Source organism: Ranitomeya variabilis, chromosome 1, assembly GCF_051348905.1.
Source record: "Ranitomeya variabilis isolate aRanVar5 chromosome 1, aRanVar5.hap1, whole genome shotgun sequence".
NCBI classification, from domain to species: Eukaryota; Metazoa; Chordata; class Amphibia; order Anura; family Dendrobatidae; genus Ranitomeya; species Ranitomeya variabilis.
This window is the reverse complement of record NC_135232.1, coordinates 520,046,141-520,118,229: the sequence shown is the minus strand read 5'-3', so window position 1 is coordinate 520,118,229 and position 72,089 is coordinate 520,046,141.

Sequence of the window (72,089 nt, the reverse complement as noted above, 5' to 3'; positions counted from 1 at the left end):
AGGTACACCAGTAGGGATCTTCGAGACAGGTTTCTGCAGGGAGAACAGTTCTTTAGATACTGACTTGCTAATCAAACATACACATTATATGTACGATATTTATTGGTTATGTGGGGATGGTAAGCTCCGTCCTAGGTTGCCTAATGCCTGGATAGGTCAATGCACCCTTGTTAAACTAGCCATGCAGTTCAAGATTTTACCTTGTCTGGAGGCATAACTTTCATTTCTTCAGAATCGAAACTAAAGGAATGTGAAGAAAAGGAGGATCCACCAGAAGGTGTCAGAACAAATCAGAAAGACTGGATGCTAGCTTAAACCCCGCCTAATGCACGCCTTCCCCTAACACTCAATATAGTATTGTGTATTTTAGAATAAAGCCAGTTGGTGTGACCGCTGCAGACATGTGTGGATGCACGGGGCATTAACTAAGTTTGAACCAGCTACCTGTCTGATTTATTCTTATCCGGTACCAGATGCCCTGCACACATATTAATTTGGAATGACTGGTGAAGGGAGGATTAATTGTCGTATTACGACCCCGACAATTCTATTACAATAAAACCTGCTGACAAAGGGGGCGCTACAGTTGTCATGGGTCGGTCCCATTACCGGGATGAGATACTCAGACAGCTCTCGGATACCAGTACCTATAGGGCCATACCTAGGGACCCAACTGCAGCAATCACCACGAAAATTAAGGACCTCATTGAAATATACCTGGAAAACGGAACCATCGATCGTAAGACAGCTACATTCCTACAGAATCCTCACCCCATCATCCCCATTTTTTATGTCCTCCCCAAGATTCACAAATCCCTCCATAACCCCCCTGGCAGACCAATCGTGGCCTCCACGGATTCGGTCCTCTCACCACTGTCGATATTTCTTGAAAAAATTCTGACACCTTTAACCAAAAACACCAGGTCCTTTATACTAGACACAAGCCAATTCCTTGAAAAAATCAAACAGATCCATCAGGTACCACCCCATAGTCTTCTCGTAACTATGGACGTCAACAGCTTATACACTTCCATAACCCACGAGAAGGGCATACGTGCCACCAGAGAGCTCCTTGAACAAACAGATATGTGTCATAATGCCATATCCTTCTGTCTCGATCTTTTGAGTACAGTCCTATTCGAAAATTACTTTCTTTACGAGGACACATACTACGTCCAAGCGTGCGGGACCGCAATGGGCTCGAATGTGGCACCGGCTTACGCCAATGCATACATGAATCATTTCGAGGTACATCATGTTTATAACAATGAGTTTTTTTCCCAACATGTCCTAAATTACTGTAGGTACATAGATGATATCTTCCTAGTCTGGACAGGGTCATCTGGTACCCTAAATTCATTTTTTTCCACCCTTAATTCAACTTTTCAAGAGCTTAAATTTACCATCCACACCCATGAGACGCAAATAGCTTTTCTGGATACCCTTGTGTTGAAAGATGCCAACGGATTCCTCAAAACGGATCTGTATACAAAACCCACTGACTGCAACAGTTTGCTACTCTATTCAAGCTGCCATCCAACCACCACTAAAAATAGCCTACCCCGGTCTCAATTTAAAAGAGTTTCCCGCATAGTCATGGACCCTGAAGTACGACAAATCAGACTTACATCCATGGCTGAGAAGTTCAGCAACAGGAATTATCCCTTACCCTTCTGGCACAGGAGCTCAGTAGGTCCTCCGATCCACCGACAAGTCCTACACCACGCCAACCCCAGGAGAGGATACCGTTCTTACACACCCATCATCCGTTCATGACCAAGGTATATTCCGTCATTAAGAAACACTGGCCCCTCCTGGGTAGAACCCATCCGGAAATCCCGTCGTTCAGGGTGCCTGCGCTCATGAGCACGAGGAGACCCCCCAACATCCGTGATCAATTGGTCAGGGCCGACATGGGTAGCACACTTCGAGTACCAACCCAACAGTTCTTAAGCTCACGCCGCAATGGGACCTTCCCTTGCTTGAACTGTGCCGCCTGTTCGAACGTGATTAAATCCGACAATGTGACCCACCCTAGGACTGGGAAATCTTACCCTATCCGCGGATTCTACACGTGCGATTCGAATTTCGTAGTTTACATCATTAAGTGCCCTTGCGGCCTGCTCTACATGGGAGAGACCACGCAGCACATACGGGATAGGATCGCAAGCCATAAGTCCACCATCAGGTGTAATAAAGTCTGGCTCCCCCTTCCTGATCATTTTACGAAGGCGAGACACACAGTGGCCCAACTTAAATTCCAGGTCTTGGAGCGGGTACCTCGCCCCAGACGGGGAGGTAATCACATTAAACTATTGAGGTCCAGGGAAACATATTGGATATACACACTTGATACTCTCGCACCAAGGGGCCTCAATAGAGAAATTGACTGGCTGCTTTAAACATCATTGTAGCCTACTAACACTTTCCTCTTCCCTTACAGATCCGTTGAATATCTGGGTGAGTGTCTCCAGTTGTATGATGATACCTTTGCCCAAATTTGCTCTCTAAAAAATATACATGACTTCCAGCCTGTCTCCGTAGTAGTGTATAACTATGGGACGTTCCCCTCCATAACACCATATGTACCTTTGCCCATATCTGCCCCTTATTATTTTTTATATATATATACATATATATATATATATATATTTACCATTTTTCTACAGCCAGTCTTCACATTAGTGTATTAATTTGGGGCATTTCCCCTCTATAATACCACAAGTACCTTTGTCCATATCTGCGCCTTATTATATTATACACATTGTTAGGTGTATATATATATTCTATTTTCACACCTAGTGCATTACTCTGGGGTTCCACCCTTAACACCGCGCACATACCCATTTAGGCCACCACTACCAACATCCATACATCAGTTTATTAGGCCATACATTATTCCTCTTATATACCGCAGCAATTGCGCACTACCCGCACGGGCGCTACATCTTTATCCAGCCGCTGACATCTTGCCAGCGACTAGGTTCCCTGGCAACCAGGCACGCATAGGATCGCCGGCAGCGCATGCGCAGTAACACTCCTGAGCCACCCGCGTCACTTCCGGTACCGCAGGTCCTACTTCCGGTCCGCGCATTTAAGGCACTACAACGCCGGCCACGCTACATACCGGCAGCAGGGCGCGGGAGCGCCGCTTATCTACCTTGATTATAAGGTATTTACTCCTCCACCACCTCTCCTCATGTATTCTGCCATCGCCATTCCAGCGCATTTATGGCCGTATATGTTACATACTTCTTACCTCCCCATGTCTTACTTCCCTGCAGACCCCACAAAAGGGCAGCCTCAGCGTGATCTCACGCATTACCACCTGGCACTTAAGGTACACTACACCTGATACAACTCCACCAGCTACACTTTATTTTCTATGTACCTTCTGTATCTTACGTATTTCTACCATCCTATCTACAGTGTTAAACTCCATCTCCTAGGACTATTATCCTCTCCTCTGTGCACATATAAGGTAAATTGTTTGTATTATATTATATATGCCAAGTGCAATGTCGTGGGGTCTGGCTTACCAAGCCTTAGTCCACCCCTGTTATCATGCTTGTATATATTTTCTTTTTACTGATATACGTGGTGTTACATGTAACAAGCATATTATGTTGCGACGCAGTTACTATTTTTTACCCGTTCCTTTGTTTTCTCCATCCAGGTTGGGAACTTTATTTGTATCTCCACCCTATCCTTTTACTTTGAATATTGTTTATTGTATATTTACGTATTTTTGTTTTTTGTTTTTCCATAGCGATTATATGATTAAGGCTCTGGATGAGCCGAAACGTCATAATAATTACCTCTGGTCGCTTTTCATGTCACATAGTCAATTTTGTCAATAAATTCTTCACCATTTTGCAATATCTATACAGAGTGTGCGGTGTACTATCTTCTCTATTTACGTGGGGCTATCACGGCCCACTACACCAGCACCTCGCTCCCATATTATCCTGAGTGCATGCCAATTTTCTTTACTTAATGAGCAAATAGTGGTCAGAAGCGGAACGACCTGGTCTGAACAGCGTCCGACATGACAGTTAACACAAGTGGAATTACATACTTAACAAAAAAAAGTGTGAAATAACTGAAATTATCTCTTATATTCTAGGCTCTTCAAAGTAGCCTCCTTTTGCTTTGATGATTGCTTTGCACACTCTTGGCGTTCTCTTGATGAGCTTCAAGAGGTAGTCACCGGAAATGATTTTCACTTCACAGGTGTGCCCTGTCAGGTTTAATAAGTGGGATTTCTTGCCTTATAAATGTGGTTGGGACCCTCATTTGGGTTGAGCAGAAGTCTGGTGAATACACAGCTGATAGTCCTACTGAATAGACTGTTAGAATTTGTATTATGGCAAGAAAAAAGCAGCTAAGTAAAGAAAAACGAGTGGCCATCAATACTTTAAGAAATGAAGGTCATTCAGTCCGAAAAATTTAGAAAACTTTGAAAGTGTCCCCAAGTGCAGTTGCAAAAACCATCAAGCGCTACAAAGAAACTGGCTCACATAAGGACCGCCCCAGGATAGGAAGACCAAGAATCATCTCTGCTTCTGAGGATAATTTTATCCGAGTCAATAGCTTCAGAAATTGCAGGTTAACAGCAGCTCAGATTAGAGACCAGGTCAATGCCACACAGTTGTAGCAGAGTTCTAGCAGCACACACATCTCTACAACAACTGTTAAGAGGAGACTTTGTGATGCAGGCCTTCATGGTAAAATAGCTGCTAGGAAACCACTGCTAAGGACAGGCAACAAGCAGAAGAGACTTGTTTGGGCTAAAGAACACAAGGAATGGACATTAGACCAGTGGAAATATGTGCTTTTGGTCAAATTTGAGATCTTTGGTTCCAACCACTGTGTCTTTGTGCCATGCAGAAAAAGTGAACGGATGGACTCTACATGCCTTGTTCCCACCGTGAAGCATCGAGGAGGAGGTGTGATGGTGTGGGGGTGCTTTGCTGGCGACACTATTGGGGATTTATTCAAAATTGAAGGCATACTGAACCAGCATGGCTACCACAGCATCCTGCAGCGCCATGCTATTCCATCCGGTTTGCATTTAGTTGGACCATCATTTATTTTTCAAAAGGACAATGACCCCAAACACACCTCCAGGCTGTGTAAGGGCTATTTGACCAAGAAGGAGAGTGATGGGGTGCTACGCCAGATAATCTGGCCTGCACAGTGACCAGACCTGAACCCAATCGAGATGGTTTGGGGTGGGCTGGACCGCAGAGTGAAGGCAAAAGGGCCAACAAGTGCTAAGCATCTCTGGAAACTCCTTCAAGATTGTTGGAAGACCATTTCTGGTGACTACCTCTTGAAGCTCATCAAGAAATGCCAAGAGTGTGCAAAGCAGTCATCAAAGCAGGGGCGGATTATAAGAGGGTCAATCTGGGCGGTAGCCCAGGGCCCAGTGGTGTGGGGGGGCCCTGGGCTACCGCACAGATTGCCCGCCGGCCGCCGCCATCAGGGCATTACTGCATGTGCCCCTGTCAGACTGGCGTATCATTTATGGGCCCGGACCCGGTGCGCAGAGAGAGGGGGCCCGCATCGGGCCCCGTCTCATCTGCTCACCGGGCCCCTACCGGCGCTGCGGCGGTCTCCTATTGACGTGCGGGCATACGCCCGCATGTCAATAGTTAACAACAGCCGCCAGCCAATTGGAGGCTGGCAGCTGAAGTCGGCCGCAGGTGCAGCGCACATCTCGCTGGCATCTGACGTCATTGTCAGTCGTCGGCGAGTCCACGCTGCTGGAGGGAGCTCGCCGCCTGGAGCGCTGGTCAGGTGAGGAGTAATATGCTGGAGACACTTGGGGGCAATGCTGGTGGAGGACACACTGGGGCAGGTGATTGCTGGACATACTGGGGGCAATGCTGGAGACACTGGGGGCAATGCTGGAGACACTGGGGCAGATTGCTGGACACACTGGGGGCAATGCTGGAGACACTGGGGGCAATGCTGGAGGACACACTGGGTCAGATGATTGCTGGAGACACTGGGGGCAATGCTGGACACACTGGGGGAAATCCCGGAGGACATACTGGGGCAGATGATTGCTGGAGACACTGGGGGCAATGCTGGAGACAGTGGGGCAGATTGCTGGACACACTGGGACATATGATTGCTGGAGACACTGGGGCAAGGCTGGAGACACTGGGGCAGATTGCTGGACACACTAGGGGCAATGCTGGAGGACACACTGGGGCAGATGATTGCTGGACACTGGGGCAATGCTGGATACACTGGGGCAATGCTGGAGACACTGGGGCAGATTTCTGGACACACTGGGGATAATATGCTGGACACACTGGGGGTAATATGCTGGACACACTGGGGCAGATTGCTGGACACACTGGGGCAATATGCTGGACATACTGGGGCAGATTGTTGAACACACTGACTGGGGGCAATGCTGGACATAGGGGCTAATTAAGGGATATTATTACTGCAGTGATGTATTTATTTTATTTTTTGAGTATACTGTTTTAAATGGGGGGCAGTCCTGTTACTGTGCAGAGTGACACTATGTCGCCTTTTTTTCTTCATGTGGTGTAATGTAGAAATTGGGAAAAATTAAGTAATGTGTTCTGCAAGCGGAGCTCGAGATAACTGTGTTATTTCCTGCAGAAACGAGTCCTGGCTGGAAGAAATGATGGTGGTCTGTGCTGGATGAAAGATGAAGGACTTCACCTAGAGACGTCACTGGTGAGTCAGTGTTACCTATATACACTGACACTATACACTGTATACTATATACAGAGGTCCTGTGTACAATGTTGTAGTGCCCCCACTGCCGCAGGGCCGAGGGGTACCCGGTACCGGGCCTCTGAGTCTCTGCTCTGGGGTTGTCACGGTGGCTAGACCCGGTCCGTGACCCTGCTGAGGGGCGTACAGTAATAGATGTGGATAGTGGTGGTGGTGCTGTGCAGTAAATAATGAGGACACCAGGTTGCAGTCTCTTTACCTCTTTACTGAAGATCTCTGAGTCCTCAATCCGGAATACGGTTAACCAGGCTGCGCAAGTCCGGCCGGTCCAATGGCACCTCCAGAGTTCTCTTTGCAGGTGGAAATCTGTGCCTTCCTGCTAGCGCTATGTGTTGTGGTCCTTCCCTGCTGTGCTTACGGAAAGTCCCCACAACTGTTGTGTCTGTTTATTAAGTTCCCTCACAACTCGATTAGATGATGTTCTGCTAATCTTCCGTCCCTCCCTGATGTTACGGTTAGGACGGCACCCGTATGACGGGTAGGCTCGGAGCTCTTCCGGGACCCTAGAGTCGCCCCTCTCCACAAGTTGCCCCCTATGTCTTCGTAGGTGATTTAGGTGAGACAGCCCTCCTATGACTGACTGTCCTGCCGTTGGTTTGAAGTATTGCTTGAAGCTAGATGTATGAATACTTCCTCGGCGTTTCAGCCGCCGGTTGTGCGCCTCAGTAAAATGTTGCCTCGGTCTCACAGTACGACTCCTACTGGTATTCTCCTTGTTGCTTTGATCTCGTTTCTCACTCAGCACAATCTATCTCGCTTCTAATCCTTCCTTGGGCACTGCCGCTATGCTGAGCAGGCACAGTCCCGTGACGTTCTCTCAAGTTGCCAGGCCTCTGTCAGGATCCCACCCCCGACAGGGGCCCTACCGAATCTTCCCCCACAACACCCTCTGCCACAAGGTGTTGCCTGGTTCCAACCCAGTCAGCTTTCTCTCTAACTTCCTGCCTGACCCCCAGTTTTACCAGTATGTGAGGAGTGGCCTAATGAATAGAACCCTTAGCTCCCCCTGGAGGCCCGGCTGTGAAATGTATTGGTGTCTGTGATACCTGGTCAGGTGAACTCCTTCAGTGCCATCAGACGTACCATAGCTCCCCTTAGTGGCGGAGCCACAGTACTGCAACGACCAGGACTCTGGGGTGCTGCAATGTCACCAGTGATCACTGTATTACCTATACATTATATACAGAGCTCCTGTGTATAATACCACCAGTGATCTCTGTATTACCTCTACACAGACACTGCATACTAAGTACAGATATCCTGTGAATACTGGCGCTTATGGTGATAGTATTGTGTTGTTTTTTTTATTACTGATCAGTATTGTAGTATTCATTCACTATGTGGTGGTAATATGTGGTCTGGAAATGGTGTTGCGGTATTTGTCCCTTGTATGTGCTATTTGGTCACCAAGTGGTGGTAATATGTGGTCTTGACATGCTGCGGTGGTATTTGTTCCTTATATGTGATATTATTCGATCACTGTGGTTGTAATTTGTGGTCTGGTCATGGTGCGGTGGTATTTGTTCCTTGTATGTGATATTGGTCATTTTAAAAATTGAAAAATAAATCCAAATATACGTAAATTGTATTGGATATTTTAACAAATATTTAATAGGTTACAGTAGAGTATTGCCCAGCCATTTTTCTGGAATAATCTGGTTCAGGTATCACATGACCCCCGTCACATGACCCCCGTCACATGACCCCCGTCACATGACCGGGGGGGCCCACAGTGTCTGAACAGCCCGGGGCCCTGTCTACCCTTAGGCCATGTGCACACGTTCAGGATTTTTAGCGTTTTTTTCGCGTTTTTTCGCTATAAAAACGTGATAAAAACGCGAAAAAAACGCTAACCTATGCCTCCTATTATTTACAAGGTATTCCGCATTTTTTGTGCAAATGTTGCGATTTTTTCCGCGAAAAAATCGCATAGCGGAAAAAAAAACAACATGTTCATTAAAAATGCGGAATTGCAGGGATTCCGCACACCTACGGGGCCATTGATCTGCTTACTTCCCGCACGGGGCTGTGCACACCATGCGGGAAGTAAGCAGATTATGTGCGGTTGGTACCCAGGGTGGAGGAGAGGAGACTCTCCTCCACGCACTGGGCACCATATAATTGGTAAAAAAAAAAGAAATAAAATAAAAAATAGGCCTATACTCACCCTCGATGTCCCGCGCAGTGTTCCCGCCTCCACTGCACGCTGCCGTTCGGTTCCTGTAGCTGATGTGCGGCGAAGGACCTCGCCGATGACGTCACTGTCCTGTGATTGGTCGTGAGCGGTCATGTGACCGCTCACGTGACCGTGACGTCACGGAAGGTCCTGCGCGCACACACCAGCTATAGGAAGACGAACGGATGCCGCTGATGAGATGTCTGGGTGAGTATAAGCATTTTTTTATTTTTTTTATTATTTTTAAACATTCTATCTTTTACTATAGATGCTGCATAAGCTGCATCTATAGTAAAAAGTTGGTCACACTTGTCAAACAGTATGTTTGACAAGTGTGACCAACTTGTCAGTCAGTTTTCCAAGCGATGCTACAGATCGCTTGGAAAACTTTAGCATTCTGCAAGCTAATTACGCTTGCAGAATGCTAAAAAAACGCGAAAAAAAACGGAAAAAAAACGCAAAAAAAAAAATGCGGATTTCTTGCAGAAAATTTCCGGTTTTCTTCAGGAAATTTCTGCAAGAAATCCTGAACGTGTGCACATACCCTAAATCCACCCCTGCATCAAAGCAAAAGGTGGCTTTGAAGAACCTAGAATATAAGACATATTTTCAGTTGTTTCACACTTTTTTGTTAAGTTTATAATTCCACATGTGTTAATTAATTCATAGTTTTGATGCCTTTAGTGTGAATGTACAATTTTCATAGTCATGAAAATACAGAAAAATCTTTAAATGAGAAGGTGTGTCCAAACTTCTGGTCTGTACTATATACATATATATATATATATATATATATATATATATATATATATATATATATATATATATTTATATATATATATATATATATATACTGTATATATATATATATATATATATATATATATACAGTATATATGCTGTATATATAAATATATACTGTATATGTGTGTCACTGACATCTATATGTCTGCATATTCTATGAGTATATATCTATTCTATCTATTTTATTCTAAATAGTGATGATGAGCGAGCACTAAAATGCTCGGGTGCTTGTTGCTCGGGTCGAGCAGATTGGTATACTCGGGTACTCGGCCAGAACAACGAGCCCAATGTAAGTCTATGGGAGACCCGAATATTTTTACCGCAATCCCCCCGTAGGTCCTTTTAAGGTCTAAAAACATCTGAAAATCATGGAAACACTGCTCAAATGACACAGGAACATCATGGGGATCGCCACTGGAAGCATTACTGACTCCTAGTTCACAGCTTTAAACAATTTTTTCCGAGATTCATGCCATTTTTCCTGGTGCCGCAAAAACGCTAAAACGAAACCGAAAGGATTTAGCTGGGAAATATGTCAAGGTACATCCTTTGCAGGTTAATGACTTGCCTGTAAGGCCAAATAATTAACCCAAGACCGAAAATTTCCTCTACCACTTGGGCTTAGTTCAGACGCAGCGTTTTTGAAGAATTTTTCAACTTTAACATTGCTTTCAACCACTACAAATGCATTCACTGGGAAATGTAAATGTTTCATTTAACAACCCTAGCTGGCCATGTGGTGTGTGACACACGAGCAGACCCATCTTGCTTTATTTATGAAGGAGGGACTCTTAAAGTCACAGAGCCTATTTTTACTGGTGCATCAGGCGGCATTGATCTTCTTAAAGGGCCATTACTAAACAGTGGGTCTCCTAAACTGTTGTAGCCTATGCCATGAGGGAATGGACTGCAAAGAATTACGACGCACCACAATACCCCTTTCATAAGATGTACAGGAGGGCCTCCTGAAAAAATGTTGCATTGAATGCAAAGCCTGCCCTGCTACCAATTCATATGCACACCAATAAGCCTTTGAACCCACATACTGGATGAACCCATGCAAATCCACTTCACAGTATTCATTTTTATGCATTTCGTACACCCGTATTCCTTTGTTTTACACATTAGCAGGAAGGCCAGCCCTGCTACTTAGTCAGTCATATGCACCCCATTACGCCTTGGAATCCACATACTGGATGGGCCCAGGAAAATCCACTTCACAATATGCATTTTATATCCCCGTACTCCTTTGTTTTATACATTGGCAGCAAGGCCATCCCTGTTGCATAGTCAGTCATATGCACCCCATTATGCCTTGGAACCCACTTACTGGATGAGCCCATGAAAATCCACTTCACAATATGCATTTTGTACTCCCGTACTCCTTTGTTTTACTCATTGGCAGGAAGGCCAGCCCTGCTGCATAGTCAGTCATATGCACCCCATTACGCCTTTGAACCTACATACTGGATGGGCCCAGGAAAATCCACTTCACAATATGCATTTTATACTCCCGTACTCCTTTGCTTTATACATTGGCAGCAAGGCCAGCCCTGCTGCATAGTCATATGCAACCCATTTGCCTTGTAACCCACATACTGGATGGGCCCATGAAAATCCACATGTATTTTTTAATAGTATGATGGTTCCCTCTTTGCAGAATTATTTACAGGAGAATTTGGCATTTTTATTTGCCATGTTTTTAACACTAAGGTTCAGATACGGCTTTAACTAAGGCTGATACTTGCTATACAATGCAATTTTATTGCAAACTACAAAATTCAAGGAATAGTATGATTGAATAGTGTGAGCGCGAACACTTTTGTATATGTTAACATGCAAAGGTTAATAAGTACGTATAAGGATTAAATACATATAGTGATTACGTATATATAAATATTAACTACATACAGTATACTTACATAATTCACAAGAGGCTTTTAAACATCATCCGTCTGGAATATCAGAGAAGCAACACCAAGACAGATAACCCCTGGGAAATTACCTACACTGTGTGGGCATCCCCAATTATGCAGGTATGAGCACACTGTACATGTACAGGTACCTCAGTTTTGGCTGTACAGTTAGGTCCATATATATTTGGACAGAGACAACATTTTTCTAGTTTTGGTTATAGACAATACCACAATGAATTTTAAACAAAACAATTCAGATGCAGTTGAAGTTCAGACTTTCAGCTTTCATTTGAGGGTATCCACATTAAAATCGGATGAAGGGTTTAAGAGTTTCAGCTCCTTAACATGTACCACCCTGTTTTTAAAAGGACCAAAAGTAATTGGACAGATTCAATAATTTTAAATAAAATGTTCATTTTTAGTACTTGGTTGAAAACCCTTGGCTGGCATGGACATCACCAGACGCTGTGTTTCCTCCTTTTTGATGCTCTGTCAGGCCTTCACTGCGGTGGTTTTCAGTTGCTGTTTGTTTGTGGGCCTTTCTGTCTGAAGTTTAGTCTTTAACAAGTGAAATGCATGCTCAATTTGGTTGAGATCAGGTGACCGACTTGGCCATTCAAGAATATTCCACTTCTTTGATTTAATTAACTCCTGGGTTGCTTTGGCTTCATGTTTTGGGTCATTGTCTATCTGTAGGATGAAACGATGACCAATCAGTTTGGCTGCATTTGGCTGGATCTGAGCACACAGTGTGGCTCTGAATACCTCAGAATTCATTCGGCTGCTTCTGTCCTGTGTCACATCATCAATAAACACTAGTGACCCAGTGCCACTGGCAGCCATGCATGCCCAAGCCATCACACTGCCTCCGCCGTGTTTTACAGATGATGTGGTATGCTTTGGATCATGAGCTGTACCACGCCTTCGCCATACATTTCTCTTTCCATCATTCTGGTAGAGGTTGATCATGGTTTCATCTGTCCAAAGAATGTTCTTCCAGAACTGTGCTGGCTTTTTTAGATGTTTTATAGCAAAGTCCAGTCTAGCCTTTTTATTCTTGATTCTTATGGGTGGCTTGCACCGTGCAGTGAACCCTCTGTATTTACTTTCATGCAGTCTTCTCTTTATGGTAGATTTGGATATTGATGCGCCTACCTCCTGGAGAGTGTTGTTCACTTGGTTGGCTGTTGTGAAGGGGTTTCTCTTCACCATGGAGATTATTCTTCTATCCTCCACCACTGTTGTCTTCCGTGGACGCCCAGGTCTTTTTGCATTGATGAGTTCACCAGTGCTTTCTTTCTTTCTCAGGATGTACCAAACTGTAGATTTTGCCACTCCTAATATTGTAGCAATTTCTCGGCTTGTTTTTTTCTGTTTTCGCAGCTTAAGGATGGCTTGTTTCACTTGCATGGAGAGCTCCTTTGACCGCATGTTTACTTCACAGCAAAACCTTCCAAATGCAAGCACCACATCTCAAATCAACTCCAGGCCTTTTATCTGCTTAATTGAGAATGACATAACGAAGGGATTGCTCACACCTGTTCATGAAATAGCCTTGGAGTCAATTGTCCAATTACTTTTGGTCCCTTTAAAAACAGGGTCGCACATGTTAAGGAGCTGAAACTCCTAAACCCTTCATCCAATTTTATTGTGGATACCCTCAAATGAAAGCTGAAAGTCTGAACTTCAACTGCATCTGAATTGTTTTGTTTAAAATTCATTGTGGTAATGTCTATAACCAAAATTAGAAAAATGTTGTCTCTGTCCAAATATATATGGACCTAACTGTATATGCTGTATATCAGTTGAGTAATAGACAGGAAAAAAAGTAGGAAACTGGCCTACAATGCCCAAACTTGGAGCACTCAGATATGAGGCCTGTCACGGAAATATCACACTGCCAAATATGTGGCCTGTATTTCTAGTTTAATGCAAAATATTGCCATATATCAGTTGAGTAACAGACAGGAAAAAAAGTGGAAAACCGGCCTACAATGCCCAAATTTGGAGCACGCAGATATATGAGGCCTGTCACGGAAATACCACACTGCCAAATATGTGGCATGTTTTTTAAAATGCAAAATAGTGCTGTATATAATTAGGGCTCATACTCATTTGCGACATAAATGGACGAGTGCAATCCGATAAAAAATCGGATTGCACTCGGCCAATGTTATTCAATATAGGTGACATCTCATTTGCAATTTTTTTCTCAGCCGAAATTGGACTGTGAAAAAAATCGCAGCATGCTGCGATTTGCTGCGAGTCTCAGATGAGACTCGCCATAGCAAGTCAATGGGTGCGAGAAATATGCACGGAATCCTGACCATCCGTATTCCCTCCATTTTTTACAGATACCTTACCATTCTGTGGCATAGAACACTGTAAATGGTCCTGTAAATGATTGTATAAAAATAGTTGCAGAGAAAAAAAAATGCATTGCATATGGATATCATATGGATGTAAAATGGATGGTGCAATTAAAAATCGCATTGAACTCGCATTACAATCGTATGACAATCGCATAGTTTGCATCCAATTTTTTCAGACCAGATTACGGACCTTTTTTTTTCTCGCAAATGGGTATGAGCCCTTAGAGTATCAGACAGGAAAAAAGTGGGAAACTGGGCTACAATGCCCAAACTTGAAGCACGCAGATATATGAGGCCTGTCTCGGAAATACCACACTGCCAAATATGTGGCCTGTTTTTTAAAAAAATGCAAAATAGTGCTGTATATAATTAGAGTAACAGACAGCCAAAACAGTGGCAAAATGGCCTCGAATGCCCAAACTAGGAGCACGCAGATATATGAGGCCTGTCACCGAAATACCAAACTGCCAAATGTGTGGCCTTTTTTTTGTAAAATGCAAAATAGTGCTGTATATAAGTAGAGTAACAGACAGCAAAACAGTGGCAAAATGGCCTAAAATGCCCAAACTTGGAACACGCAGATATATGAGACCTTTTTTGTTGAATTTAAAACACACCAAAAAAAAAACAGTGGCACAAGGCTAGCACACACAACTATGCTACGTATACCTGATAAACTATGATTTTTAAACAGGCCTCAGTCTGACAGAACAGACTGTATAATTTATTTGCGGGGTGACCTTTTGGGAAAAAAAAAAAATGAAACTAGGTATATAGTAAAGAAGCTGCAGCAGCAGCAGCAGACAGTTATGGAGCTTTTGGAGGGATGCAGTGGGATCAATATACGCACATTCAGTGCCTGAAGGCCTTGCACTTATGTGGATATGCTGTGCCCTGCCTACCTAGCGCTGCAATATCGGGACCCACGGTTTTTCAGAAGTTGTGGATTTAACAGTTGCAGACCTACACTATCTATAAAAACCACTATTCTGACCGTATCTCAGCAGCAGCTTCTCCCTACTCTCCCTGAATCCGGAGCTGAATGCGGCGAGCAGGGCAGTGCCAGGTCTCTTATAGTCGGGATAATGCCGTGTGGCCAAGCCAATCACTGCACAATCACAACAAAGATGGCTGCGGCGTTTCATGGCCCTGCACTGTGATTGGGTCTCTAAAGTTCACCAAAAATGCTGGGTGGAGACACCAGTTACTGCTGAATAATCCTGGAAATGCTCGGTGCTCGGCGAGTACGCCAAGTACACTGATACTCGGGCGAGTAACGAGTAGTGGCGAGCACGTTTGCTCATCAATAATTCTAACCTGTCAGTGTGATTTTACTATATGCGGCACGTGAATTGCCAGCTTTTCCAAGGACACTGGTGCATAAAAGTCTGACAGCACTCGCATGGTCCAAGTGCTGTGTGATTTTTTTTGCGCACTCATAGGCTTGCATTGGCGAGTCTCGGTGACTATCGCAGCAAGCTGAATACGCACGCTGAATACGCCCAAGAAAATAATCGGTGATGTGAACTACCCCATTGATTAACACTGGTCTGAATGCTATGCAGTGTTTTCTTGCATAGCACTCATCCTTATTCTATGGTATTGTGATGCATGCCTTAATCCTATCATCCGACACCTACTGCCACTAATAACAGTGATAGCAGGAACTGTGGATGGGAGTATTCCTCAGTTGCTGCCTGCGCTATAAATAAATAAAAAAATGGTGTGGGTTCTCCTGTATTTTTGATAACCAGCCAGGCAAAACTCACAGCGGGGGGCTGCAACCCTGTAGCAGTGGAAAGTGGGGTTCATATTTGTTAAATTGATGTCACCTTTGTATTGTCAGGTGACATCAAGCCCACGGCTTAGTAATGGAGAGGAATCTAACAGTCACCTATCCATTACTAATCCTATAGTTGTATTGTAAATAAAGACACAGCAAGTATAAAGTTGTTTATTAGAAATAAGACGAAACAAAGTTTTCCATTTCATTTAAAAATAACAAACGCAGTTATACTCACAAACAAACAAATAATTCCTCCTGCAATAAAACTAAAATAAAAAACAACAATATCCCCCGCCTGTCGGTTGTCCTGTCCCACGCCGTAATCCATGTCTGGGGGATTAATAGTTTTCAACCTGGATGGTGCCAAGATATGACCATCCAGGCTGAGAACCACTGGTGACTGAACTGCTGCAAGCAGTATTCCTCAGTTGCTGCCTGCGCTATAAATAAATAAAAAAATGGTGTGGGTTCTCCTGTATTTTTGGCAAAACCAGCCAGGCAAAACTCACAGCGGGGGGCTGCAACCCTCAGCTGTCAGCTTAAGCAAGGTTGGTTATCAAGAATAGTGTGGTCCCCATGCAGTATTTTTTTAATTATTTAAATAAATAATTAAAAAAAACAAAATTTTTTACAACTAGTCTTGCCAAAGCTGACAGCTGGGGTCTCATATTCTTAGGCTGGTAAGGGGCCATGGATATTGACTCCCCAGTATTGTTGAGCATTCTGATACTGCAAGTATCGGGTATCGGCCGATACTTGTGGTATCGGAATTCCGATACCGAGATCCGATAATTTTGTGGTATCGGGAATCGGAATCGGAAGTTCCCAGTGTATGGTTCCCAGGGTCTGAAGGAGAGGAAACTCTCCTTCAGGCCCTGGGATCCATATCCATGTAAAAAATAAAGAATTAAAATAAAAAATAGGGATAGACTCACCCTCTGACGCGCCCTGGTAGGTAGTAACCGGCAGCCTGCTTTGCTTAAAATGAGCGCGTTCAGCACCTTCCATGACGTCACGGCTTCTGATTGGTCGCGTGCCGCTCATGTGACCACCATGCGACCAATCACAAGCCGTGACGTCATTCTCAGGTCCTAAATTCCTAATTCTAGGAATTTAGGACCTGAGAATGACGTCACGGCTTGTGATTGGTCACGTGGCGGTCACATGAGCGGCACGCGACCAATCAGAAGCCGTGATGTCATGGAAGGCCTCCGGAGAGGTGAGTATATCAATATTTTTTATTTTAATTCTTTATTTTACACATTAATATGGATCCCAGGCCCTGAAGGAGAGTTTCCTCTCCTTCAGACCCTGGGAACCATCAGGATACCTTCCGATACTTGGTGTCCCATTGACTTGTATTGGTATCGGGTATCGGTATCGGCGATATCCGATACTTTTCGGGTATTGGCCGATACTATCCGATACCGATACTTTCAAGTATCGGACGGTATCGCTCAACACTACTCCCCAGCCTAAAAATAGCAGCCCTCAGCTGCCCAGAAAAGGCACAAATATTAGATGCTCCAATTCTGGCGGTTTCCCAGGCTTTTCACACTTGCCCTGTAGCAGTGGAAAGTGGGGTTCATATTTGTTAAATTGATGTCACCTTTGTATTGTCAGGTGACATCAAGCCCACGGCTTAGTAATGGAGAGGAATCTAACAGTCACCTATCCATTACTAATCCTATAGTTGTATTGTAAATAAAGACACAGCAAGTATAAAGTTGTTTATTAGAAATAAGACGAAACAAAGTTTTCCATTTCATTTAAAAATAACAAACGCAGTTATACTCACCTAACAAATAATTCCTCCTGCAATAAAACTAAAATAAAAAACAACAACAATATCCCCCGCCTGTCGGTTGTCCTGTCCCACGCCGTAATCCATGTCTGGGGGATTAATAGTTTTCAACCTGGATGGTGCCAAGATATGACCATCCAGGCTGAGAACCACTGGTGACTGAACTGCTGCAAGCGCAGCTTCAGTGACCGTTGATGTCATTGTGGTTAGATATGGAGCACCCCCCAGGGCCGTTGGGTACTCAGTACCGGGTCCTGCGGTTCACAGGGGGAAGTCACGGTGGCTGACCCGGTCCGTGGCCCGTGGGACGTCAGAGTTAAAGGGAAAGGTCTTTCAGGGGAATGTTCGTGACTAGGGTTGAGCGACTTTCATTTTTTTAAGGTCGAGTCGGGTTTTGTGAAACCCGACTTTGTCCAGAGTCGAGTCGAGTGCAGTCGGCCGACTATCGCTAAAAGTCGGGGATCGACCGAAACACGAAACCCAAGTCAATGGGGAACCATAGTCGGCAGTGAGTGGAGGCCAGGAAAACACCTACAGTGCCCATTTTAATGCCAAAAACATCCATTCTTGTTTCTGAAGCTTGTCAATCTAAATTAACTTTATAATAATAGTTGGGCATAGGAAATTGGGGGTCATTTGGCAAAAGTTCTGGGGGGTAGGGCTGGTTCAAGGCTTTAGTGGGCCCAGGAAATGTGGACTACGTCACGGCAGTGGAGCAGGGAGAGGTAAGTATTTCAACGTTGCAAGTGCTGTGATCCTGAGCAAGCAGGGGGGGCCCACTTGTTCGCATTGGCCCTGGCACAGGGCCCCTCAAAGTACAGCGGTGTGTTTGCACGGCGGGGACGCCTCCCACCAGCAGCGACACTTTTGCGTACTCTGAGGAGCCCTGTGCCAGTGACGTCGCCAACGAGTATGCCCCCCCCCACCTGATGAAGGAACCTGCACTTTCATCTGCACCTTCCTCTTTGTCCCTGTGTAAGGTGGTATAACATGCGGTAAGGGGGACCTTACTTCCAGCAGGGTCAGATTCTGGCTGTGTAGAGTGCAAGGGGAATGTAGTGTTCTGGGTCAATGTACCAGCAGACTCATCTAGCAGTGGCTGGGCAATGGGCAGGATGAGGAGGAAACAGATATAGGGCCAAAGAATAAAGTAGGCTAAATGCAGTTCAAAATTGGTAACAGGACTAAACAGGCGGCACTGCTTTGTTCAGTGGAGTAGCAAACCCAAGAGCAGCAGACACTGTTTTAAGGGCCCAACCACACTAGTAGGCCAAATGCAGTTTAATATCTGATACTATAGGCCGAAAGCCAGAAGGTAGAAGCTCAGCTGTATTCAGTTGAGGGCAACACCAGGGAGGGGCAGACACCGTTAGTAGGCCCTAACCACCAATTTTTAAAAACACAGCACTTAATGAGAGCCAGAAGGTTGAAGCACAGCTGTATTCAGTTGAGGACAAACACCAGGCAGGGGCAGACACCGTTAGTAGGCCCTAAACACCACTTTTTTATTTAAAAACAGTACTTAATGAGAGCCAGAAGGTTGAAGCTCAGCTGTATTCAGTTGAGGACAAACACCAGGCAGGGGCAGACACCGTTAGTAGGCCGTAACCAAAGTTGAAGGCCAAATGCAGTTTAATTTCTGATACTATAGGCCGAAAGCCAGAAGGTAGAAGCTCAGCTGTAATCAGTTGAGGACAAACACCAGGCAGGGGCAGACACCGTTAGTAGGCCCTAAACACCATTTTTTTATTTAAAAACAGCACTTAATGAGAGCCAGAAGGTTGAGGCTCAGCTGTATTCAGTTGAGGAAAAACACCAGGGAGGGGCAGACACCGTTAGTAGGCCCTAAACACCATTTTTTTTATTTAAAAACAGCACTTAATGAGAGCCAGAAGGTTGAAGCACAGCTGTATTCAGTTGAGGACAAACACCAGGCAGGGGCAGACACCGTTAGTAGGCCCTAAACACCATTTTTTTATTTAAAAACAGCACTTAATGAGAGCCAGAAGGTTGAAGCTCAGCTGTATTCAGTTGAGGGCAACACCAGGGAGGGGCAGACACCGTTAGAAGGCCGTAACCAAAGTTGAAGGCCAAATGCAGTTTAATTTCTGATACTATAGGCCGAAAGCCAGAAGGTGGAAGCTCAGATTTAGACAGTGGAGGACAATTAGAATTAGGGACTGCAGACAGACTTAGTAGGCTGTCCCCTGTGGACCATGCATCTAACACATTAACCCATTGCGCCGTAATGGACACGTAATCTTCCGTGGCCATGCCTACAGGTCCATGCGTCTGTTGTCAGGTGCACCTTTGTACTCACAGATTGCCAGAGTGCATGGACAATGCGGTCTTCTACATGCTGGTGGAGGGTTGGGATGGCTTTTCTCGCAAAAGAAGTGTCGACTGGTTAGCTTGTAGCGTGGTACAGCGTAGTCCATCATGGCCTTATTAATAGTGAATAAAATATATAACTAGGCTCTATGAACTTTTAAATAGGTTCCAGGGGTACACGGGCAGCATTGATGTGGTCAGTGGAGGAGTATTGCAAGTAGGGGCCGCAGACAGGCTCACAAAGGCCTAAAATAACAAACAGTAGGCAGTCATGGCAGTTTTACATCGGTTACATGGATAAACAGGCAGGCACTCCAGGCAGCATTGTGGTCAGTGGAGGAGTATTGCAAGTAGGGGCCGCAGACAGGCTCACAAAGGCCTAAAATAACAAACAGTAGGCAGTCATGGCAGTTTTACATCGGTTACATGGATACACAGGCAGGCACTCCAGGCAGCATTGTGGTCAGTGGAGGAGTATTGCAAGTAGGGGCCGCAGACAGGCTCACAAAGGCCTAAAATAACAAACAGTAGGCAGTCATGGCAGTTTTACATCGGTTACATGGATACACAGGCAGGCAGCATTGTGGTCAGTGGAGGAGCATTGCAAGTAGGGGCCGCAGACAGGCTCACAAAGGCCTAAAATAACAAACAGTAGGCAGTCATGGCAGTTTTACATCGGTTACATGGATACACAGGCAGGCAGCATTGTGGTCAGTGGAGGAGCATTGCAAGTAGGGGCCGCAGACAGGCTCACAAAGGCCTAAAATAACAAACAGTAGGCAGTCATGGCAGTTTTACATCGGTTACATGGATACACAGGCAGGCAGCATTGTGGTCAGTGGAGGAGTATTGCAAGGAGTGTCTGACACAGTTAGTACTCCAAAAAAATAAATAGATGTGAATGTCTCGCAAAACAACTATAATTAAAAAAAGGGTGGCATGCTTAGGTACAGGGGTGGGCTCATCTGCAGAGTTTATGACAAAATAATTTGGCAGTAAATTAGTATTTACTGGTGTCAATATAGGACACTGACCCAGACTACTTTAACTAGCATCATAGATGCAAACAAATTGGTATTGTTTGTCAGTGCCAGGCATTGAATGATGTCAGTGCATAGACTAAACATTGGTGGAGCTGTGCGAGATAATTTTGCACGTGGTAGAGCACAGTTTGAGCTGGGGGGGGGGGACTCTCTTGAGGCCGGCGGTACCGCCCCAGGGCCCCTCATGTTACAACGGTGTGTCTGACGTTGGGTGCGCACCACCACCGCCAGAGACACTACATTGTACTATGAGAGACCCAGTGGCAGTGCCGTCGACCAAAAGCGGGCACACCCACCTCTTCAGACAATCAGCACTGTAACGGGTGCTTGCGCCATGTGGCGAGACAACGGCCCCGTGGGGGGATTTTTCCCATTGGGGGAGGTGTAAACATGTCGTATGCTGGACAAACAGCTGCTGCAAATTAACAGATTGGAACACTCCGTAAGACCAGTCCACAAGCAAGACCTTTTTATAGGAAAGCTAGGTGTCAGCCGGGAAAGGTGGGGCAAAATAATTTGAAATCCAGGAGTGGTTCATTTTAATGAAGGTGAGATCATCCACATTTTGGGTAGCCAGTAGTGTTGAGCATTCCGATACCGCAAGTATCGGGTATCGGCCGATATTTGCTGTATCGGAATTCCGATACCGAGATCCGATATTTTTGTGGTATCGGATATCGGTATCGAAACAACATTAATGTGTAAAATAAAGAATTAAAATAAAAAATATTGCTATACTCACCTCTCCGACGCAGCCTGGACCTCACCGAGGGAACCGGCAGCGTTGTTTGCTTAAAATTCGCGGGTGTACTTCCTTACGTGAAGTCCCGGCTTGTGATTGGTCGCGTGCCGCCCATGTGGCCGCGACGCGACCAATCACAGCAAGCCGTGATGTAATTTCAGGTCCTTCAGGATTTTAAAATTACGTTCCGGCTTTGTGATTGGTCGCGTCGCGGTCACATGGGCAACGTGACCAATCACAAGCCGTGACGTCACGGGAGGCTGGACACGCGCGCATTTTAAAATGCGCGCTTGTCCTGCCTCCCGTGACGTCACGGCTTGTGATTGGTCGCGTCGCCCATGTGGCCGCGACGCGACCAATCACAGCAAGCCGTGAGGTAATTTTAGGTCCTTCAGGATTTTAAAATTACGTTCCGGCTTTGTGATTGGTCGCGTCGCGGTCACATGGGCGGCACGCGACCAATCACAAGCCGGGACTTCACGTAAGGAAGTAAACCCGCGAATTTTAAGCAAACAACGCTGCCGGTTCCCTCGGTGAGGTCCAGGCTGCGTCGGAGAGGTGAGTATAGCAATATTTTTTATTTTAATTCTTTCTTTTACACATTAGTATGGATCCCAGGGCCTGAAGGAGAGTTTCCTCTCCTTCAGACCCTGGGAACCATCAGGGATACCGTCCGATACTTGAGTCCCATTGACTTGTATTGGTATCGGGTATCGGTATCGGATTGGATCCGATACTTTGCCGGTATCGGCCGATACTTTCCGATACCGATACTTTCAAGTATCGGACGGTATCGCTCAACACTAGTAGCCAGACGAGTCCTTTTTTCGGTTAATATTGAACCAGCAGCACTGAATACTCTTTCTGATAGCACTAGCTGGGCAAGCTCCTGCAACGCATATTCTGCCAATTCAGGCCAGGTGTCTAATTTTGATGCCCAGTAATCAAATGGGAATGACGGTTGAGGGAGAACATCGATAAGGGAAGAAAAATAGTTAGTAACCATACTGGACAAATGTTGTCTCCTGTCACTTTGAATAGATGCTGCAGTACCTGTCCTGTCTGCGGTCATTGCGAAATCACTCCACAACCTGGTCAGAAAATCCCTCTGTCCAATGCCACTTCTGATCTGTGCACCTCTAACACCTCTGCCCTGTAGCCCCCTGCAGCTCGTGTGAGAACCTTCACCGGCGCTGTGTGCTGGGAATGCCTGAATCAAACGGTCTACAAGAGTAGCTTGTTTGGTTGCTAATATTTGTTCGAGGTTCTCATGTGGCATAATATTTTGCAATTTGCCTTTATAGCGAGGGTCAAGGATGTAGGCCAACCAGTAATCGTCATCGCTCATCATTTTAATAATGCGTGTGTCCCTTTTGAGGGTACGTAAGGCATAATCCGCCATGTGTGCCAAAGTTCCAGTTGTCAAATCTGCGGTTGTGCTGGTTGGAGGGGCTGTTACAGGCAAATCTACGTCACTTGTCTCCCTTAAAAAAACAGAACCCGGCCTTGCAACGCCACTAATTTCTGTTGGCCCAGGAGAAGCTTCCTCATTCAAAAAGTACTCATCCCCATCATCCTCCTCGTCCTCCTCCTCCTCCTCTTCGCCCGCTACCGCGTCCTCTACACGGACCTGACCAGACAATGGCTGACTGTCATCAAGGCTTTCCTCTTCCTCGGCTGCAGATGCCTGCTCCTTTATGTGCGTCAAACTTTGCATCAGCAGACGCATTAGGGGGATGCTCATGCTTATTATGGCGTTGTCTGCACTAACCAGCCGTGTGCATTCCTCAAAACACTGAAGGACTTGACACAGGTCTTGTAGCTTCGACCACTGCACACCTGACAACTCCATGTCTGCCATCCAACTGCCTGCCCGTGTATGTGTATCCTCCCACAAAAACATAACAGCACGCCTCTGTTCGCACAGTCTCTGAAGCATGTGCAGTGTGGAGTTCCACCTTGTTGAAATGTCGATGATTAGGCGATGCTGAGGAAGGTTCAAAGACCGCTGATAGTTCTGCATACGGCTGGAGTGTACGGGCGAACGGCGGATATGCGAGCAAAGTCTGCGCACTTTGAGGAGCAGGTCTGGTAACCCCGGGTAACTTTTCAGGAAGCACTGCACCACCAGGTTTAAGGTGTGAGCCAGGCAAGGAATGTGTTTCAGTTGGGAAAGGGCTATGGCAGCCATGAAATTCCTTCCGTTATCACTCACAACCTTGCCTGCCTCAAGATGTACAGTGCCCAGCCATGACTGAGTTTCATTCAGAAAGAACTCGGACAGAACGTCCGCGGTGTGTCTGTTGTCGCCCAAACACTTCATTGCCAATACAGCCTGCTGACGCTTGCCACTAGCTGTCCCATAATGGCACACCTGGTGTGCAACAGTGGCAGCTGCGGATGGAGTGGATGTGCGACTGCGGTGTGTGGACGAGCTCTCGCTTCTGCATGAGGAGGAGGAAGAGGAGGAGGGGGGCTAACGCCTACAGCCAACTCTTTCCTTGACCGTGGACTAGGCAAAACTGTCCCAATATTGCTGTCCCCTGTGGACCCTGCATCCACCACATTCACCCAGTGTGCCGTGATGGACACGTAACGTCCCTGGCCATGCCTACTGGTCCATGCATCTGTTGTCAGGTGCACATTTGTAGTCACAGACTGCCTGAGTGCATGGACGATGCGGTCTTTAACATGCTGTTGGAGGGCTGGGATGGCTTTTCTAGAAAAAAAGTGTCGACTGGGTAGCTCGTAGCATGGTACAGCGTAGTCCATCAGCGCTTTGAAAGCTTCGCTTTCAACTAACCGGTAGGGCATCATCTCTAATGAGATTAGTCTAGCAATGTGGGCGTTCAAACCCTGTGTACGCGGATGCGAGGATGAGTACTTCCTTTTCCTAACAAGAGTCTCATGTAGGGTGAGCTGGACTGGAGAGCTGGAGATCGTGGAACTAGCGGTGGTGCCGGTGGACATGGCAGACTGAGAGAGGGATGGAGATGGTATTCTTGCCGGTGCCCTACATGCAGTATTTCCTACTGCAAACCTGGTGATTCCCTGACTGCTTTGGCCTGGCGACGAAAGCTGCACAGATACTGCCGGTGGTGCGGGAAATGGTGGGTTTACAGTGAGGGAAGGGATGTAGCGTTGCTGACTAGCTTCATTGGCCGAGGGTGCTGCAACCTTTAGGGACATTTGGTAGTTATTCCAGGCTTGCAAATGCATGGTGGATAAATGTCTATGCATGCAACTTGTATTTAGACTTTTAAGATTCTGACCTCTGCTTAAGGTAGTTGAACATTTTTGACAGATGACTTTGCGCTGATCATTTGGATGTTGTTTAAAAAAAATGCCAGACTGCACTCTTTCTACTATCGGATAACTTTTCTGGCTTTGCAGACTGAGCTTCTTTAACCGGATGGCCACGCTGTCCTCCAACAGGTTTTGGTTTTGCCACGCGTTTTTGGCCAGATACGGGCCCGGTAGATGGAACCTGTTGTGATGTTGATGCCTGCTGCGGCTCCTCCTCCTCCGCTTCTGAACTACTGCCGCCTGCACCCTGTTCCCCCAATGGCTGCCAATCGGGGTCAACAACTGGGTCATCTATGACCTCCTCTTCTATGTCGTGTGCAACTTCGTCTGTGTCACCGTGTAAGCCGGTGGTATAGCGTTCGTGACGGGGCACCATAGTCTCCGCTGGGTTTGATTCTGCCTTAGTACACTGCGAGGGCAATGTTCTTGTCTGAGTCAAAGGAACAGCATAGTAATCTGGCTGTGGCTGTGCATCTGTGCACTCCATGTCCGATTCAACTTCTAATGGGCATGGCCTGTTAACTGTTTCACTGTCTAACCCAGGAACGGTATGTGTAAAGAGCTCCATGGAGTAACCTGTTGTGTCGACTGATGCATCCTTCTCTCTTGTTCTGGGTGAAGGACACAAGGAAGCGACTTGTTCCTGACCGGGAGCATCCACTGATGATGCACTGCTCTGACATTTGGCACTTTCCGAGGAGGAGGCGAAAGAGCTAGAGGCAGAGTGAGAAATGAAAGCCAATACTTGTTCCTCCTGCTCCGGCTTCAAAAGTGGTTTTCCTACTCCCAGAAAAGAGAGCGTTCGAGGCCTTGTGTAGGCAGATGACGTTTTTGGCTCAACAACTCGAGACTTAGGTGCTGTACTGCTTTTACCACGACCACCTGATGCTCCACCACCACTACCATCATTAACAGCTGATAATGACCGCCCACGGCCACGACCTCTTCCACTAGACTTCCTCATTGTTTGCAAAAGGTAACCAAAGTAACGCTATTTGTTACTGTAAAACAACTGATAAGGTGAACTCAAACTTCTGTAGAATTTATATATACCTTTATAGGTGCCTGACACTGAAAGGAAAATCAGCCCCAATGTTACGCACTCGGTTTTCTGTGCCCCAATAATTTGAGACAGATGGCACACACAGGAGCAGCACTCAAGCAGACTTGCCAATATTTATCTCCCACTATTTTTTTTTTTTTTTTTGAAAAGGGAGAATTTACCAAAAAAAACCAAAAAGGCCCAGTATTACACACACACTGCTTTTCGGTGGGACACAATGAGAGACAGAAGCCACACACAGGACTGGCACGGAGGCAGACTTGCCAAGATTTATCTCCCACTAACTATTTTTTTTTTGAAAAGGGAGAATTTACCCCAAAAAAACAAAAAGGACCAGTATTACACACTGCTTTTCGGTGGGACACAATGAGAGACAGATGCCACACACAGGACTGGCACGGAGACAGACTTGCCAATATTTATCTCCCACTAACTATTTTTTTTTTTGAAAAGGGAGAATTTACCCCCAAAAAACAAAAAGGACCAGTATTACACACACACTGCTTTTCGGTGGGACACAATGAGAGACAGAAGCCACACACAGGACTGGCACGGAGGCAGACTTGCCAAGATTTATCTCCCACTAACTATTTTTTTTTTGAAAAGGGAGAATTTACCCCAAAAAAACAAAAAGGCCCAGTATTACACACACACTGCTTTTCGGTGGGACACAATGAGAAACAGATGCCACACACAGGACTGGCACGGAGGCAGACTTGCCAATATTTATCTCCCACTAACTATTTTTTTTTTGAAAGGGGAGAATTTACCCCCCCCAAAAAAAAAATGGCCAAGTATCACACAGTGGTTTTTTCGGTGCCACACAATGAGAGTGAGATGCCACCCACAGCAATGGCGCGGAGGCAGACTTGCCAATATTTATCTCCCACTAACTATTTTTTTTTTTTGAAAAGGGAGAATTTACCCCAAAAAAACAAAAAGGACCAGTATTACACACACACTGCTTTTCGGTGGGACACAATGAGAGACCGAAGCCACACACAGGACTGGCACGGAGGCAGACTTGCCAAGATTTATCTCCCACTAACTATTTTTTTTTGAAAAGGGAGAATTTACCCAAAAAAAACAAAAAGGCCCAGTATTACACACACACTGCTTTTCGGTGGGACACAATGAGAAACAGATGCCACACACAGGACTGGCACGGAGGCAGACTTGCCAATATTTATCTCCCACTATTTTTTTTTTTTGAAAAGGGAGAATTTACCCCCCCCCCAAAAAAAAATGGCCAAGTATCACACAGTGGTTTTTTCGGTGCCACACAATGAGAGTGAGATGCCACCCACAGCAATGGCACGGAGGCAGACTTGCCAAGATTTATCTCCCACTAACTTTTTTTTTTTGAAAAGGGAGAATTTACCCCCCCCCCCCAAAAAAAAATGGCCAAGTATCACACAGTGGTTTTTTCGGTGCCACACAATGAGAGTGAGATGCCACCCGCAGCAATGGCACGGTGGCAGACTTGCCAAGATTTATCTCCCTGCAGTTATCTCAGAAAAGTATGGCAGGCAGCTAGAAAAAGGACTGCTGCACACAAAAGTGTGGACAAACACACAAGATAGCTGTGCAGAAAGGAAGGAAATACAGGATTTGTGCTTTGAAAAAAGCAGTTGGTTTGCACAGCGTCGTACACACACAGGCACAGCAACGCAGCTATCAGGGTCAGGGAGCCTTCTAGGGCAGCCCAATGAGCGACAGCGCTGAGGAAAAAAAATGTAGCTTCCACTGTCCCTGCAAACAAAAGGTGGTGTTGGACAGTGGAAATCGCTACAGCACAAGCGGTTTGCAGCTTTATGTACCCTGCCTATCACTATCCCTGCTTCTGAAGAAGCGGCAGCAACCTCTCCCTACGCTCACATCAGCAGCAGTAAGATGGCGGTCGGCGGGAACGCCCCTTTATAGCCCCAGTGACGCCGCAGAAAGCAAGCCAATCACTGCAATGCCCTTCTCTAAGATGGTGGGGACTGAGATCTATGTCATCACGCTGCCCACACTCTGCGTCCACCTTCATTGGCTGAGAAATGGCGCTTTTAGCGTCATTGAAATGCGACTTTGGCGCGAAAGTCGCGTACCGCATGGCCGACCCCACACAGGGATCGGCTCGGTTTCATGAGACGCCGACTTTGCCAAAAGTCAGCGACTTATGAAAATGAACGATCCGTTTCGCTCAACCCTATTCGTGACGCCAACTGTGGTATTCGGTCAGGGTGACTGACGCTGCTTTAAGGGGGTCCACTGGGGGTGATGTTATAGAAGCTAGATGGTATACCTTCCCACAGGTGAAGTATATCCCCAGGGCTTTCCAGTGTGTAGATGGTGGATGGTGAGAGGCGCAGTGAAGAACGAGGACACAAGGTTTCAGTCTCTTACCTTTTACTGAAGGTTTCAGCATCCACAGTCCAGATCACAGACTACAGGGCAGGCAGAGTCCGGCCAGTTTGGAGGCAATTCCAGTGTCCCCTTATTCAGGTAGAAATCAGTAGCCTTCCTCTAGCCGTGGTGTTGTAGTACCTTACTGCTAAGCCTCTCATAAAGTCCTCACAACTGTTGAAGATGTTACAGATGTTATGTCTCTCTCTGTCCTCCAGATGGATAGGACAAACCCGTATGACTGGTGGCTTGAGGCGTTTTACAGGGACTCTATCATGCCCCAGCCTCTAAGGGGTGCCACCTTGCCTCCTGGGTGTAGGGGCGGACAGGTAACGTGAAATTAGCTGTCCTGCCGGTCTCTGGAGCAAGGCATAAAGAATCGTTGCTCCCTCGATGTTCTGGCTACCGGAATCCTGCGCCTCAGAAGGAGGCAGCCTGTGTAGAGCAGAACTCCTCTGATATCCACTCCTTTGCTACACCTTCTTCACCCTCTCTACAATACAGTTCTCCTTCAGGGTCTCTTTCCAGAAGCTGCCACACTTAGGGCAGGCACAGCTCCGTGTCCTTCTGTCTCGGCCTCTGACAGGATCCCACCCCTGTCAGGGACCAACTACCTGAGCGAAGCTCAGCCAGCAACTCACTAACTTCCTCTCCAGGCAACCAGTTTTTCCTAAGTGTGAGGAGTGCCCTAATAAATAGGAGCAGAGCTCCCCCTGGTGGCCTGGAGTGCGAAAAATGTGTTGCATGTTTGTGATACCTGGACTCAGTCTTACTTTGCCTCCAAACGCAATATCACTTCCCCCTAGAGGAAAATGACATTATTGCCACCACCAGGACCCTGGGGTGCTGCACTCCCCCCCCCCCCCGTTAAATCCAGTACTCCCGGACTGGGAAAAGAAAACGAAAACGACAATATATTAGCAAAAGACATAAAAAAATGTAAATGCTATAAAACAAGTTAATGTAAGCTGATGCTTCCCTTTATCGGAGGTGAGGACACTTGAACGTTGCGAAACAAAGCATATTTACATTATGGGCCCATTTTAATAAAAGTAGAAAACAGTTACTAACTAGGAAATACAATTACCCTTACAGGTATGCTATCTCTTAAGTGCAAATCAACATTTTATTACTCCTATTCTTTTCTAAGTGCAAAACAATCATTCTCTCCATTCAGGTGCAGTCTATCAACCCCCACAGGCTCACTGCATCTTTTTCTTCCATTTTATTCAAAAGTGCATCACTAAACATTTTCTAACATCTAACTCAATGTCAGTTTTATTCAAAGTGCTCTATATTCTCAACTACATACTATCGACTATGTAAACACAATTCTATCTATATTCAAGGTTCATTCTGGCAAAGTGCAACAATTCAACATTGAACCCCTTATGGGTTCAGATAACTCAATGAGGTAGTGCAAAATAATCAATATTCAAGTCAATTAACAACATTATAACAGCAGGAACGAAGCGAGGAACCCGTTATCAACCCCCAACGTTGGCTTGGGCGAGCTACAAGGCGTGTATCCTGACCCGGAATTCTGCCACACCAATGAGTTTTTCTTCAGGTCGCTGAAAAACAAAGCAGTTCTCACAACAAGATTAGTAACAGTCTCTGTTGTAGGCAGTCTCTGTAAAAGCCTCTGTTGTAAAACCAGTAGGAAGCACCTTTAAGAAGGTGCAAACTATTTACAAGTACGTTCCAATCATGCACAGTCCATGATTCTGCAGTTCTTTAAGGCAAAAGAAAAAATCCAGCTCACCATAGTTGTAGTCCCTGGAGGCTCGGAGCACGGAAACACTGTGTCAAGGCGTGAGGAATGCAGGAAATAGAAAAAAATCCAGCTCAACGAGGTGGTGAAAAAGCAAAGTCTTGGTACTTTATTCACTTCATATCAAAAAATAGAGGATAAAACAACAGCACAATATAATTAAAACACTATCTACGCGTTTCTGGTGACATAGCACCCTTAATCATGGTGCTATGTCACCAGAAACGCATAGTGTTTTTAATTATATTGTGCTGTTGTTTTATCCTCTATTTTTTTATATGAAGTGAATAAATTACCAAGACTTTGCTTTTTCACCACCTCGTTGAACTGGATTTTTTTCTATTTCCTGCAGTTCTTTAAGGCAACTAGCAATGAGTAACTTGTGCAAAACACAGGATCCCTTTAACATGGGACCCCTTTTAGAAATAACCCTGGACGGGTGTAGAACTTGGAATCCTCCTGTAACTGAGGACCCCTTTAAGGCATAACCCTAGTCGGGTTTAATAAACTTGAAAACAGCAACAGTCAATTCAGGAACTTGCAGCAAACAGTTAACTATTTACAGTCAAATTCTTTCTTTTACTTTCTCTTACGCTTGGAGCGGATTGACCAGTGACTCGTCGGCCTGCAGCGTTGCACAGTCAGGGGCCGCGGTACGATCAGTCACTGGAGTGGGGTCAGTAGCTGTGACAGGAGCAGTTGCTGGAGCAGGGTCATTTTCCATACCTGCTTCAGATGCGGTCCCTCTTGTCCGTCTCCGCTGTTGCTCCGTCTCCGCTGGGGTCTGGAACGCTGGTTGCAGGGCCTTGTGATCTCTGTTTGCAGCATCTCACTTTCCGGCAGGGCCTTGCTTTCTGGCTTCAGAGCGCCGGAACTTCTTTCTTGCTCCGGACCAGATGAGGCTGCCGACGGACGTCTGGTGAGGCTCCCGATGATGGTCTTCTTCCACCCGGCCACAGTACTCAGCTGCATCCGCAGGAGTCGGTCGCTGAGCTCTTCCTCCTCCGCTTTCAGGATTACTGATTTGGGTTGGCTCTGGACCCGTTAACCATTGTGGAATCGAAGCTGGTGGCAGCCTACTTTGTTCTGTGCGATTGGGAATCTTTGTAGCGACAGCGGCATTGATAATTATTGTTCCCGCCTGTGTTGGAGTAGTTATATCGCCCTCGCTGCGGCATGCCAAATTATTATTATTATTATTATTTATTTATATAGCACCATTAATTCCATGGTGCTGTACATGAGAAAAGGGGTTACGTACAGAGTTATAGATACCGTTTACAGTAAACAAATTTACACTGACAGACTGGTACAGAGGGGAGAGGACCCTGTCCTTGCGGACTTACATTCTACATTCCAATAGCCAGTACATAGCAGGCAGCCTTTCTGGCGACTAATTACCCTAGGTGCAGTACCTAATCTTACCTGAGGGTAAGGGGGGCAACAGAGAGCTGCAATTTCCAAACCGGATGTGGGAAGTGGGATATAGATAAATCCCTTCAGAAGGAACCAGGGGCAACCAAACAACCCTGTTTCGTGACAAATTGGTGTGAGTAGTGGGGAACATACAGGTATCCTCCCCGGGATCCCTGACATATTGATGGGATCCGTGACATATTAATGGCAGCATGGTGTGAACCATGACGTTTTGGTGGCAGTGGTGGGATAAGAGAGCATTAGTGATTTGGTTTGAGCAATCATTCCTCTCACTAAAAACTTGCACAGTTCGTTGCGAGGACTTGGCACAAAAATATTTTGGGGAACAAGCTCAGTGTTTACTAGTCCTGAGACAAGTGTGTGTACTTGCAATTACCCCCTCGTTTTCTCTTTGTTTTTCTATCCTATCTTTTATTTGGCAATGTTGGCCGCAAAAGGAGAAGGCTGGTATTAGCAGCATGACAATAACGCTCTTATTGCCCATTGCAATAACAAAAACAAAAGCCAACTAGTCGTAGCTCTGGTGCAATGGGAAATTGCTTAGAGCCCAGCAGATGCAGAAGCCGGCGCAAGCGAAAACGGTGCTCCATCAGAGGTCCAACCAATGAATCCTGGCCCTACTAGCAACCAGGGCAGATTGGACCCCCACCTGCAGGTGGCCTTGGAACAACTCCTCGCCAACGACCGTGATGGATGGCTGCAGCTGATCCAGCAATACCACGAGAAAGTCAAAAAGCGAGCCGAGCGGGAGGCTCATGCCCGGAGAGACCATGAACTGCGGCTGGCCCAACTTAGAGCCGTACCATCTACAACGAGGAGCAGTGAGTCAAGCAACGCTCAGTTACCCAAACCCCAGCCAAAGCACTTTCCTGTGATGGAAAAGGATGGGGACTTGGACACTTTTCTGCATGCATTTTAGAAAGCCTGCAGACAGTACCGGCTGCCTGGGGACCAATGGGCCCCGATACCTGACACTAGGGCTAAGAGGCAAGCTCTGGAGCCGTTTGCTGCTCTCCCTCAAGAGCAAGATGGTGACTATGAGGCCATCAAGCAGGCCCTGATAACCAAGTACCAGCTTACACCTGAGGTTTACCGTAGAAAGTTACGGAACCTCCCACGTGGCCCACACGACAGTTACAGCGATGTGGCTCATGGACTCGGGACCCACTTAGACCAGTGGACCCAAGGACTGTCAGTGACCACCTTTGAACAGCTGCGGAACATGATGATCAAAGACCAGTTCTTACATCTTTGCCCAGCTGAGGTGCGACAGTTCGTGATGTTTTAAAGGGGACTGATTGGGGAAGGATGGTTGCACACTATGTCCCTGACTCCTCTCCCCAATCGAATGCTGATGATAGCAATGGGAAATTGCATGTTTTATCTGACAATGCTTTACCAATTAATGATGTACTTGATAATGATTTTTCAGAAAATGTCGAATGTAATACTGATGATGCGGATGATGAAAATATGCATGCTTTACCTGATAACCATTTGTTTCCTAGGAATGATGTGTTCACAGGTACAGGAGTGCTCAGCCACATCGCTCTGCAGGTTGGGATGACTGAGGAACCCCTGCTAGAGCAAGCAATGTGCTCAGGGAAGTGGGGAGATGCATGGGAACCGTGAGGAAGGTGATGCCGTGCAACTGAGCAGTGCCACAGAGGAAGGTAACTGCCCCATAAGTAGCACTGCTCCTGTAATGCTGGGGTGGATGGGGAAGTAGTACCCATAGCAGCGCCGGCTGATGGGTCTGTGGAAAGCCCCGGTGAGACAGCCTATGTAGCTGCTGTCACTCACAGTCAGAGTGCCCGGAACACAGATAATGCTCTGCCTTCTGGACCCTCCTCAGTCATAGGTGTGACTGAACCAGAGATGGACCCAGAGCAGGTCCCAGAGGGTTCCCAAGGGGAAGGGACCCTGATGTCCCTTCTGGCTGCCCCTAGCCAGGAGTTCCAGGCCGCTCTGCACTCAGATGTGAGCCTGGAGAATTTGAGACACCTCGCCGAGACGCCCGCCTCCGTGACTGATAAGGAGAGGGTGTTCTGGGAGCGAGGGAGATTGTACCGGGAGACAGTACCAGGAAAATCGCAAAAGGAGTGGTTGAGGGAAAGACAGCTGGTCGTCCCGTACCAATTCAGGGGTGAGTTGTTGCAATTGACCATGAGATGCCGCTCGCTGGACACTTGGGGATCAGCAAAACTAACGCCCGGTTGTCTCAACACTTCTGTTGGCCCAATATGGGGACAGATGTGTCAAACTACTGCTGCTCCTGTATCAACTGCCAAAGAGTGGGGAAGGCAAGGCCTGCTCTTAAGGCTCCCCTGATCCATTTGCCAGTGATAGAGGAGCCTTTCCAGAGGATTGTGGTGGTCATTGTGGGCCTGCTGGCTGTCCAGAGCAGCTCTGGAAAGCAATACATCCTCAGTGTGGTAGACAATGCTACCTGGTACCCAGTGGCTCTGTCCTCCGCTAGGGCAGATAAGGTGGCGGATGCACAGTTGGCCATCTTTTCATGGGTAGGATTTCCAAGGGAGATGCTTATTGATCAAGAGCCCCAATTTATGTCTCACCTAATGGAGGCTCTCAGTAAGAAAATGCCGGTGAAGCATCTGGTATCGAGTGCGCATCACCCACAGACAAATGGCTTGTGTGAGTGCTTCAATGGTACCCTGAAGCAGATGCTTTGCATGCTGGTTGAGACCCAAGGACGTGACTGGGAGTGGTATCTCCCACACCTGCTATTCGCTTACCGAGAGGTTCCACAGGCCTCAACGGGGTTCTCCCACTTCAAGCTCCTGTACAGCAGACGAGTCTGGGGACCCCTTGGGTTGGTAAGGGAATCCTGAGAAGAGGAGCCAAACCATTCTGAAGTGTCCATAGTGAAGTATGTCATGCGCTTCCATGACAAAATGCAGACCTTGACGCAGTTGGTGCATGAAAACCTGACGCAGGCTCAGGCTGATCAGAAGCACTGGTTATACCAGAACGCCCGGGGCAGACCTGCCACATGGGTCAAAAGGTGTGGGTGCTGGTCCCCGTACCAAAGGGTAAGCTTCAGGCAGCCTGGGAAAGCCCGTACGTCGTCCACCAATAGCTCAACTTGGTCACCTACGTGGTCACGCTTGACCATGCTTGGGGAAGGCAAAAGGCCTTTCACGTCTATATGATGAAGGCTCATCACGAATGTGAAGCCTGTGTCCTACCGGTCTGCAGCCTGCCTTGATGACGGGGAGGAGGACCCCCTCCTGGACATGCTGGCCCAAGCCAAGGCCGGTGGGTCTATCGAGGACGTGGAGGTAAGCGCCTTGATAACCGAACCTCAGTGGTCGCACTTGCGGACCACGCTGGAACCCTTCCGGGTCATGTTTTCCAACTGACCAGAAAGAACTGTGTTAGCAGTCCACGAGGTGGACCCTGGGAATCATGCCCCACTACGGCGAACACCCTATCTGATCTCCAAAGATGTGCAGCAGGTTATGCGTTAAGAGATCGATGAGATGTTACAGCTGGGGGTGATTCAATGGTCCAAAAGTGCATGGGCCTCACCTGTAGTTCTCGTGCCAAAGAAGGATCAGATCACCCGGTTCTGCATGGACTACAGGGGGCTCAACGCCATCACAGCCTCCAAAGCGCTCCCAATGCCGCACATCGAGGAGCTGCTTGAGAGGTTAGCCAAATATCTGACCATAATGGATCTGAGTCGAGGATACTGGCAGATTCCCCTGAGCCCCGAGGCGCAGGAGAAGTCTACCTTTATCATACCCTTCAGACTGTACAAGTCCACGGTCATGCCCTTCGGTATTAAGAATATCCCTGCCACTTATGCGGTGGTGTCATGAGATGACATTGCCATCTTCAGTTCCTCCTGGGGTGAACACCTGCAGCATCTTCAGGACGTGCTCAGGCGAATACACCGAGATGGTCTGACCATCCAGCCGGGAAAGTGCCAGATGGGCATGAGTGAGGTTCACTACCTGGGGCACCAGATAGGCGGGGGCTCCATAAAGCCAAAGCCTGGGAAAGTGGACACGATCGCGCCCTGTCCCATCCCCAGGACCAAGAAACAGGAAATGTCCTTCCTAGGCACTGCAGGGTAACATAGGCACTTCGTACAGCAGTACAGTAGCCTGGCAAAACACTTGACTGACCTCACCAGGAAGAAGCTACCCCAAATAGTCGACTGGACCGACGGCTGTGGAGGGGCCTTCCAGGTGTTGAAAACAGCCCTGTGCAACACTCCTGTGTTGAAAGCAGTCAACAGCAGTAGACCGTTCTTGGTGCAGACCGACACCAGCGAGTTTGGCCTGTGCTCAGCTAGGTCGACTCGGGGAACCATAAGCACCCACTGTGTTGTATATGAGCCGGAAGCTTTTGCCGAGGAAGTGGCCTATTCCACCATCGAGAAGGAGTGCCTGGCCATAGTCTGGGCCTGGCAATGGTTGCAGCTCTACTTGTACGGTAGCACCTTCACTGTAGTGACAGACCACCACCCTCTGCGCTGGCTACAAGCCATGTGTGGAACCAACAGAAGGTTGGTACGCTGGAGCCTTGACCTCCAGCAGTACGACTTTACCATTTAACACAAAATGGGCAGGGAGCATGGCAGTGCAGATGGGTTGTCTTGCAGGGTGAACCAGCTGAGTTGCACACGGCGGAGTACCGAGAGGTCTTGCCTCCGTAGCGCACACCAACAGGGGGAGGAGTCACGTTAATGTATAAAATGGTGTATGATTTTTGCACCCTTAGCCATGGTCCTAAACACCCACACTGCAGATTCCACCCCTTCCTCCACAGCACTACACTCGCTGCTATAGACCCTCTATAACTCTTCACTCCTTCGTTCCCCCCTCCTGCAAGCCAGGAATGTTAATTAGGAAGGAATTCCTTTGTCCAAAAGAAGCACGTGCTTTCCTTTGTATATATGGGAGATAGTAAAAAGGGCATATCTCGGGCCCAATCAATGATAGAAAAATGATGGATACATATTCGGAATGTGATGTAATAGAGTTTCAAAACTGGGTCTCTTGCGGGAGTCTGTCCCCAAGAGAACCAGAGAAACGAATATCTCCTGAACCATGTGGGATAATTTGATCATGTTTGGATTCAATGGGAAGCTAATTTCGATATAAGATGAGGGATGTGTGTTCTGTGACCCTGCTAGGTTCGCAAGCACATCTAGGAGTTTTATAAGTTTCATACCAAAATGTGCACCCTGACAGCTAAGGGGAGGGGGCAGGCAAACCAGCTCCTTTAGTGAGGTCACAAGCCTGCAGGTATAAGTTACTGCCAGTGAGCCCAACCTTTCTTCTTCCCTGGGATCTCACCACAGAAAGGCTATCTCATGAATTGGGACATTTGGAGCTCCACCTACCAGCATGGTTTGCCGGAAATGATTTGAGCACATGTGAGTTTTATCTTTCTTCTTTAATCCATGTTATTTTATAATTGCTTTGTACATACTTTGTCTCACATTGTAACATCTTTATATGCCTTTTATAAACACTGCCTAATATTTAATGGAGTAAAATATATAAAATACTAGCTTTGTTCTCCTGCTCTAAAACGTACCCTAAGTCTTCTGAAGTGAATTGCGCTACTGATTTGGATTGGCTTTGGACCCTTTTAATCGGAGCTGGTGGCAGCATACTTGTTTTGTGCATTTGGGAGTCGTTGTAGCGACGGCAGCATTGATAATTATTGTTACTGTCTGAGTGGTTATATCGCCCTCGCTACCTCCTGCCCAATAGCCAGTACATAGCAACAAAAAGGAGTACCGGAGCAAAAAACAAAGGAGTACCGGAGTACAAAATGCATATTGTGAAGTGAACTTTCATGGGCCCATCCAGTATGTGGGTTCAAAGGCTTATTGGGGTGCATATGAATTGGTAGCAGGGCAGGCCTTGCATTCAATGCAAGACTTTTTCAGGAGTCCCCTCTGAACATCTTATGACAGAGGCATTTGGTCCGTCGCAGTTCTTGGCAGCCATTCCACTCACAGCATAGGTTACAACAGCTTAGGAGACCCACTGTTTCATAATAGCCCTTTAAGAAGATTAATGCCGCCTGATGCACCAGTAAAAATAGGCACTGTGACTTTGAGTCCCTCCTTAATAAATGAAACAAGATGAGTCTGCTTATGTGTTACACACCACATGGCCAGCTAGGGTTTTTACATGTTGCAATGACATTTCCCAGTGAATGCATTTATAGTGGTTGAAAGCAATGTTAAAGTTGAAAAATGCTTCAAACAAGTAAAAATACACGGGTCTCCCATAGACTTACATTGGGCTCGTTGCTCGGGTCGAGTACCCGAGTATACCAATCTGCTCGACCCGAACAACGAGCACCCAAGCATTTTAGTGCTCGCTCATCACTACTCATCACTGGTAACTGCCACTGGCAAGGTCAGAAGCAAGGAAGACGGTTCTTATACCTCCTGGGAGTAACTAACTCAGAACAGCTGATACAACCTACGACTGAACTCTAGGAGTCCAAATAAGCAATTTAACCCTCCTTCAGAGAGACTTACCTTACGGAGGACATTGATTGTCCGCAAACATGTTACAAACCAGTCCACATCCATTATTCCCAAGCACACGATAGATGGGAGGTGGCCTACCCTGTAGAAAAGAGGGATTGCCTCGGAAGGGAAGAAACACCGAGATATGGAGGTCAAGTCCACTGATTCGTCTAGCATGGTGCCAGCCCAAGATTACTGACCACAGTAGGGAGTTATCCCTAACCTCCACTGGGACCCCGGCTTGTCGTAGGTGAAGCAGAGCAGGGGGACTAAAATTGTGGCACCCCAGGAGTTCAGGTGCCACAGTGGTATTGCCTTTCTCTCGGGGAGGGTGATGCCATGCCTGGAACGGAGGAGAATCCCTTTGGCAGGTAAGCTGTACATTCAACACATTCTGACTCCTTACCAGAATGGGGAGCTCTGAACCCAGTTTTCAGGGGAGCTTCCCTAGATTATATACATTCTGATCTGGAGGAGGAGTTAAGTAGTCTGGTGCAGACAGGGAACAGAGAAGGAGCACAGGAGAAGTCAGGAGCTAGAGGAGAGCTGCATGAGGGCTCCCTCTAAACTAGAGCACAGTAACCTGGCACCGGGAGCCTGAGGCTGTGTGGAACTACAAGTCCCAATGCAGAACCGGAGGGCAGGAAACTGAAAGTGACTGGTCCACATTACACCTGAGGTACAGCAACAACCAGAGCCTGGAGTCACCATGAATAGAAACCCCAAGGAAATGGCTCGAGTTGCTTTCCGTGCAGGTACTGTTCCAGGACAGAAGAGAAAGAGTACCATGCCAGAAAGCCGCAGGCAGCAAGGGAATAATATTCAGTGCATAGTGTCTCCCAATCTGACCTTACTAAGGGGGTTCAATCCATTTCCAGCCTGCCTGGACTCCTCCATTGCCTGTTGCCGGTACCCTGGACTGAAAGTGACTGCCAACAGTAAACCAGGTAAAGACATTGCAACCTCATGTCCTTCGTTTATTCTGGCACCACACCACTCTGGCCAAACACACCGGGAGCCCTGGGGAGCCCACTTCACCTGTGGGAAGGGAAACCATCTTTGCTGCAGCACCATTACCCCCAGAGGACCCCTTTAAGCAGCGTCGGTCACTCTGGACCGAGAACCACAGGTGGCATTACTAACTTTTATTATTTTCATATCCCCTTTAAAGACTGTTCCCCTTTTACTTGTGCACCCAGGGCCACGGACTGGGTCGCCGCCACCGCGTCCTCCCCTTTAACAACGACCGAACCTGGTACTGAGTATCCCTGGCCCTAGTGGGCGACTCAAAATGTTTACACGTCGCCAGATCTATTGGAGTATTGGTGAAGCAGGTGAAGGCATAGATCCAGTACAGGGAGTGTTGGAAGACAGCCACTATACTATATAGACGTATATTAGGGAAATTAAGGCCACCCAAGGATTTAGTTTGTTGCAGATTAAAAATACTAATTCTAGAGACTTTTGTTAAAAGCCAGTCATCAGCTTTAGATAATAGAACCAGCAGCATCGGTAAGGGAAAGAAAATTTTAGGGAAAGAGATAATTTTAATCTGATGGGCCTTGCCTGCAAAGGTCAGTATAAGGGATTTCCAGGATTGTATTTCCTGTTTAACCGCAGAAATGAGGGGTTGAACATTCAGTTTATAGAAGTCATGGGGGTTTGGGGGAAGGTAGACCCCAAAATCTCTCCTCCACTGAAAGGGGAAAGGGAACGGCCACTGTTTCTGAACAGCTTTGAAGACAGCTAGAGCATGAGATTTGTCGTTATTTATGCGAAATCCCGTAACTGCTCCAAACTCTTTAAAAGCATCCATTATAGAAGGAATGGATTCCTTAGAATTGTATCTCATGAGAAAAATATCATCAGCGAATGCCAATGTTTTAATTGTGTGGTGACCAATCCCAATACTCTCAAAGAAAGGGATCGTCTCCAAGTATCTCAGCAGAGGGTCCAGGGCAATATTAAATAACAGAGGTGACAGGGGACATTCCTACCTCGTACCCCTGAAGATGGAAAAAGAGGTTGACTGAATACCATTAAGCCAAATCGGAGATTGAGGGTTATTATTATTATTATTATTATTATTTATTATAGCGCCATTTATTCCATGGCGCTTTACATGTGAGGAGGGGTATACATAATAAAAACAGGTACAATAATCTTGAACAATACAAGTCACAACTGGTACAGGAGGAGAGAGGACCCTGCCCGCGAGGGCTCACAATCTACAAGGGATGGGTGAGAACACAGTAATTGAGGATAGAGCTGGTCGTGCAGTGGTTTGGTCGATCGGTGGTTACTGCAGGTTGTAGGCTTGCCAGAAGAGGTAGGTCTTCAGGTTCTTTTTGAAGGTTTCGATGGTAGGTGAGAGTCTGATATGTTGTGGTAGAGAGTTCCAGTGTAGGGGTGATGCGCGAGAGAAATCTTGTATGTGATTGTGGGAAGAGGAGATAAGAGGGGAGTAGAGAAGGAGATATTGTGAGGATCGGAGGTTGCGTGCAGGAAAGTACCGGGAAATGAGGTCACAGATGTATGGAGGAGACAGGTTGTGGATGGCTTTGTATGTCATGGTTAGGCTTTTGTACTGGAGTCTCTGGGTAATGGGGAGCCAGTGAAGGGATTGACAGAGGGGAGAGGTGGGGGAATAGCGGGGTACAGGTGGATTAGTCGGACAGCAGAGTTTAGAATATATTGGAGGGGTGCGAGAGTGTTAGAGGGGAGGCCACAGAGCAGGAGGTTACAGTAGTCGAGGCGGGAGATGATGAGGGCATGGACTAGGGTTTTTGCAGATTCTTGGTTTAGGAATGTACGGATCTGTGAAATATTTTGTTGACGGCGGCAGGAAGTGGAAAGGGCTTGGATATGCGGTTTGAAGGAGAGATCAGTGTCAAGGATTACCCCGAGACAGCGAGCTTGTGGGACTGGGGAGAGTGGGCAGCCGTTTACTGTAATGGATAGGTTCGTTGGGGGGTCGCGTGAGATGGGGGAAAGACAATGAATTCTGTTTTGTCCATGTTAAGTTTTAGAAATCTAGCGGAGAAGAAGGATGAAATAGCGGATAGACATTGAGGGATTCTGGTTAGTAGGGTGGTGATATCTGGTCCAGAAATGTAGATCTGTGTGTCATCAGCATAGAGATGATACTGAAAACTGTGAGTTTCTATGAGCTGTCCCAGGCCAAAAGTGTAAATGGAGAAGAGCAGGGGCCCTAGAACTGACCCTTGCGGGACTCCGACAGATAGGGGGAGAGGTGAGGAGGTGGTGTTTGAATGGGAGACGCTGAATGTTCGGTCAGTTAGGTATGACAAGATCCAGTATAGGGCCAAGTCTGTGATGCCAAGGGATGAGAGGGTCCGTAGTAATAGGGAATGGTCCACTGTGTCAAAGGCAGAGGACAGGTCCAGGAGGAGGAGGATAGAGAAGTGTGGCTTTCTCTTGGCGGTTAATAGGTCATTGGTGACCTTAGTTAGGGCAGTTTCAGTAGAGTGGTGTGACCGGAAACCTGATTGTAAGCGGTCAAAAAGGACCGCTGGGATGGGAGGACAGTTCAAGATGGATGTGTTGTTCCATTAGTTTTGAGGCATAGGGGAGAAGTGATATAGGGCGATAGCTAGATACAGAGGATGGGTCAAAAGAGGGCTTTTTGAGGATAGGTGTGATTGAGGCATGTTTAAAGCTTGAGGGGAAAACACCAGTTGTTAGTGATAGGTTGAAGAGATGGGTTAGAGTTGGGATGAAGACTGTGGCGAGGTTTGGGATGAAGTGGGAAGGGATCGGGTCAAGTGCACAGATGGTGAGGTGCGATCTTGAGAGTAGAGTGAAGAGTCGATCTTCTGTAATGGTGGAGAAGTTGGTTTTCGAGGTGGAGGGCTGGGTAGTTGGGAGGAAGGGCTCTGGGGGTTGTCGACTAAAACTGTCTCTGATGTTCTCAATCTTCTGCTTGAAAAATGAGGCAAAGTCTTCAGCTGAGATGAGTGGGGAGGGAGGAGGTGCTGGGGGACGGAGGAGAGAGTTGAAGGTATTGGATAACTGTTTAGGGTTGTGAGACAGGGAGGATATGAGAGACGAGAAGTAGATTTGTTTAGCTGTGGCGAGTGTGGTCTTGAAAGTAGTGAGGGACTGTTTGAATGCGATAAAGTGCACGTTGGAGTGGGATCTTTTCCATCTCCGCTCTGCAGCCCTGGAAGCTCGCCTCAGTTCTTTGGTCAGGCTGGTGTGCCAGGGCTGTCTGTTAATTTTGCCAGCTTTGGTATGTGTGAGAGGGGCAAGAGATTCCAAAGCTGCAGCTATAGTGGTGTTATATAGAGCGAGAGCGTTATCCGCATTGTGTAGGGAACTTATGTCTGTGAGAGGGAGGAGGGATTCAGAGAGTGAATGTAGATCAAGGTGTTTAAGATTTCTGCGAGGCTGTGCAATTTTGTGGGATGGGGATTGTAGACAAGGAGTGGAGAGGAAAGAGAATGTGAGTAGATTGTAGTCAGAAAGAGGAAGAGGTGAGTTAGAGAGGTTAGATAGGGAGCAGAGGCGGGTGAAGATGAGGTCCAATGTGTGACCATCTTTGTGAGTGGCTGCAGAAGACCATTGAGTGAGGCCGAAGGAGCAAGTGAGAGATAGAAGTTTAGTGGCAGCTGAGCGGGAAGTGTCACTGGGTATGTTGAAGTCGCCCATGATGATAGTCGGGATGTCCGCAGAAAGGAAATTAAGTAGCCAGGTGGTGAAGTGGTCAAAGAAGGTGGTGGCTGGCCCTGGAGGGCGGTAAATGACAGCCAGTTGGAGGTTGGTGGGGGCATAGATGCGCACAGAGTGCACCTCAAAGGAAGGGAGTGTAACAGAGGGTGGCAGTGGGATTGGGGTGAAGGAGCAGTTATCTGACAGAAGAAAACCAACTCCTCTGCCATGCTTGCTGCTGGGGCGGGGTGTGTGAGAAAGGTGGAAGCCACCATAGGAAAGTGCAGCAGGAGAGGCTGTGTCAGAAGGGGTGAGCCAGGTTTCAGTGATGGCGAGGAAGGAAAGTTTGGTAGTAACAAAAAGATTGTGGATGTAGGAAAGCTTGTTGCAGACAGAGCGAGCGTTCCATAGAGCTCCTGTTAGTGGGACTGGGGAAGTGGGGGCTGGGCGAATGGGAATAAGGTTAGAGAGGTTACGGGAATTTATGATGGAGCATGGGTGGAAGGTAGAGCTGACTGTGGGGATGTGGTGAGGAGGACCAGGATTTGGAGAGATATCACCAGCAGTGAGAAGGAGCAGAGAAAGTGTTAGCAGGTGGGAGCAGGAGAGGGCATGAGGTGGCTGTCTGTGCTTGGAGACAGAGGATTGTATGTTAAGGAACAGTTCTGAGGAGGAGGTGAGATGGATGGGGAGGATTGAAGAGGAGATGAACAGTTCTTTACTAGTAGTAGGGGTTAGGGGAGTTTGCAGAAAGTGAAGAATTATAGGGGTGAAAGTGAAAACAAACAGAAACCTTGTTTACAGTGACTTGCCAGTTACCTTCAGTTCCCTTCTGGTTCAATTCTGGTTTTAATTCTAAAATTAATCTTCACTCTTCTAGGACACAGTTATAGGAATCGCACAGCAGACTAAAGTCATTGCAGACTTGTGCTATAAAATATATGTACAACTAAGTGCATTCAGGTGTGAAGCAGAGAGGAGTGGTGTAAATTGTCCTTACAAAGTTGAAAAAGGTAAAGCCAAACAATCTATACTTAAGGGTTCGAATGAGATGAGAACAAGACATTCGATCGAAGGCTTTATCAGAATCAAGGTTGACCAGTATGCTGCTTGGCTTAAGCCTGGTAACTGTTATGATCTGGTGACCTTGGAGCCGCATGAAACTTTCTCTGGAGTCGGTGGAACCTGTACTGACCGCAAATCCTGAACTAACACCGCAACTAGAAGTAGCCGTGGGGTGTGCCTAACATACCCTAGACACCTCGACACAGCCGGAGGACTAAATACCCCTATAGATGGAAATAGGAATGCTACCTTGCCTCAGAGCAGACCCCCAAAGGATAGGCAGCCCCCCACGAATAATGACTGTGAGTAGGAGAAGAATAGACACACGCAGGTAGAAAACAGGATTTAGCAAAAGAGGCCACTCTAGCTAAATAGGAAAGGATAGGACAGATTACTAGGCGGTCAGTATTAAAACCCTTCCAAAAATATCCACAGCAGATAATACAAAAAGTTCCACAATCTAACTAAAGACATGGAATGTATATCTGCCACTCCAGAGAATCCAACAAGACTGAGAACATACTGACACAATCTAAGCTGGACAAGAAAACACAAAGAATAACACTGAATTGTGAAGCACATAGCATGTGTGCCACAGGAAAAAAAAACAGACACTTATCTTTGCTGATTTGGCAGAAAGGCAGGAGGAACCAAGCAGAGGTCCAACACCTCCCAACAACAATTGCCAACTGGCAAGGACTAATGAATCCTGCATGCCTAAATACCCCAGTCAGAACTGCAATCAGCTGATACACCTCACCAGGACTGCAACTCAGGGGCAACTGCATTACCACCTACAACCACCGGAGGGAGCCCTGTTATGATCCCAGTGGCTGGGGATCACAGGAAATACCAGCTAAGTTACTAAGCAAAGAACAAGCTCTAGGGAGGTGGTAACTGGACTGACCGCAAATCTGATCCTATCCAAACACACTAAAGGTAGCCGGTGAACGTGCCTAAAATCCTGGACGTCTCGACGCAGCCTGAGAAACTGACTACCCCTAAAGAGAAAGCAAGACCTCACTTGCCTCAAGAGAAATAACCCCAAGGATATAGGACGCCCCCAACAAATAATAACGGTGAGGTAAGGAGAAAAGACACACGTAGGAATGAAAACAGATTCAGCAAATGAGGCCCGCTAATACTAGATAGCAGAAAACAGATAACTGTGCGGTCAGCAAAAAACCCTACCAAAATATCCACACTGAGAATTCAAGACCCCCACACCAACTAACGGTGTGGGGGGAGAAACTCAGCCCCCTAGAGCTACCAGCAAGCTGAGAAATCACATATTAGCAAGCTGGACAAGAAACATATTGAACACAGATGATCAAAAAATGAACAAAACGGAAACTTAGCTTCTCTTGAAGAGACTGGTAGCAAGGTAGTCAGAAGAAATCAGAATAGCACTGAATACATTGACAGCCGGCAACAAGTGGAAGTGAAACAGAGCTAAATAGGAAACTCCCAAGTGAATAACGAGGCAGCTGATCAGCCACAGACCTGCAGGATAACAAACAAAGCCACCAGGAGGAGCCCAAAACAAAAGTCACACAATACCACCTGTGACCACAAGAGGGAGCCTGAAAACAGAGTTCACAACAGTACCCCCCCCTTGAGGAGGGGTCACCGAACCCTCATCAAAACCCCCAGGGCGATCAGGGTGAGCCACATGGAAGGCACAAACCAAATTGGCCGCATGAACATCAGAGGCGACAACCCAGGAATTATCCTCCTGACCATAGTCCTTCCATTTAACCAAATACTGAAGCCTCCGTCTAGAAATACGAGAATCCAAGATCTTCTCCACCACGTATTCCAATTCTCCCTCAACCAGCACAGGGGCAGGAGGCTCAACCGGAGGACCCACAGGCACCACATACCTCCGCAACAACGACCGATGAAACACATTATGAATAGCAAACGATGCTGGGAGGTCCAAACGAAATGACACAGGGTTAAGGACTTCCAAAATCTTATAAGGACCGATAAACCGAGGCTTGAACTTAGGAGAGGAGATCTTCATAGGAACAAAGCGAGAAGACAACCACACTAAGTCCCCAACGTGAAGTCGGGGACCCACACAGTGACGGCGGTTGGCAAAGCGCTGAGCCTTCTCTTGTGACAGCTTCAAATTGTCCACAACATGATTCCAAATCTGATGCAACCTATCCACCACAACATCCACTCCAGGACAGTCAGAAGGCTCCACCTGACCCGAGGAAAAACGAGGATGAAACCCCGAATTACAAAAAAAAGGAGAAACCAAAGTAGCAGAACTAGCCCGATTATTAAGGGCAAACTCGGCCAATGGCAAAAAAGTCACCCAGTCGTCCTGATCAGCAGAAACAAAACATCTCAAATAGGTTTCCAAGGTCTGATTAGTTTGTTCGGTTTGGCCATTCGTCTGAGGATGGAAGGCCGACGAAAAAGACAAATCAATGCCCATCTTAGCGCAAAAGGTCCGCCAAAATCTAGACACAAACTGGGATCCTCTGTCGGAAACAATATTTTCAGGGATCCCATGCAAGCGAACCACATTTTGAAAAAACTGCGGAACCAACTCGGAGAAGGAAGGCAACTTAGGCAAGGGCACCAAATGGACCATCTTAGAAAAACGATCACACACCACCCAGATGACAGACATTCTCTGAGAGACAGGGAGATCTGAAATGAAATCCATGGAAATGTGCGTCCAAGGCCTCTTCGGGACAGACAAAGGTAACAGCAAACCACTGGCACGAGAACAGCAAGGCTTAGCCCGAGCACAAATTCCACAAGACTGCACAAAGGAACGCACATCCCGCGACAAGGAAGGCCACCAAAAGGACCTGGCCACCAAATCTCTGGTACCAAATATTCCAGGATGGCCCGCCAACACCGAAGAATGAACCTCGGAAATAACTCTGCTGGTCCATCTATCCGGGACAAACAGTTTCTCCGGTGGACAATGGTCAGGTCTATCCGCCTGAAACTCCTGCAGCACTCGTCGCAAATCTGGGGAGATGGCAGACAAAATCACCCCTTCTCTGAGAATACCAGCCGGCTCTGAATCTCCAGGAGAGTCAGGCACAAAACTCCTAGAAAGAGCCTTTACATTCTTCGTACCAGGCAGGTACGAGACCACGAAATCAAAACGAGAGAAAAACAACGACCAACGAGCCTGTCTAGGATTCAGCCGCTTGGCCGACTCGAGATAAATCAGATTCTTGTGATCAGTCAAGACCACCACACGATGCTTAGCTCCCTCGAGCCAATGTCGCCACTCCTCAAATGCCCACTTCATAGCCAACAACTCCCGATTACCGACATCATAATTCCGCTCGGCAGGCGAAAACTTTCTTGAAAAGAAAGCACATGGCTTCATCACAGAGCCATCGGCGCTTCTCTGCGACAAAACAGCCCCCGCTCCAATCTCGGAAGCATCAACCTCGACCTGGAAAGGAAGAGAGACATCTGGCTGACATAAGACCAGAGCCGAAGAAAACCGGCGCTTCAGCTCCCGAAAGGCCTCCACAGCCGCAGGAGACCAGTTAGTAACATCAGAACCTTTCTTGGTCAAATCCGTCAAAGGCTTAACAACACCAGAAAAATTAGCGATGAAGCGACGATAAAAATTAGCAAAACCCAAGAACTTCTGAAGACTCTTAACAGATGTAGGCTGTGCCCAGTCATGAATAGCCTGAACCTTGACTGGGTCCATCTCAATAGTAGAAGGAGAAAAAATGAAACCCAAAAAAGAAACCTTCTGGACTCCAAAAAGACATTTTGAGCCCTTCACAAATAAAGCATTGGCACGCAGGACCGGAAACACCATCCTGACCTGCTTAACATGGGACTCCCAATCATCATAAAAAAACAGAATATCATCCAGATACACAATCATAAATTTATCCAGATATTCGCGGAAGATGTCGTGCATAAAAGACTGAAAGACAGAAGGAGCGTTAGAAAGTCCAAAAGGCATCACCAAGTACTCAAAATGGCCTTCGGGCGTATTAAATGCAGTTTTCCATTCATCACCCTGCTTAATACGCACAAGGTTATACGCACCACGAAGATCTATCTTGGTGAACCAACTAGACCCCTTAATGCGAGCAAACAGATCAGATAACAATGGTAAAGGATACTGAAATTTGACCGTGATTTTATTTAGAAGGCGATAATCAATACAAGGTCTCAGAGAACCATCCTTCTTAGCCACAAAAAAGAACCCCGCACCAAGAGGGGAGGAGGAGGGGCGAATAAGTCCTTTCTCCAAGGACTCCTTTATATAACTCCGCATGGCAGCATGCTCCGGCACTGACAAATTGAAAAGTTGTCCCTTAGGAAACTTACTACCAGGAATCAAATTTATAGCACAATCACAATCCCTATGAGGAGGTAGAGAACTGAGTTTGGGCTCATCAAATACATCCTGGTAGTCTGACAAAAACGCAGGGACTTCAGAAGGAGTGGATGAAGCAATTGACACCACAGGAGCGTCGCCATGAATTCCCTGACAACCCCAACTTGACACAGACATTGCTTTCCAATCCAGGACTGAATTATGAGTCTGCAACCATGGCAGACCCAACACGACAACATCATGCAAATTATGCAGCACAAGAAAGCAAATCACCTCCTGATGAACAAGAGTCATGCACATGGTCACTTGTGTCCAGTACTGAGGTTTATTCGTAGCCAATGGCGTAGCATCAATTCCCCTTAGTGGAATAGGGAATTTTAAAGGCTACAAAACAAAACCACAGCGCCTGGCAAATGACAAGTCCATCAGACTCAGGGCAGCACCTGAATCTACAAAAGCCATAACCGGGTAAGATGACAAGGAACAAATCAGGGTAACAGACAAAATGAACTTAGGCTGTAAAGTACCAATGGTGACAGATTTATCAACCTTTTTTTTTGCGCTTAGAGCATGCTGAGATAACATGAGCTGAGTCACCACAGTAAAAGCACAACCCATTTTGCCGTCTATAATTTTGCCGTTCACTTCTGGTCAGAATTCTATCACATTGCATAGACTCAGGTGTCTGTTCAGAAGACACCGCCAAATAGTGCGCAGGTTTGCGCTCCCGCAAACGCCGATCAATCTGAATGGCCAGAGTCATTGACTCATTCAGACCTGCAGGCGTAGGGAACCCCACCATGACATTCTTAATGGCCTCAGAAAGACCTTTTCTGAAATTTGCAGCCAGGGCATACTCATTCCACTGAGTAAGCACCGACCATTTCTGAAATTTCTGGCAGTACACCTCTGCTTCATCTTGCCCCTGAGAGAGGGCCAACAACGCTTTTTCAGCCTGGTTCTCAAGATTAGGTTCCTCATAGAGCAATCCAAGGGCCAGAAAAAAGGCATCAACACTGAGCAATGCCGGATCCCCTGGCGCCAATGCGAAGGCCCAATCTTGAGGGTCACCACGCAAGAAAGAAATTATAATTTTAACTTGCTGAACGGAATCACCAGAGGAACGAGGTTTCAAAGAAAGAAACAATTTACAATTGTTCTTAAAATTCAGGAACCTAGATCTATCTCCAGAAAACAACTCCGGAATAGGTATTCTAGGCTCTGACATAGGACTGTGAACAACAAAATCCTGAATACTTTGTACCCTTGCAGCAAGATGATCTACACTGGAGGCCAAACTCTGAATATCCATATCAGCAGCTGAGTTCAGAGCCACACCAAGATTAAGAGGAGGAGAGAAGCTAGACACACAGCAGCTAGACACACGGCAAAAAAAAAAAAAAAATTCTCAAGGCTTCTTTTCTCCTGCTTCTGCCATGCAATTAACACCTTATTGGCCGGCTGTACTGTTATGATCCCAGTGGCTGGGGATCACAGGAAATACCAGCTAAGTTACTAAGCAAAGAACAAGCTCTAGGGAGGTGGTAACTGGACTGACCGCAAATCTGATCCTATCCAAACACACTAAAGGTAGCCGGTGAACGTGCCTAAAATCCTGGACGTCTCGACGCAGCCTGAGAAACTGACTACCCCTAAAGAGAAAGCAAGACCTCACTTGCCTCAAGAGAAATAACCCCAAGGATATAGGAAGCCCCCAACAAATAATAACGGTGAGGTAAGGAGAAAAGACACACGTAGGAATGAAAACAGATTCAGCAAATGAGGCCCGCTAATACTAGATAGCAGAAAACAGAGAACTGTGCGGTCAGCAAAAAACCCTACCAAAATATCCACGCTGAGAATTCAAGACCCCCACACCAACTAACGGTGTGGGGGGGAGAAACTCAGCCCCCTAGAGCTACCAGCAAGCTGAGAAATCACATATTAGCAAGCTGGACAAGAAACATATTGAACACAGATGATCAAAAAATGAACAAAACGGAAACTTAGCTTCTCTTGAAGAGACTGGTAGCAAGGTAGTCAGAAGAAATCAGAATAGCACTGAATACATTGACAGCCGGCAACAAGTGGAAGTGAAACAGAGCTAAATAGGAAACTCCCAAGTGAATAACGAGGCAGCTGATCAGTCACAGACCCGCAGGATAACAAACAAAGCCACCAGGGGGAGCCCAAAACAAAAGTCACACATTACCACCTGTGACCACAAGAGGGAGCCTGAAAACAGAGTTCACAACAGAGCCCAAAATCAGAATTCACAACAGAACCCCCCCCCTTGAGGAGGGGTCACCGAACCCTCACCAGAGCCCCCAGGCCAATCAGGACGAGCCAGATGAAAAGCATGAACCAAATCAGCAGCATGGACATCAGAAGCAAAAACCCAAGAATTATCCTCCTGGCCATAACCCTTCCATTTGACAAGGTACTGAAGCCTCCGCCTCGAAAAACGAGAATCCAAAATCTTCTCAACCACATACTCCAACTCCCCATCAACCAAAACAGGGGCCGGAGGATCAACAGAGGGAACAATGGGCACCATATATTTCCACAATAAAGATCTATGGAAGACATTATGGATAGCAAAAGAGGCCGGAAGCGCCAATCGAAAAGACACCGGATTAATAATCTCAGAAATCCTATAAGGACCAATAAACCGAGGCTTAAACTTAGGGGAAGAGACCTTCATAGGAACATGACGGGAAGACAACCAAACCAAATCCCCAACCCGAAGCCGGGAACCAACACACCAACGACGGTTAGCAAAACGTTGAGCCTCCTCCTGAGACAACACCAAATTGTCCACCACATGAGCCCAAATCTGCTGCAACTTGTCAACCACAGAATCCACACCAGGACAGTCAGAAGGCTCAACCTGCCCAGAAGAAAAACGAGGATGAAAACCAAAATTACAAAAAAAAGGCGAAAACAAAGTAGCCGAACTAGCCCGATTATAAAGGGCAAACTCGGCCAATGGCAAAAAGGCCACCCAATCATCCTCATCGGCAGACACAAAGCATCTCAAATAAGTCTCCAAAGTCTGATTAGTTCGCTCGGTCTGGCCATTTGTCTGAGGATGAAATGCAGAAGAAAAAGACAAATCAATGCCCAGCCTAGCACAAAAGGCCCGCCAAAACCTAGAAACAAACTGGGAACCTCTGTCGGACACAATATTCTCCGGAATACCATGCAAACGAACCACATGCTGAAAAAACAACGGAATCAACTCTGAAGAGGAAGGCAATTTAGGCAAAGGCACCAAATGAACCATCTTAGAAAACCGGTCACAAACAACCCAGATAATCGACATCCTCTGGCAAACCGGAAGATCAGAAATAAAATCCATAGAAATATGCATCCAGGGCCTCTCAGGGACCGGCAATGGCAAAAGTAACCCACTAGTACGGGAACAACAAGGCTTGGCCCGCGCACAAGTCCCACAGGACTGCACAAAAGAACGCACATCACGTGACAACGAAGGCCACCAGAAGGACCTACCAACCAAATCTCTGGTACCAAAAATACCAGGATGACCAGCCAACACAGAACAGTGAACCTCAGAAATCAATCTACTAGTCCATCTGTCAGGAACAAACAATTTCCCCACAAGACAGCGGTCAGGTCTATTAGCCTGAAATTCCTGAAGAACCCGCCGTAAATCAGGGGAAATGGCAGAAAGGACCACCCCTTCTTTCAGAATGCCGACCGGTTCAAGGACCTCAGGAGAATCAGGCAAAAAACTCCTAGCAAGGGCATCAGCCTTAATATTCTTAGAGCCCGGAAGATACGAAACCACAAAATCAAAGGACCATCGAGCCTGTCTAGGACTCCGCCGTTTGGCAGACTCGAGGTAAATCAAATTCTTATGATCGGTCAAGACCACAATACGGTGCTTAGCTCCCTCAAGCCAATGTCGCCACTCCTCAAACGCCCACTTCATAGCCAACAACTCCCGATTGCCGACATCATAATTGCGTTCAGCAGGTGAAAACTTGCGGGAGAAGAAGGCACACGGTTTCATCAAAGAACCAACAGAATCCCTCTGAGACAAAACGGCCCCTGCCCCAATCTCAGAAGCATCAATCTCAACCTGAAACGGAAGAGAAACATCTGGTTGGCGCAACACCGGAGCAGAAGTAAATCGGCGTTTAAGCTCCTGAAAGGCAGAGACAGCCGCAGAGGACCAATTCGCCACATCAGCGCCTTTTTTCGTCAAATCAGTCAAGGGTTTTACCACGCTGGAGAAGTTAGCAATGAAACGACGATAAAAATTAGCAAAACCCAAAAATTTCTGAAGGTTCTTCACGGATGTGAGTTGAATCCAATCATGAATGGCCTGAACCTTAACCGGATCCATCTCCATAGATGAGGGAGAAAAAATAAAGCCCAAAAAAGAAACCTTCTGCACCCCAAAGAGACACTTAGACCCCTTCACAAACAAGGCATTGTCACGAAGGATCTGAAATACCATCCTGACCTGTTTCACATGAGACTCCCAATCGTCGGAAAAAATCAAGATATCGTCCAATTATACAATCAAGAATTTATCAATATAAGTCCGGAAGATATCATGCATGAAGGATTGCAAAACAGATGGAGCGTTAGTGAGCCCGAACGGCATCACAAGGTATTCAAAATGGCCTTCGGGCGTATTAAACGCAGTTTTCCATTCATCATCCTGCTTAATACGAACAAGATTATATGCCCCCCGAAGGTCAATCTTCGTAAACCAACTAGCCCCCTTAATCCTAGCAAACATATCGGAAAGCAAAGGTAAAGGGTATTGAAACTTGACTGTGATCTTATTCAAGAGGCGATAATCAATACAAGGTCTCAAGGAGCCATCCTTCTTAGCAACAAAAAAAAAACCTGCTCCCAACGGTGAAGAAGATGGCCGAATATGCCCTTTCTCCAAAGACTCCTTAACATAACTCCGCATGGCGGTATGTTCAGGCACAGACAGGTTGAAAAGTCGGCCCTTAGGAAACTTACTGCCTGGAATCAAGTCAATAGCACAATCACAGTCCCTATGCGGTGGAAGGGAACTGGACTTGGGCTCATCAAATACATCCTGAAAATCAGACAAAAACTCTGGAATTTCAGAAGAGGAAGAAGAGGAGATTGACATCAAAGGAACATCATTATGAACCCCCTGACAACCCCAACTAGTCAGACATAGATTTCCAATCCAACACAGGATTATGTACCTGCAACCACGGGAAACCCAGCATGATAACATCATGCAAATTATGCAACACTCTAGAAATCGACAATCTTCCTGATGGGCTGGCGCCATGTGCACGGTCACCTGTGTCCAAAACTGGGGCTTATTTTTAGCCAAAGGTGTAGCATCAATCCCCCTTAAAGGAATAGGGTTCTGCAAAGGCTGCAAGGGAAAACCACAATGCCTGGCAAACTCAAAATCCATTAAGTTCAAGGCGGCGCCTGAATCCACAAACGCCATGACAGAAAATGATGACAATGAGCAGATCAAGGACACCGATAACAGAAATTTAGGTTGTACAGTACTGATAGTAAATGAACTAGCGATCCTTTTTGTCCGCTTAGGGCAGACTGAAATGACATGAGAAGCGTCGCCACAATAATAACACAACCTATTCTGACGTCTGAATCCTTGTCGTTCCGTTCTAGACAAAATCCTATCACACTGCATTGGCTCAGGACTTTGCTCTAAGGACGACGCCACAGCGCGCACAGTTTGACGCTCCGATTTGCAAATGCCGATCAATCGGAATGGCCAGAGACATAGAATCACTCAGACCGGAAGGCGTGGGAAACCCCACCATAACATCTTTAACGGATTCAGAAAGACCCTTTCTGAAAATTGCCGCCAAAGCATCATCATTCCATTTAGTCAACACAGACCATTTTCTAAATTTCTGACAATACAATTCTGCCGCCTCTTGACCCTGAGACAGGGCCAACAAGGTTTTCTCTGCTTGATCCACAGAATTCGGTTCATCATATAATAATCCTAAAGCCTGAAAAAAGGAATCTACATTAAGCAAGGCCGGATTCCCAGATTCCAGGGAAAATGCCCAATCCTGTGGATTGCCATGCAGCAGGGAGATGACAATTTTAACCTGCTGAATGGAATCACCGGAGGATCGCGGTCTCAGAGCACAAAACAGTTTACAATTGTTTTTAAAACCCCAAAATTTGGACCTATCACCAAAAAACAAATCAGGAGTAGGAGTCTTCGGCTCTAAAGCAGAAGTCTGAACAATATAATCAGAAATACCCTGTACCCTAGCAGCAAGCTGGTCTACACGAGAAGTTAATTCCTGAACATCCATGCTGGCACAAGACTCCTCAGCCACCCATAAATAAAGAGGGAAGAGAAGACAAAACAGACTGCAGAAAAAAAATGGCTCAACACCTTTCTTCCCTTCTTCTGAGATGCATTTAACTCATTATTGGCCAGTTGTACTGTTATGATCTGGTGACCTTGGAGCCGCATGAAACTTTCTCTGGAGTCAGTGGAACCTGTACTGACCGCAAATCCTAAACTAACACCGCAACTAGAAGTAGCCGTGGGGTGTGCCTAACATACCCTAGACACCTCGACACAGCCGGAGGACTAAATACCCCTATAGATGGAAATAGGAATGCTACCTTGCCTCAGAGCAGACCCCCAAAGGATAGGCAGCCCCCCACGAATAATGACTGTGAGTAGGAGAAGAATAGACACACGCAGGTAGAAAACAGGATTTAGCAAAAGAGGCCACTCTAGCTAAATAGGAAAGGATAGGACAGAATACTAGGCGGTCAGTATTAAAACCCTTCCAAAAATATCCACAGCAGATAATACAAAAAGTTCCACAATCTAACTAAAGACATGGAATGTATATCTGCCACTCCAGAGAATCCAACAAGACTGAAAAAATACTGACACAATCTAAGCTGGACAAGAAAACACAAAGAATAGCACTGAATTGTGAAGCACATAGCATGTGTGCCACAGGAAAAAAAAAAACAGACACTTATCTTTGCTGATTTGGCAGAAAGGCAGGAGGAACCAAGCAGAGGTCCAACACCTCCCAACAACAATTGTCAACTGGCAAGGACTAATGAATCCTGCACGCCTAAATACCCCAGTCAGAACTGCAATCAGCAGATACACCTGACCAGGACTGCAACTCAGGGGCAACTGCATTACCACCTACAACCACCGGAGGGAGCCCAAAAGCAGAATTCACAGCAGGTAACTATGTGTAATGGCAGCCAATGCCATCCTAATATTATAAGTCATAGACCGACCATGGACAAAACTCGTTTGAGATGAGGTGAGAATATCAGGAAGTATAGACTGAAGTCTATTAGAAATGCTTTTGGTAAGCAATTTAAAATCAACATTTAGGAGGGAGATTGGATGGTACGAGGCAGGGAGAAGCAGGTCCCTGCCTGGCTTTAGCAACAAAGATAAACAAGCTTCATTGAATTAGTCAGGCATAGAACCCAAATCAATAACATGATTAAAAAGAGAAGTAAGATGGGGAGTGAGTAAAGGTTGTAACATTTTATAAAATTCAACCGAAAATCCAACCGGGCCAGGTGCTTTAAGTATCTTTGAAGACTTGATGACTGACCCCACCTCCCCAAGAGAGATCGGCTGATTAAAAATTTCCCTTTGGGAAGTGGAAAGTTTTGGTGGATCAACCTTATATAAAAATTTGAATCCATCCTCCCGTGAGTCTAAGGATGGGCCATGAAGGTCTGCGTAAAAATCTCTAAAAACCGCACAGATTTGAGTCGGGTCATGGGTAATAGAGCCATCGGGTAATGCAATATTAGAGACTCTAGTAACCACATTGAATGGCTTCATAAGGGATGCCAAAAGACAGCCCAGTTTATTACCCCACCAAAAAGATCGAATGCGTTGTTGAGCTAACTGATTGTGTGCCTGTTCATGCAATAGGGTGTTTATATTTAGCCGTAAGGTAAACCTCTCTGAAAGAGGGAGTGCTATGATTGAGTATGCCGGTCTAAGAGAGGCTACATTGAGGACGACAAATTTTTTTTTCTGGGACACAAAGGAGATAATATGTCCCCTAAGCACCGTCTTAGCAGTGGCCCAGAATAAGTTGATATCGTCTAGGTGTTCCAGGTTATCCTCCATGAAAGTCTCCCACCAAGCAGTCACATAGCATTTTAAGTCATCTGAAGTGAAAACATATGAGGGAAAACGCCAACGAAAAGTTACAGTTTTACTAGTGGGGAGTTCCAAGTAAGCAAAATCTGAAAGTGGTCCAAAATAACCAATGGGAGAATATCAACTGTTTTAGAGAGGGAAAGAAGAGGGGCAGAGATTAACCAATAATCATTACGAGTATAAACGTCATGTACTCTACACTCCCTGACAGAAGTTATGTCGCTTATCCATGCTATGTAAATAAAAGCTTATAACCTGATGTTAAATTCATCCATTGGTTGTATAAATTATTATTTTGAAAGCTGAAACCCTCCGAAATGTGGTTTAGGTTAAGAAAATAAATTGGCATCAATGCAGAAATAGTGATCAGTTAATGGACACAGACTGGTGAGATTTTGCCAAGACAAAAGTTGTCGCTTGGTCATATAATGCACCAAATCTTAGTTTACATCCTCACAGTAAATAATCGGTTAATTAGTGTGTGTATAAAAAGAAACCCAGCACCCCAGACCTTCACTTGAACTGCAACTTGAGCTCTGACAACATGCCAAAAATCCACCCTCCGACCAAAGCCTGGATTATCAAGAGGCTGAAGACTAGATACACTGCACAGGTGGTTGGCACATTTAATGTGTCTCAGCGTCAAGTACAAAGAATTAAAAAAAGATTTGAAGAGACTGGAGATGTTTGACAAGCCCAGTTTCGGCAAACCCCGCAAGACAACTGCTCAGGAGGATCGTTTGTTGGTTAGAAAATCCAAAGCAAGCCCCTCTTCCACTGCAGCAGAGCTTCAACAGGCCTGGTCACCTCAAGTCCCTGTGTCAACTAGAACAGTTTGTAGGATTTTGTCTCGAAATGGCCTCCATGGTTGAATCAATGCCCAGAATCCAGCACTAAACAAAAGGCAAATTAAAAGCCGTGTGGCATTTGCAAAGTCCCACAGCCTGCTAAACAGATGGCGGCTGGAATAGTAGCAGAAGGTGGATTTCTCTGAAGAGTCTTCAGTAGAATTACACCACAGCTGCTACAAAAACTGCTGGAGACCTACTGGAGCCCGTACGGATCCAAAATACACCCAGAAAAGTTAAATTTGGTGGTGGAAAGATCATGGTCTGGGGTTACATTCAGTATGGGATTGTGCGAAACATTTGCAAGGTGGAAGGCAATATCAATAACCTAAAATATCTAGAAGTATTAGCTACCTCTTATATTCCAAATCATAAAAGGGGCCAAATTCTGCAGCAGAATGGTGCTCCATCTCATACATCCATCTCTACAACAAAGTTCCTCGAGGCAAAAAAGATCAAGGTGCCCAAGGACTGGCCAGCCCAGTCACCAGACATGAACATCATTGAGCATGTTTTGGGTAGGATGAAAGAGGAAGCTTGGAAGACAAAACCAAAGAATCTAGATGAACTCTGGGAGGCATGTAAACTGCATTCTTTGCTATTCCTGATGACTTCATTAATAAATTGTATGAATCATTGTTGAACCGCATGGATGCAGTCTTTCAAGCTCATGGAAGTCACACAAAATATTAAATATGACTCTAATAGCACAACAACTTCATTCACCTATGTTATGCAACATATACCGTATATACTCGAGTATAAGCCGAGATTTTCAGCCCATTTTTTGGGGCTGAAAGTCCCCCTCTCGGCTTATACTCGAGTCATACCCGGGGGGTCGGCAGGAAAGGGGGGGCGGGGGCTATCTAATTATACTCACCTACTGCTGTCGTGGTCCCTGCGCGTCCCTGCTTCTTCCAGCGCTGCATATTCTTCCTGTTCTGAGCGGTCACATGGTCCCGCTCATTACAGTAATGAATATGCGGCTCCCCCTCCCATAGAGGTGGAGCCGCATATTCATTTTGGTAATGAGCGGTAACTGTGACCGCTCAATACAGGAAGAAGATGCAGCGCTGGAAGAAGCAGGGACTGCACAGCGCCAGCAGTAGGTGAGTATACAGCGCTGCGCAGCACTGCGCAATATTTACTGCTCCTTGTTCCAGTGCGGCTCCGTCATCAGCGTTCTTTGGCTGTGATGCTCAGGTCAGAGGGCGCGGTGACGTAGTCAGTGCGCGCCCTCTGCTGAACGTCAGTGCTGAAGACGGAGCCGCACGAGGAGCAGGTAAATATTGAAAGTGCCGGGGGTCCTGAGCAAAGAGAGGTGAGTATGTGATTTTTTTTTTATCGCAGCAAAAGCATATGGGGCAGTGACTGTACGGAGCATCTGTATGGGACCATAACGATTGTGCAGCACTATAAGGGGCAGTGACTGTACGGATCATCTGTATGGGGCCATAACGATTGTGCAGCACTTCAAGGGGCAGTGACTGTACGGAGCATCTGTATGGGGCCATAACGATTGTGCAGCACTATAAGGGGCAGTGACTGTACGGAGCATCTTATGGGGCCATAACGCTTGTGCAGCATTATATAGGGCAAGTGACTGTACGGAGCATCTTATGGGGCCATAACACTTGTGCAGCATTATATGGGGCAAGTGACTGTACAAAGCATCTTATGGGGCCATAACGCTTGTGCAGCATTATATGGGGCAAGTGACTGTACGGAGCATCTTATGGGGCCATAACGCTTGTGCAGCACTATATGGGGCAAGTGACTGTATGTATGATCTTATGGGGCCATAACGCTTGTGCAGCACTAAATGGGGCAAGTGACTGTATGGATGATCTGATGGGGCCATAATGTTTGTGCAGCATTATATGGGGCAAGTATCTGTATGGAGCATCTTATGGGGCCATAATAACGTTTGTGCAGCATTATATAGGGCAAATATCTCTATGGAGCATCTTATGGGGCCCTTATTACCCTTTATGCAGGATTATATGAGGCATATTTTAATATGGAGCATCTTATGGGGCCCATCAAACTTGATGGAGCATTATATGGGGCTCCAGATTCAATATGGATATTCAAAAACACTTAACCTACTGATGTCTCAATTAATTTTACTTTTATTGGTATCTATTTTTACTTTTGAAATTTACCGGAAGCTGCTGCATTTTCCATCTTAGGCTTATACTCGAATCATTAAGTTTTCCCAGTTTTTTGTGGCACAATTAAGGGGGGTCAGCTTATACTCGGGTTGGCTTATACTCGAGTATATACGGTATTTGTATTTTAAGTTAATTATTTGTTTGAATATCACATCACTTTCTATGGGCGACAAAACTTTTGTCTTGCCAAAATCTGACCATTCTGTGTCCATTAACTGATCAATATTTCTGCATTGATGCCAATTTATTTTCTTAACCTAAACCACATTTCGAAGGGTTTCAGCTTTCAAAAGAATAATTTATACACCCAATGGATGAATTTAACATCAGGTTATAAGCTTTTATTTACATAATATGGATAAGCGACATAACTTCTGTCATGGAGTGTAGAATAAAAGGTGTATTCTCTCTCCGCAGGGTGGTAGCATCTCCAATCATCAGCTAGATCAAGCCTATCTAGTAGGGTAGAACTCACTCCAGTTGAAGAATGAGATGTAGGCAGAGGTGTAGATCTATCAAGAAAGATGTCATGAAGGGTATTTAAATCTCCACCTAATAATATATTAGTGGGATGCCAGCCATGAACAACTTCCAAGAGTCTAGCAAAAAAGGAAGTATTGGCAGTGTTGGGTGCATAAACATTAATGAGGCAATATTCCCGCTGTTCAGTAAGGACTCTGACTAGTAAATATCATCCCGACTTATCGCTCACTATATCTTGTATAGAGTATTAAAGGTCCTTATGAAACAAAATGGCCACCCCACGTTTCTTCTGTGAAAGGGAAGCCTCCAAGCACTCCAAATAATGTCTATTACGGAGCGCTGGGTGCCCTCTGCAAAGCCAGTGTTTCTTGTAAAAAAGATGATATGCGGGCGTAATATGGTCTAAAACCTTTCTGCGCTTTACCGGTGAGTTAAGACCAGCCACATTCCAGGATAAAAGTTTGAGAGAGTCTATATTAATTTCAGAAGCTATATCATCAAAGGTAGCCATGTTAGCCTATCTAACATGGAAGCCAAAAAGTAGAAATAGTAAAAAGAGGACAAATTGGCAAAGGTCTGTCCCAGAAAGCAAACCTTAATACCCAAATTAACCAAAAAGGTTGAGTACAGAGTGTGCCCAAGGAAGGGGAACTCACCCCCCACCCCCAATCTCCAAATGAACTGAAAAACAACATATAAACCAAAATATTGAACATCAGGTTAAATTATCCCGACTAATAGCATCCCTTAGAAAGGAAATTTACAAGATAAGAACAAAGATTGTGCAAATTAAAAAAAAACAACTAGGTAATAATTGAGCAATAAGACTACATCACCACCTAGGTCCCAATATTTAAAGGTAATAAAACATATGACCACAAACCAAAGTCAAAGTCAAGTAACCATAGAGGATGCCTGTGAGGACTGCTCTATTTCCTCCAATGCTTTATCGGGATCATCAAAGAACACCGGCTTTCCATGAAGCACCACCCGGAGGCGTGCAGGGTATAGAAGGAACAAAAAATGCAGTCAACAAGGACCCATAAAATAGAAAAGTTTATTAAATAGCCATTAAAAACAATACAAACATCAGGTAAATGTCACAAAGTGGGAAATGAAAAGTGCCCATTGCAAAGCATGGACATACTGATGAGGACTCAAATAGCCACGCACCCTCGCATCACCACTAATACTAATACTGGTGTAATAACTGAATCATAATAACAATACAGGTAGGCATTAATAACATTTGCGGCACATGGCCGCATAAAACATACCTACGTGATACAGGAGCGGGAGGCCACGAGTCCTATACCCGACGCGCGTTTCGGAGTGTAAACACTCCTTCCTCAGGGGGCATACAGGGATGCGCTACTCGGCAGACATTTATACCCCTCCACGCAGCGCTACCACACACCGCACGCTGCATCTGGAACCTCCCCCATCCGCCGGCGCCCGGAACACGTGGGGCCCCACATGACCAGACGACCATCAGGAGAGGAGGGCCGGTGCGAAGTCACTGGCTGAGGCGCGCAAGCGCATAACAAAAGATAAGCGGCGGCCATTATATTAATAGGCACACAGAAGGGCAAAACTGAAAATATCGATTTAAACAATAAAAAGGGCTATAACATATTTGGAGTACTTCACATGGGCGGCACATATATGGTATAATGGACATCTATAATATAATGCTGGGAGCGTCACTCTGTCCGAAGCCTTTATAGACTGCGCAAGCGCAAGCGCCGGCGCAGTCTGGACCCCACAGAGCGACGCTCCCAGGAGATCGCGGTATGCGTAAGCACTGAACGCACACCGCGATCTCCAACAGAGAAACAGGGATGAGCCAGGAGGCGGAGGGTGAGTATACTTACCTGTCCCGTTCCACCGACGCCATTCCGGGCCATGAATATCCCCCTGCTCCCGGAATCGGCGCCTGCGCAGTCCGCGCTTTCCGGCGCCATTTTCTTGAAGAAACATTGCAGTGTCTTCAAGAAAATGGCGCCGGAAAGCGCGGACTGCGCAGGCGCCGTTTCCGGCACCAGGAGGACACAGAAAATCTGTCCTCCTGGTGCCGGAAAAGGCGCCTGCGCAGTCCGCGCTTTCCGGCGCCATTTTCTTGAAGACACACTGCAATGTGTCTTCAAGAAAATGGCGCCGGAAAGCGCGGACTGCGCAGGCGCTGATTCCGGGAGCAGGGGGATGTTCATGGCCCGGAATGGCGTCGGTGGAACGGGACAGGTAAGTATACTCACCCTCCGCAAGTAACAAATTGCTGTGCCATGAGGCTGTGGCACTTCATGCCACAGCTATTTGTTACTTACGCCACTTACGTCCACAGCCACCGCACCCACCACAGCCACGCACAGCCGCCACACCCAGCACAGCCGCCGCACCCAGCACAGCCACGCACAGCCGCCCACAGCCGCCGCACCCAGTACAGCCGCCGCACCCAGCACAGTCACCCACAGCCGCCGCACCCACCACAGCCACCGCACCCAGCACAGCCACGCACAGCCGCCGCACCCAGCACAGCCGCCTACAGCCACGCACAGCCGCTGCACCCAGCACAGCCACGCACAGCCGCCCACAGCCACGCACAGGCGCCTACAGCCACGCACAGCCACCGCACCCAGCACAGCCGCCGCACCCAGCACAGCCACGCACAGCCGCCGCACCCAGCACAGCCACACACAGCCGCCGCACCCAGCACAGCCGCCGCACTCAGCACAGCCGTCCACAGCCGCCGCACCCAGCACAGCCACGCACAGCCACCCACAGCCACACACAGCCGCCCACAGCCGCCGCACCCAGTACAGCCGCCGCACCCAGCACAGCCACCCACAGCCGCCGCACCCACCACAGCCACCGCACCCAGCACAGCCACGCACAGCCGCCGCACCCAGCACAGCCGCCGCACCCAGCACAGCCGCCGCACCCAGCACAGCCACACACAGCCGCCCACAGCCACACACAGCCGCCGCACCCAGCACAGCCGTCCACAGCCGCCGCACCCAGCACAGCCACGCACAGCCGCCTACAGCCGCCTACAGCCACGCACAGCCGCCGCACCCAGCACAGCCACGCACAGCCGCCCACAGCCACGCACAGGTGCCTACAGCCACGCACAGCCACCGCACCCAGCACAGCCGCCGCACCCAGCACAGCCACGCACAGCCGCCGCACCCAGCACAGCCACACACAGCCGCCGCACCCAGCACAGCCGCCGCACTCAGCACAGCCGTCCACAGCCGCCGCACCCAGCACAGCCACGCACAGCCACCCACAGCCACACACAGCCGCCCACAGCCGCCGCACCCAGTACAGCCGCCGCACCCAGCACAGCCACCCACAGCCGCCGCACCCACCACAGCCACCGCACCCAGCACAGCCACGCACAGCCGCCGCACCCAGCACAGCCGCCGCACCGAGCACAGCCGCCGCACCCAGCACAGCCACACACAGCCGCCCACAGCCACACACAGCCGCCGCACCCAGCACAGCCGTCCACAGCCGCCGCACCCAGCACAGCCACGCACAGCCGCCTACAGCCGCCTACAGCCACGCACAGCCGCCGCACCCAGCACAGCCGCCCGCACCCAGCACAGCCGCCCGCACCCAGCACAGCCGCCCGCACCCAGCACAGCCGCCCGCACTCAGCACAGCCACCTGCACTCAGCACAGCCGCCTGCACTCCGCACAGCCGCCCGCACTCCGCACAGCCGCCCGCACTCCGAACAGCCGCCCGCAATGATGGGGGCGCAGGATGGAGCAGCACGTGATAGGATGGGGGCGCAGGATGGGAGCACATGACAGGATGGGGATGCAGGATGGAGCAGCACATGACACGGTGGAGCAGCACATGACAGGATGGGGATGCAGGATGGAGCAGCACATGACACGTTGGAGCAGCACATGACAGGATGGGGGCGCAGGATGGAGCAGCACATGACAGGATGGGAGAGCAAGATGGGAGCAGCACATACCAGGATGGAGACCATATACCAATATAAATGCTCGCCACCCAGGCGTAGAACGGGTTCAATAGCTAGTACAGATATAACAAGCAAAATAAAGGATACAATGACAACATGCTATATATAAAAATAGATTCGTACAAGAGTATCTATTTTAAATGGCATGAATCCTATCAGAACAGTATATATTTAACATCAGTAGCTGTATATATTATATTATAAGGACCCCACCAATCTATACAAACAATAACAAAAAATTGTCATTATATTATCCATAACACAAACATGTACTCTCACATAAGCCCCAAAAGGGCATTATTAACCCACTCAAAGCCCATACAGTATATACCCCCATAACATAGTTTCTAAATAAATTGCCGCAAAAAATCCCAGAGGGCAGGACGGTAGAGGTATCCGAGCAGATCCAGTATTGTATGCGTTTCATTTGATGTTGTAGTATTCAAACTTCCACCGATAAACACCTAACATTAACAAAACTACAACAAAACATAAAAAACTAAGTTAAAATAGATACTCTTGTACGAATCTATTTTTATATATAGCATGTTGTCATTGTATCCTTTATTTTGCTTGTTATGTCCATTATACCATATATGTGCCGCCCATGTGAAGTACTCCAAATATGTTATAGCCCTTTTTATTGTTTAAATCGATATTTTCAGTTTTGCCCTTCTGTGTGCCCATTAATATAATGGCCGCCGCTTATCTTTTGTTATGCGCTTGCGCGCCTCAGCCAGTGACGTCGCACCGGCCCTCCTCTCCTGATGGTCATCCGGTCATGTGGGGCCCCACGTGTTCCGGGCACCGGCGGATGGGGGAGGTTCCGGATGCGGCGTGCGGTGTGTGGTAGCGCTGCGTGGAGGGGTATAAATGTCTGCCGAGTAGCGCATCCCTGTATGCCCCCTGAGGAAGGAGTGTTTACACTCCGAAACGCGCGCCGGGGATAGGACTCGTGGCCTCCCGCTCCTGTATCACGTAGGTATGTTTTGTGCGGCCATGTGCCGCAAATGTTATTAATGCCTACCTGTATTGTTATTATGATTCAGTTATTACACCAGTATTAGTATTAATGGTGATGCGAGGGTGCGTGGCTATTTGAGTCCTCATCAGTATGTCCATGCTTTGCAATGGGCACTTTTCATTTCCCACTTTGTGACATTTACCTGATGTTTGTATTGTTTTTAACGGCTATTTAATAAACTTTTCTATTTTATGGGTCCTTGTTGACTGCATTTTTTGTGGTTTTTTGTATATTTATATCTGCAGTTTGGCCCTATTTGTGGTCCGTGCCTACACGTAGATTATATATCTATTACATTGTTATGTTGGTATTTGACCCTTTAGAGGTACTCTACGTGTAGTATGCCTGCTATAATCAACTTTTTCAGGGTATAGAAGGGCAAAACGTGTACACTTATCATGTAACAGTCTACAGACTGATGAAAAAGCATGACACTTGGCCACTACAGTAACACCCCAGGTAACTAGTTGTTACATTGATGTTGCCTTCCTTTTGGGGAGGGTGATGTCATGCCTGGAGGCAAGGAGGATTCCCTTTATCAGGTAATACACTTACATGCAACACATTCTGAATCCAAGCCAGAAGAGGGAGTACCACAGGTGGCGTCACAAACTTTTATTATTTCACAAACCCCTTTAAAGACTGTCCCCTTTACTTGGTGCCCAGGTGTCATGTCGGACGCTATTCACACTAGGGCGTCCGACAGACAGTGGTAATTCCACATTCGTCCACTATACGCTCAGTGGCGCCGGCTAGATTTTTATCCAGGTTGCTCAGGGTTAATCTAGCTGGTACTTGGGTTGGAGGTTGGGTCACGCCCACGGCCTTTAAATAGTATTGCTGGACTTTGGGCGTCGCCGATTATAGCTTGTGCTTCGTGCCTAGTGATTCCGGTCTGGAGTGGTGGTATTGGAGAAGAAGTATCTGGTGGTGCATTATCCTTTGTTATATTTCTCCTTCCTATATTTGTATTTGTTTTGCCCTGGGAACATTATTGTGTTTTCCTGTGTGTCTGCGGCATGGTGAGCTTTTTAGTTTTCCCTGTCTGTGCTTTCTGTGGGGGTTGGTGTGTGGTCTATTCACTGGGTGGCGGGTGGTGGTTTCAGCCTATGGCTGAAACAGGAGTCAGGGCCAGGCCTGGTGGCCCAGACAAGCACACCATTAGTGTAAATTCTGGGAGAGGGACAGACAGGGTTTTCCCTAGTCTGAGGGATATCGCAGGGGCCCGGGTAACCAGCCTTAGCCTACCTAGTCTCCCCGTGACATTATAATCGGCCCCAAAATTTTGTATTCCATGGATCCCATGACTTCCATAACCCGCCAGTTGGAGGCGCTGTCCTTACCGGTCACTGAGTTGAAGGGGGCGTTTCAGCAACAGGGTCTAGTAGTATCTAATGTGCAAGCTGAAACTGCAGGTAGAGTTGCAGAGCCAAAGATCCCTTTACCTGAGAGGTTTGCTGGGGAACGCAGTAAATTTGTTATTTTTCTTGAAGCTTGCAAATAATATTTTCGTATGCGCCCGATCTCCTCAGGTAATGAGGCTCAGCGTGTGGGCCTGGTGTTGTCATTACTGAATGGGGACCACCAAGCATGGGCATTTTCTTTATTATCTGATTCAGTTGCATTTAACTCAATGGAGAGTTTTTTTCTGCTCTTGGGCTCATTTATGATGATTCTGACAGAATGGCTCTAGCAGAACCTAAAATACGTGCTCTGCGCCAAGGGGAGCAAATGGCGGAGGATTACTGTTCTGAATTTCGCCGCTGAGCGGTGGACACACAATGGAATGACCCCGTGCTGCGGAGTTAGTTTATTCATGGGGTTTCGAGAAGGGTTAAACAAGCCCTCCTGATGTATGAGACTCCTGCTTCTCTAGAGTCTGCTATGAGTCTTGTTATCTGCATTGATCGCCGTTTGCATCAGGGGGCACAAGAGACGCCGCCTATGGGGGAGGGCGTAGGTGCACGTGAGGTTGCTGCAGGTGAGCCCACGGAGTTTCTATGCAAATCGCAGGGGTGTCACATCATCGAGCCACTTTGCTCAGGAAGCAGGGAGCCTGTTTTTGCTGTGGTAAAAATGGGCATTATGTAAATGCTTGTCCTCTGTTATCTAAGAAAAGTGCAATGGCGGAAAACTACTAAGCTCAGAGGGTGTGGAAGAGGCTAATCTGAGCTTATGCATATCTTCCATGGTGGTCTCTCAATGTATGCTCCCTGCCAGAGTTATGGTCGCTGGCAGAGAGCTGCCAATCACTGTTTTTGTGGATAGTGGTTCTGCCACTAATCTCATTGATGAGGAGTTTGCGTGCACAGCCGGGTTCAGGATCGAAAAACTGCCTCATCCTGTCCGGGTGGTCACCATCAATGCCGCTCCTCTCCCACAGGGGGAGATTACTGAGTTTGTGGCTGAGGTGAAACTCCACATTGGTGTCCTACATTTTGAGCAGGTTACATGTAGGGTGCTCAGTAATCTTCTTGCACAAATGGTTCTGGGTTTTCCATGGTTATCTATGCACAACCCGGTGATTGACTGGAAAACCCAGGACATAATCCAGTGGAGCGGATTCTGCCAGGAGAATTGCCTGGCCACATGTGTGTCCGCTGTGACTCCTAGCATTCCTGAGTCACTGCTGGATTTTGTGGATGTGTTCTCTGAGAAGGGTTGCTCAGAATTGCCACCACATCGACCCTATGACTGTACTATTAGGTTAAAACCAGGGGCCAAATTGCCGAAAGCAAGGATGTTTAACATTTCTAGTCCTGAGAGGCAAGCCTTAAAAGACTACATTGCTGAGAGTTTGCGCAAAGGGCACATCAGGCCTTTGTCCTCGCATGTGGCAGCGGGATTCTTCTTCATTAAGAAGAAAGATGGCGGATTACGCCCGTGTCTGGATTTCAGGGAGTTAAACCAGATTACGGTTCGTGATCCATACCCTATGCCGCTGATACCTGATTTGTTCAACCAGGTGGCTGGTGCTAGGTGGTTCTCCAAGCTTGACCTCAGGGGGGCGTACAACCTCATAAGAGTCCGTCAAGGGGATGAGTGGAAGACGGCTTTTAATACTCCTGAGGGTCATTTTGAAAATTTGGTGATGCCATTTGGGTTGACAAACACGCCTGCTGTATTTCAACCTTTCATAAATGTGTTCTCGCATGTCATGGGGAAATTTGTTATTGTGTACCTAGATGACATCCTCATATATTCTTGCGACCGTGATGCTCATTTAGATCATGTCAGGCAGGTGTTACAGCTACTCAGAGAGAATAAGCTTTATGCAAAACTTGAGAAATGTGTATTTTCGGTTCAGGAGTTGCCTTTCTTGGGTTATATTGTGTCTGCTTCAGGGTTTAAAATGGACGCCGCTAAGGTGCAAGCGATGCTGCGTTGGGAACGGCCTGATAACCTAAAAGCACTCCAGCGGTTCCTTGGGTTTTCTAACTATTATAGAAAGTTTATCAAAAATTTTACTATCATTGCTAAACCGCTCACTGACATGCCGAAAAATGGTGCCAATTTCTCCGCCTAGTCTGAGGCTGCTGTGCACGCATTCGAATTCCTGAAGAACAGTTTTGCTTCGGCCCCCATTCTGGTGCAACCGGACGTATTGAAACCATTTACCATGGAAGTCGATGCGTCTGAGGTTGGAGTGGGGGCGGTGCTGTCACAAGACTCATCCTTGGGCGAGTTGCGTCCATGCGCCTATTTTTCCAAGAAGCTGTCGCCCGCCGAACGTAACTACGATATCGGCAACAGGGAGTTGTTGGCTATCAAGTTGGCTTTTGAGGAATGGCGATACTTCTTGGAGAGGTCGGTCCACCAGGTTACAGTTATCACCGATCATAAAAATCTGCTTTATTTAGAGTCAGCCAAGCGTCTGTCCCCCAGGCAGGCTCGCTGGGCATTGTTTTTCACGCGATTCAACTTTTTTGTTACTTTCCGACCGGGGTCTAAGAACACTAAGGCGGATGCTTTGTCCAGGTGTTTTCTGGGGGGGAGAACCTCGGGAAGATCCGGTACCCATCCTCCATAAGGATGTAGTGGTCTCGGCTCTCACGACCGAGGTTGAGGCTGAGATTGCCGATGCTCAGGAGGAGGTACCACCAGAGCTTCCCATTAACAAATCGTTTGTACCGCTCAAGCTTCGCCTAAAGGTGTTGGGTGAGCATCATGATGCTGTCCTGGCTGGCCACCCAGGGGTTAGGGGTACCTTGGAGTTGGTGTCGCCTCAGGCTTGGTGGCCCAAAATCCGACAGGACGTGGTCTCGTACGTGTCAGCATGCACCACGTGCGCTAGGGCTAAGACGCCCCGCTCCCGTCCTGCTGGCACACTACATCCTCTCGGGGTACCCAGTAGGCCTTGGACGGAGATCTCCATGCATTTTATTACAGACTTGCCCTCCTCAACTGGGAACATAGTCATCCTGGTGGTTGTTGATCGGTTCTCAAAGATGTCGCACTTTGTGTCCTTGCCTTCGTTGCCTAACGCGAAGACTCTGGCTCAGGTATTTGTTCAGGAGGTGGTCAGACTTCACGGGGTCCCGTCTGACATCATGTCTGATAGGGGTACTCAGTTTGTGGCAAAATTTTGGAAAGCTTTTTGCTCACGGCTGGGGATCAAGTTGTCGCATTCTTTGGCATTTCATCCTCAGTCAAATGGTCAGACCGAGCGTATGAACCAGAATTTGGAGCAGTATTTAAGCTGCTTTGTTTCTGACAATCAGGAGGAGTGGTCGACGTTCCTTCCTTTGGCAGAGTTTGCCATAAATAATCACCGCCAGGAATCGTCTGGGGATTCCCCGTTTTTTTGTGTTTACGGGCACCATCCTAAATTTTGTACTCTGCGTCAGGGGGGCTCTGCTGGCGTCCCGGAGGAGGACCAGCTAGGAGCACAACTGTCATCTGTCTGGAGGAGAGTGAAACAGTGCTTGCTGAGCGTGGGTGCTAGGTACAAACATGTGGCTGACAGTAGACGTGTGCCAGGTCCGGACCTGAGTGTGGGTGACTGGGTGTGGTTGTCCACAAAAATCATAAGACTCAAAATACCATCCCTGAAATTAGGTCCATGGTTTATTGGTCCATTTAGGGTTGCCTCCATCATTAACCCGGTAGCCTACCAATTGGAGCTCCCTACGGTATATAAGATGCACAACGTGTTCCACAGATCTTTATTAAAAAAGGTGGTGGGTTCCGTGGACGTAGCGCCGATGCCACCTCCAGTCTTGGTGGATGGCAATTTGGAATTTGAAGTCTCCAAGGTGGTTGACTCTCGAGTAGTGCGCCGCACTTTACAGTACCTGGTACACTGGCGTGGTTATGGGCCGGAGGAGAGGTCTTGCGTACCAGCCTCGGACCGGCTGGTCAGTATGTTTCACCGCCGCCATCCAGACAAGCCAGGTCCTATAAGTCGTTAGGGCCCTGGGGTCCCTCGTAGAAGGTGGGGTACTGTCATGTCAGACGCTATTCACACTAGGGCGTCCGACAGACAGCGGCAATTCCACATTCGTCCACTATAGGCTCAGTGGCGCCAGCTACATTTTTATCCAGGTTGCCCAGGGTTAATCTAGCTGGTACTCGGGTTGAAGGCTGGGTCACGCCCACGGCCTTTAAATAGTATTGCTGGACTTTGGGCGTCGCCGATTATAGCTTGTGCCTAGTGATTCCGGTCTGGAGTGGTGGTCTTGGAGAAGAAATATCGTATCTTGTGGTGTATTATCCTTTGTTATATTTCTCCTTCCTATATTTGTATTTGTTTTGCCCTGGGCACATTATTGTGTTTTCCTGTGTGTCTGCGGCGTGGTGCGTTTTTTAGTTTTCCCTGTCTGTGCTTTCTGTGGGGGTTGGTGTGTGGTCTATTCACTGGGTGGCGGGTGGTGGTTTCAGCATAAGGCTGAAACAGGAGTCAGGGCCAGGCCTGGTGGCCCAGACAAGCACACCATTAGTGTAAATTCTGGGAGAGGGACAGACAGGGTTTTCCCTAGTCTGAAGGATATCGCAGGGGCCCGGGTAACCAGCCTTAGCCTACCTAGTCTCCCTGTGACACCAGGGCCAAGGACCAGGTCAGCGTCGCTCTGACACATCCCTTTAAGTACCGGACCCGATACCGAGTACCCCATGGCCCTGGCGGGCATTCCATCTTGGTGTCACGAACAGGATGGACCTGTGCACCATGGACTGTATTGAATTGTTTAATGACCACCATTGTTATACCATGAGGCGGGTGAGGAACAGAGAAGATGTGCTGTCAGGGGTGGAGCCCATGGATGGGTGTGAAAGATGGACCCGCCCACTACAGAGACTTTAATTTAAAGAGGACATGTCCTTCAGGAGGATGGATCCGCCCCCAGAGATGGCTGGCAGGAGAGTGGAGCAGAGACTGCACACGAAAGGAAAAGGATGGAGACATGGGAAAGCGTGGTCGCAGCATGACTGCATGCTACCCAGGGAAAGCGATGGCGGACAGCAGTGGAGAGCCGCAGGGACCTGTCGACACCAGAGAGAATGTCCCCGGGCAGCCAGAAGAAACCTCGAACCAGATGACAGCATTGAATCCGGAGCTCCTTAGCGCAGATATGGAGGAGCTGGCCCGACAACTCCTGCAGACCCAGATGGCAGCGGTGACCGCATGGAAGGAGTCTCTATCAAAAGAGTGAAGACCGTCAAGCAACAAACCTTTCCACCAGGGCTTACAGCCCCAGTGGATCTGGAAAGAGAGATACTGCTGGAGGAGACGATGACACTGAAGCCCCAGGCCCTGCAACCAGCACACCTGACCCCAGCGGAGGTGGAGAAGGACATCGGCACCAGAGAGACAGGTATGCAAACTGCCCCTGCATATGAGGAAACCCTGGTGGGATCCTTAGAGCCCCCGCCAACCCTAAAGCCTGGCCAGGTAGTTACAACCGTAACCTAGGACCGCATGACAGACCTGGGGGATATACTCACATACCCACTGGTACCTGAACCCTTGCCTCTGAGAGCATGCAGGCAAGAGGAAACCATACACTGGAGGCACCCCAAGGCTATGTGCACACGTTGCGGA